This window comes from Urocitellus parryii, chromosome 4 (assembly GCF_045843805.1).
Source record: "Urocitellus parryii isolate mUroPar1 chromosome 4, mUroPar1.hap1, whole genome shotgun sequence".
Taxonomy (NCBI): domain Eukaryota; kingdom Metazoa; phylum Chordata; class Mammalia; order Rodentia; family Sciuridae; genus Urocitellus; species Urocitellus parryii.
This window is the reverse complement of record NC_135534.1, coordinates 130,564,685-130,636,773: the sequence shown is the minus strand read 5'-3', so window position 1 is coordinate 130,636,773 and position 72,089 is coordinate 130,564,685. Positions and strand designations below refer to the sequence as shown.

Genomic DNA, 72,089 nt, shown 5'->3' with positions numbered 1-72,089 from the left:
TGAAAACAGCACTTCCAGATTAACTAAATTAGGTATCAGCAAATTTTTTCTGTAAAGGGCTGGTTAGTAATGCATATTAGTCAACTTTTTGTTTCTGTGATCAAAACACCTTACAAGAATAACTTAGAGGAAGAAAGATTTATTTTGGCTCACAGTTTCAGACGATCTAGTCCATGCTTGGCTAGCTCCAAGGCAGAAACCTCATGTAAGAAAGGCATGACCAAGGAAAGCTGTTGACTCATAGCAGACAGATAGCAGAGAGTAAGGGACTTCCAACTAGATTCCAGCTTTCTAGTAGTCCATTTAGCTACCAATGGATTATTTCATGGATGAAATCAGAGCCCCCATGATTCAATCATTGCCTAAAAGCACCACCTCTGAACCTTGCTGCATTATTCACTGAGCCACATCCCCAGCCATGTTTTGTATTTTATTTAGAGACAGGGTCTCACTGAGTTGCTTAGAGCCTTGCTTTTGCTGAGACTGGCTTTGAACTCGTGATCAGCCTGCTTCAACTTCCCAAGCCACTGGAATTATAGTCATATGCCTCTTCTCCCAGCTGAAAATTAATTTTTAATATGGTAATTTTCTTTAGTGGAAAAATATTTTCTGTGACATCTGCTATCCAAAATCACACTGGTTAAAAGGGTGAAAGGAACAACGAAATTCATGTCCTTAGCAGCCAAATTCTTCTATTCTTGAAGTAAATTTCTAACAAGATATTTGAAAATATAACACATTTCAGTTATAAGGCATTTATTTTTAACTTTTTCAATGCTTGATTTTTGGACTGTCCTGGAAAAGTTTTTGATGCAAAGTGACTTCTAATAAAGGTATCGTTGCTACAAAGCTTGAGCAAGTAGAAAGGATTATCTCTTATGATCCATCTATTCATACTTTCTTTGAAATACAAAGGACTGCCTTTGAGTTTCATGTATGCTAAATGTAAAGATATGCAGACAGAGGGACACAAGTTTTCACTTGTAATGCCATGCTAATGGATTAATATGGCCTAGTGACATATCAGTGGAAATGATTTATGAATACTTCACTTTGCATGTATTTCATTCAGAAGACTATAACTCTTAGATGCAAGTAGAGGTCAATGATTCACAAATTTCAGCAACTATATATTTAGTATTTTCTTACAGATTAAATTTATTTAAAGAATTAAACTTTTAATAAAACTATTTCATGTGATCTAAATAACATTCTTTTAAGAATATGTGGGTAGAGAACTAGAGCTCCTGACTCTTAATTATTTTTTAAATCTATACATATCCACTAAAGGCAAATGTCATTCTAAGCAAATGATACCAGAATCAATACTTACATGAAACTATTTCTAAGAAAAATGTCTAAATTGTGATACATTTGATATAATTTTTAAAATCTAATATAAAACAAAGTCCAATTTGTTGTTGTTGCAGGATGAATATTCTTTGTAATATCAGTTACTCTTAATGATGCATTGATAAATTTGTGGTCAAAAAGGTTACATTGGGATGTTAAGGGATTAAATAAAGCATTGGAGACATTGAACAAATTACTTCTAAATTCTTTTTTAGTTTTATTGGCCTTTGGTCATGTATTTGTATGACTTTTTATTAAATAGTCTCCAGATAACAAGAAATCTACACTATTTTTTATATTAAACAATCACTTTAAACATAGTAGAGAAAGCTCTATTCTGAAAGACTCCTGCAGGATATTCTGTGCTACATATCCTGAAAGGCCCTTCTATTTTAATTCAATCAGATCCTGGATCCAAACAGATGTTATGATGTATTTTTAGGATTCCAGGAACTAAATGAAAATTCCAGAGGCCAATAACTCCAATAATATACAAACAGAAAATACATAATGAGATGAAAACTCAAAGAGATTAACCTAAATGCTGACCTGGTAGTCTGATGTTAAATCAGGATCCTTGGAAAGAGCTAAAGAACACTTTGGACAGTATCCTTGGATCTTGGAAGAAAACAAAAACAAACCCTGCTTGGAAGATGACATCTTCAGGTTAAGCCCTCAGGAGTCTCATTCTTTAAAATCGACAAAATGTCAACTCACAATCAAGATCATCAAACACAAAATAAAGGCCACTATGAGAGGTAGTCGATAGAAACAACATGCCAGATAGAGACGTAGAAGGACTTCACATAGTGAAATGATCAGATCCAAAATAAAATGTAGCTGTGTTTGAGATATTTAACTGAATTAAATGCAATTTTAAAAATGAACAAGTAACAAGACTCTATAAGGATGACCAGAAAAGTTGAAACTGGTAGAATTTCCACAAATAAAATTTTTTAACAAATTAAGTTTAAAAAAAAATCAGTGGAGAGGCTAAACAATTGATTACACAAAGGTAAAGAGAAAAAAATATAAATTGCAAGATTTATCTGTAGAAAAATATACCAAAGCAATGAGTCAAAGAAATGAAAATATGAAAGAGAGTTTAAGACAAATGAAAGATTATATGTGAAGTCCTAATGAATTTGTAATTGAAATCTCAGAATAAAAAAAATAGAGATAATTATGTATGAGGTAACATATGAAGAGTCAAGAGGCAGATTTGGATTTGTGAGATCTGAAGACCATATAAAATATTTCAGAGTATTTTATATTGTCTTCAGATATAAAATATTTCAAATTTTCCTTGAACTGATGACTCTCATCAGTTTGTAATCAATGTTCTGGTTATAGTGTCACATTACAGGTTTTTGTTGGATCATGAACCTTCACATCATAATGACAACTAAGTAGCCTTGCAGGCTATAGGTGATTTGGCTATACTGAGAAGGCTATATGGTTATTAGTAATATCCTTAGAATTGCAAACTATATAAATATATCTTACTGAATCCAAATTAGGCATCAATTTACCATAAGACAGATCCCCCAAATGCCTTCAGTTTCTCCAGTGCCACCTAGCCCTAAGGAGCTGTAAAGGAAGGAAAACTGTAGTGGAGATAAACAAACATTGCAACCAGTTGTGATTAAAAGATCTTATTTTGAAAATTTACTGTATACATGAGCATTTTGGGGTCAGCTTGCAGGAATCTTGAAATCACCCATCCAACTAAAAGAAGTAAAGGACCCTAAAATTTAAGCTTCATTGGCTTCATGTAAAATCAACTGCTATGAAAAAAATTACTAGAATTGATAAAAGTTGACTCCACAATTGAAAGAAGTGCAAAGCATAGTTAAGAGTCCCATCTGCTTTAGAGCAGTCTTGACTGATCTGTTATTCCAGACTTTTATATCATAGCTGTTCTTTGCAAGTTTTACCTAGATATTTAGGATGTAAATCAAATCAAGCATAAGTAGAAGTCATGATTTCTATAATGAAGTATTTCTTCTCTTCCTCTTTCAGTGCTCATTATCTCAGAAAAGGAGATAATTGTTCAACTATTTGTTCAAGATAAAAATATTAAGATTATTTTTTTTAGTCCATGCTTTCATTCATGTTTCTTATCCAATCCTTTAGTGGTACTTCCAAGCGTTTCCATGTTCCAATCCCTTTTTACACTGTCTTAGCCACCTTGTCCAAGCCTCCATGACATAATCTTTAACCTGGCCTGTTTTCCATCTTGCATCTCCATAGTCAAGTAGTGACACATTATCCAGATCAATGATCTTTTGAAAATAGAAATCAGGTTCTGTTTCTTCTATTTACAGCAAGAATAAAAGCAGAACTAGTTAGAGCAGATTTATGTAATCTGTTCCCTGCCCATCTGTCCAACCTATTCTCAAGCCTATTCGCCTTCCTTATTGTCCTGGGGACACATGGTTTTCTTGTCTTCCACAAACATACTAAAGTTATGCCCACTTCCTGTTTCTTCTTCTGGAATATTCTTCCAGGAGAACCTCTCATAGCTTACCCCTCACTTTTTTTCAGCTCAAATGTCTCATCTGCAGATAAACATTTCTGCTTTGTCTACAAAACTACCCTTTTTAAATTTTTTTATTTCTTTAACCCTCTCATATCATTCCTAATTGAACTTATTACTACACAACATACTAACACATTATTATAACCATATTACATTACTATTTATTGATTATATGCCTCTATAATTAGAATGTAAATGCCATGAAGCATTTATCCACCATTGAATACTCAGAATCCTAGAATCTGATTGAAACAAAGGCTCAGCCACGTTAGTCCATTTATTTCAGAATAACTCATTATTGCCATGATTAATAAGGCCAATTGGAGCCAGTGTATCCCAGGAGATAAGAAATTAAGCTGTGCATATTCAAGTTTTTTACTGAGTTTTTGGTCAACCCATCTTCCAACAAACTCACTGGTCATTGTGTGTGCCCATTAGAACTGATCAATTCTTGAAAGTAGGGTTTTAGTTCATATCTTTTCTGGAACTCTTTGGTTTTATCAAAATCCCCAGTACTTATTGCTTACTCTTCTGTTCATACATAAGGATATATAATTGTACATTTTAAATCAAAGTGGTAAACTTAGGAGAAACAAGATCAGCATATATCCACATTCTTTCCTCAAAGTTACTTGCTAACATATAATTGTACATTTAGTGTATGCTTAACAGTATTCTAAGTACTTTACCATAATTAGCCACTTAATCTTCACTAGAACTCCCAAAGACCTGTTATCCTTATTTTACATATGAGGAAATAGATAATAACTAGTAATATAATAATATATTAATATATAATAATGTAATATAATAACTAGTTAGTATTATAAATCTATATTATGACCTTGTGTCTATGAATGTTGTGACATAGGCATCTGCGGCTTATATAGGATACAGGACATATATATGATACAGGACAACCATTGAGCCAATTTACCTAACAAGTAAATGTTTACATTACAAGTACTGTATGCCTTGGGATCTGTCTCAGCTGTTCTCTCCTTGAGACTTTTCCATCTATTCTCCTCTTGTTCCATCACTCTTTGTAGAATTCCCAAGACCCTGTCTCTCCATAATGAATCCGTCTTCCTCAGTTAATCTTTTTCTACTTTTCTCTGAGGAATTGTGCTTAATCCTTTTTATCTCTTTAGCTAGAGCATCAACTAGACCCTCTTCTGTACAATCTCTGCATTGTTCTCAGACCCTCCTTGGAGAGAGCCTTTACCACTTTGAAGTAATGTGATATTGGGCAACTTGCTTAACTTCTCAGAGATGTTTCTTCAATTATGAGAGAAATGGAGAATGGCTTAGATAAACCTGTAAAACACTATAACTTCATAACTTTAGATTTTTTGACAATATATAAAAATTATAGAAAATTTGCAAGAATAATGCAAAGAAGTCTCAGATACTGGTTTACCCCTCACCTCATATTTTTACATGTTTTTATTTTACATTTGCTCTTTGCTTCTTTCTGACCTCCCCACTTTGCTCTGTTCCCTTCTTCTTTTATTCTTGTCTAACTCATTTATCTATAATTTTTAAATGAACCCTTTAAGTTGCTTTTTACTCTTAATAATTTCATTGTGCATTTCCTTTTAAATGAGGAATTCTTTCACCTACTACAGCAGAATTACATAAACAAGAAAAATAACACAGATACAAAACAAATATATATTTTATAGTCACTTTAACAGCTTTATTTTAGATGAAATAATTGAAAGTAGGTTGTGCTTTATATTTTACTTCCAACAAGTATAGATTTTAATTCTTCTGGCACTCAACAATAACTTGGTATTAATTCTGTTTCCTGTGAATTTGTTGTCATAATGAAACTCTCTAAATTCATTCAGGTTGTTGGTTGCAAACCACCCAAACTATCTTTGGGATATTTTAAATTAAAAGCTTGAAATTTTAAATTGTGGTATAAAGGTGTATTAAGAATTGTAATAAGAGAGCTCATGTATAATGGCATAATTTGCCATGAACACACTTTATATACATAGTTATGAGAAATTATGCTATGAATGGATAATTATGAATGTAATGCATTCCACTATTGTCATGTATGAAATAAATAAATAAATAAATGAAAGAACCTCAACAAAAAAAAAAGAAAAAGAAAAATAAATTTTAAGGGAGATATAAGATATATCCTAGAAGCACAGATTTAGTCAAAAGCCAGGGAACCAAATTTTTAAAGTACTAAGGAAACAAGGAGGGTTACCCAACCAGAACGAAAGATAAGTTCATATTCCTTGTGCCTTTAGTGAGATGCTGTCATTGGCACTGCTGTTTTCATTGATGCTGTCACTACCACCACCATCAGCACTACTGATGCTCCAGTGATCTGACCACCTACTCTTTTGTCCTTGCATCACACCCAAGGTTCTAGATCTGATTGTACATGTTTGGGTCAATGTTCATTCTCTAGCTATAACTTTCATGAGAAAGGGGCCATCATGGAAGTTTTGTCTGGTAATACCTCGCCTCCAGACCATATATAAAGTGGTATAGGGTCAACTTCTTAAAAGGTAATTAGGATGTTTCCTGGGAGGGAGAAGTTGAGGAATGGTGTATTGCATATTCATTAATAAGAAAAACATACAGCCTTTATTAAATATTTAGATATTTCCTTCCAGACGTACGAAAGATTAACAGCAAAATCCAGCTATTATGACTACTAAAGTCAACTCCCAAATCATAAATTAAAATGCTCATGGCAATGAAATATTTACTTCAAAAGAAGGGCTAATCTGCTTAGAAAGGAAGTTTACTTAAGAAAAGAGGTTTACTATCCCAAAAAGCTCTAATACATGTGGGCAGCACTGCCTCCCCCACATCTATCCTACTACCAGGTAAAATACTCCTACATAGGATTTATTACAGTTAAATTTAAATGTACAAATGAAACATGTGACCCAGTCTGCAATCATGTTCATTAGTTGTATGTAATGTTTTAGAAGAGTAATATCTGGAATATTAAATAAATAAATTGAAAAGATATCACAAAGCTATGCATTCTAAAGAACCTGACCAACCTCCTGTGACCCCTTGAACCAAAAGACCACATATAAAAAAATTAATGGGACAAAAAAAAAGAACTTGACAAAGAAATTGAAAAAGAAAGGAAATTACTACATGTAGCCACAACTGGGGACAGATCATATCACAGGATTATTAGAATTTGGAGGAAAACATTATTATTTTTTAAATTGAATTGGATTATTTATTACAGTTCTAAAAAGTATTGAACATGAGGAAGATTCCTAGCAAATATTAGATTATACCAAGAAATAATGTATATGAGAGGAGCGTCTCAGAGATAAATCTCTATATAAACATTACAAATATTAAATTTTTCTTCTTGTAGCACCAATCTGATAAGAATTGCCCTTATATTTTATAAATAGCAAGTACTATAATTCTGCTTTCTTACCTTTGCAGATAGAAATTGTAATGTTTTTTTAGAGATGACAGCCATGGCAGCATTTTATGTGCCTGGTCCAGTTGGTGATCACTGTAAGGGATGAACAGGAGAACTCTGAGGGGAATGTGAATTTGTACTCCATTGCTGGGTTTCACTCATTAACTCTTTCCATTCCAGCTTCTACCTTTCAAATTTATATTCAGCCAAAATTTTATCTTCTCTAGGAAGCACCCTTGAATACCCTAAATGGAAATTTTTAATGTACATCCTAGAGTCCCCTTATACTTTTTTTATATAACAGTGTCATGGTGGTTCCATTTTGTTTTGTAGGATAGAGTATGATGGGTATGATCCTTTCCAATGGATTGTATGTGTGTTTGTGCACATATATCCATAGATATTATGTATATTATATAATATATAATATTTGCCTTCTAATATACATGTATGAATGTAAATAATGTTTTGCTTTCATAACAAAGAAATGTGTGTTTATATTCATTTATATATGTGGACAGATACCTATTTATTTCTTATAACACTGTAGAATGCCATGGACAGAGAAAAGGGTTGATAATCGTTATTTAGAAGAATTCCTGAATAAATGGCTTACTGGACAATTCCAGTAATTCTAGTAACTGGAAAACTTCACAGGGCAGACTTATAGGAATAGAGACCTTTATCTTCATCTGGAATTTTTTTTCAGTACTAGAGATTGCACCCAGGGTGCTCTGCCTCTGAGTCACATCCTTGACCCTTTTAACTTTTTTATTTTTAGATGGGATCTCACTAAATTTCTAAGGCTGGACTCAAACTTGTCATTCTCCTGCCTCAGCCTCTGGAGTTTCTGGGATTACAGCTGTGCCCTATTGCACCTACCTAGTTCTTTACATTATAATAGAAATATGTGTATTTTCCCTACTTGCCCCTCCCACCATTGGAAAATTCCAAATTGCCTCACAGGTTGTGGTAACTATAAAATCTTAGACTAAGTCTCTCATATTTTAACCTATACTATGATCCACAAGGATCCAGAGGCGTAACAGATTTTTTTCCTGCCATTCCTTGAATATTAGTTATATAAACTGCATCCCCCACTGCTTGTATATTGAGTATGTGAAAAATATAGTCTAATATTAAACCTTGGGTATGGTTTTACAGCACTGTGCAGAAACAAGTTCAGTTTCTTGAGAGCACCAGACTATGAGAAAGGAGAGACTTTAGTATTAGAGAGTCTTGTAAAATGAGAGGTCTTCTAAATGAGAAATAGGACAAGTTCAATAAAACAAAACTTCAATGAATGAACATATATATCTGCATAGAAAATCCAGGTGGTCACCAAACCTTTTTTCTTGGGCTTCAGTTTGTGTGCCCTCAAAAATTGTATAAGCTTTTATAACACTCTAAACAAAAAAATCCCTTGGTATCACAGTTGTACTTAGAATTCATGGCAAACAAGGATGCAATGAGTATAATCTATTTGCTAACAAGCACAGCTAGCATTGCCCAATTAAGTAAAAACTGGGAGAGAAAGCCATTTTCCTCTTTAATGCTGTTAGATGTTTTTATAAGTGTGAATAATTGGGAAATTTTAACACTGAACGTATCCTCTGAATTTTTGGTAGTAATTATGGTGGAGGGTCTGACCTTTTCAACATTCCTATGTGCTCTGCCTTGAGTCCCTTGAAGGTTAATGCTGTACATCATTGGGCTCATAAAGCATTGCTGAAAGATAGAGGTCAGAATTTGTGCATAATTATTTCTCATTCTTATGGGTTTAAAGGCCCTGAATGAGGTTTTCTTCTGATGCTGGTCTCAACTGACTACATCTACTGGCAGGAGAAAAAAAAATTGTATGTGAGTTTCCAGAGATAGATCCCAGAAAAACTGAGCACAGCTTCTAGTTTGGATCAAACCTTTTCCTCCTTTCAGTATGCTTACTGAGGTATTGGGAACCAAGTCTAGGAGCCACCATTTCAACACTATATTCCTGCTTCCCACCCAATGGGCATATGAGAAACACCTGGTAGTCTGGAAACATTTGGAGAAAATATCTGTGTCTAGGGGAGCTGTCCTATCCCACTCCAATATTAAAGCAAGTCTAAGTTTTCATTTCATGTTTGTAACTTTAATAGTTCTTAAATCCAAAGCTGGAAATACTCCTAGGATGTGGACAGAGCACAAAGCTGGACATGTGCATCTAATTAAGCTAAACTCTGCTCATAATTTATGTCTGGACTTTTTTTTAATTTTAGAATGAGTTTAGGGGAAAGTTTGATACATTTTGAATCCTCAATAAAGCAAATCTTGTATCAGATATTTAGGAACAATTAGTCTTGTGTCATTTTGCACAAAAAATTATAGAAAAACAATATTTATGAGAGGGGTATGGAAAAGATCGAGTTGTACATTTTCTTTTGTATTAAAGTTTTAAATGGCATGAATAGGTTTTATTATAAGGAAAAATAAGGCTAGATTTATTTTTTATTAATTTAACTTATTGAATGGAAGGTACAAATTCAAAGAGGTATTTCACTTTAATTTGGTGCTCAGTCTTATAGTTTGTCAAAGAGTCAATTCACTTTACAAATCATGGAGGAACACTACTTAAATAAGTCCATGCTCACCTAACAGTAAAAGTTTTTGAGTTTCACCTGTAAGTAGTTTCTTCCTTGTGGTTATATTGTATTCAGCTGGGAAGGTGCCTTGTCTAAATGCAATAAGGATTTTATTTCTCTTTTAATGTGCCTTGCAAGATAAAGTGCTTCAACAACCAAATATGTGCCCACTGAAATGCTTTGAGGTTTGTTCTTTGTACACTGTACAGAATTATGGAGAAAGAAGTCTCTCTTGACTCAAACTGGTACAGCCAATATTTTAATTCAAATAAGAGCATTCATCTGGGAAGCTGGCAAATCTGAACTACAGCTCTCACCCCAAACTTGTTTTCTTTCTTTCTCTGGACTGACTACAAATTAACAAATAACTGGCAGCCACTTAAAACTTGATACCTTTTAACCCAAGGCAGTGTGTGACCCTCTTTTGACTTTATATCAAAAGTAGAGGGAGTGTTTATTTCTTAAAGAAAACAGAGGGGATTTGAGAGACTTTATGTCTTTGACACTGAGATCATTAAATATCTAAAGTTGTCATGACATCGCAAATTGCCTTCACATAACAGCAGGTTTATTATAACAAGTGTTTAATTATAAATAACAATAAAATGACCAAACAACCATTATAGTGTTTTGCATTTTATAATGCTTAGGAAAAAGAAAACATAAAAATAACTCTGCTGAAAACATGAGGGATCTATATCAGAAAGAAGAAATCGCAGAACTTGAAACATATGGGCTTGTTAAGTCCTTCTCCTTAACTCACTCATCACTCAAGAAGCAGCCTGAATTGCAATCTAAAATTGACCATTTCAGGAAAAGCAAACCTCAACCTTCTCCAGAGGGTCCAATATGGGTTGTGGTCATTATTTTTTACTACCAGTAATTTTAAATCTTCTTGGAAACATTACCTTTCTAATTTACTGTAAATTTTGATGGTTATGTGAAACCACACTTGAGATGTTGGTAAACAAGATGTGCAGAGTATGGATCAGGAGGAAAATAAGCACTAAATAAAACAACAAAAACCAGCATAGCATGAACTTGGAAGTCATCTAGCTTTAAGATGCTTCATAAATTTCAATTCAGCAGAAAATCCACCCAGTTTCTTTCTTTTCTTTCTTCTTGCATGTTTACCTGTGGACCTACAGCAAGCTATAATATGACTTAATGCCACTGGGAAGTTGTAAGCAGTGACACTTCAGGAGAAAATAGAATCTCCTCATGTTCATCTTCAAAAATGCAGTGGCTCAAGGAAGCCATTCAGAGAAACAAAGTAAGCAAAGTGGTAGCATTTGTCAAAGTATTTTCTTCTCAAATAATATCTGTCTCACAAGCTCCTCTAAGATGAACTGCTACTGAATATCTATAGTTGTTCTGACTTTATAATGAAAATAATACTCTGTAATAGGTGAGTTCTTACTAGCAAAAACAAACTAATTCTCATCACTTCTACTATAAAGGAACAGTTGAGTTTCCCTGTTATTGGTTTTATAAAGAAAGTTAAAGTTTAAGAGGGGTCAACATTTCACAAGGTATTTATTAATTCAGTAAACTTGGAAAATATGCAAATTTTATTAGACAGCAGGGTGGCTATTAACATTAACATAGATTTCCCCCCATATAGAAGAAACAAAATATTCTAACACAATTGAAAGTTTAAAAAAATAAATAAAGACAGATTCTTCTTGACTTTAACAAGGGAAGTTTAATAAAATCCAATTTCATTACAAAGTTATATAGTCAACTAGTTATAGAGACTGCCAATTAAAGGTAGTGGGTTTATTTGTACTTCTTACTAATTCTCTAATAAAAGATCAATAATATTTAAAAACATAAACCTTCAGAGTCAAAGCAGTAAAATAGCAACAAAATTTTAACTAGTAAATGTGGATAGATAAAGTGTTCCAATATAGCAAACATGAAAAATGAAATCTTAAACTGTCAATAGGGATAGGGGAAAAAATCTGATTTACTCCAAAGAATTTCTAACATTCTCAGGCAATGGTGATGCCAGGTAACTGAATGTGGGAGGTGAAGGTAGAATTTTTAAAACAAGAGGATCACTTGGAAAAATATCTAGGATATAGCAGTTTCTTCTGCTATATCCTAGATATTGTTCTCTGTAGAAGAGGTTCTCTGGGCTAGAAAACAGCAGGCAACATCAGGGGTAGGGTTTCATACTAAACCAGAGGATAAAGTAAGTGTTACTGGACTTGGAATTTATTAATTTATTTGTATAGTAGCACTTTATTTTTCCTTACTACATGAAATGTTGCTGGGGCCTAATGTTCTCACATAACAGTACAAAACCAAAAATTGGTTGTCATTTCTGAAATAATTGAGTACAAAAATACCTTACATAATGAATATATTTACAGGTATAAATGGAAACCATTTTCAACTCAAGACAAGTATTAACCAATGGTAGACAGGAGGGAAAATATCACTAAGAATGGCAAGAAGTGACAACTAGTTCAGGAACTTTTGCCAGTCAGAGCAATCCTGGAATACTGTCAGCCAACACAGGAATACCCTACACAGATCACTGCTGTGGTCTCAGATTTTCCAAGCTATGAATTCTCTCCTGTAAGCATGCTCTCACTTTAGGTTCTAGGTGATTGAGCCACATGGACTAAGGACTTAAATAAAAACTATGCACAAGGCATTAAACATACACCAGTGGAACAGTTAACTTGAACCCAAAGTCAAAGTCAGCAACAAGTTCTATGATCCAGTACTGGCAGAAGATAAAGGTTCAAGGACAAATCTCTTTTCAAAGGCTTATGCCAGTTTCATGAGGCTAGCATGAGGAATATACACTTGGCAGGGCAAATTTATACTTGTAGAATCAGCTCATACAGCAGGTGCCTGGCACCTGATTGATTCACCTAGAAGTATCTGTGTTAGACAATAGAGGGGCCCAACTAGTTGTACTCCTGCTTTCTGATCCACATCAGCTGTAAGGTAGACAGTGAGGCCAGGATGGAGCCACCAATCCACACAGACTATTTTTGCTCAGAGGGAAATGATAATCTTAATCTGCATGGTGCTGGGCACCAGGGCTGTGATCTCCTGCATCCTGTCAGCTACACCTGGGTCACACACAAACTACTGCTTAGCAATGGTGGTGAAGCTATAGCTGTGCTGTGTCACATATTCATGAGGTAATCTGTCAGGTCCCAGACAGCCAGGTTTATACATAGGATGGTGTGGTGGAGGGCATAGCCCTCATAGATGGGCACTGTTTGGGTGACCCCATCACCAGAGTTCATGACAATACTAGTGTTATGCTCAGAGGCATACAGCATGGCCTGGATGGGCACATACATAGCCAAGGTATTCAAGGTCTCAAACATGATCTGAGTAATCTTCTCTCTGATGGCCTTGGGCTCAAGGGGGCCCTGGTCAGCAGCACCAAGTGCTCCTCAAGGGCCACATGCAGTTTGTTGTAGAAAGTGTGCTGCCAGATCTTCTCCAAGTCGGTCCAGTTGGTGATGATGCCGTGCTCCATGGGGGTACTTCAGGATCAGAATGCTATGCTTGCTCTGGGCCTCATTGCCCATGTAGGAGTCCTTTTAGGCCATGCCCACCATCATGCCCTGGAGGCAAGGGCTCTGGGCAATGAAGACAGACACAGCCTGGGGTTTGTGGCACCTGTTCGTTGCCAGCAAAGCCAGCTTTGCACATGCTAGAGCCATTGTCAATTGCAAGCGTGGTGATCTCTTCTTCAGTTGCTATTGGCAGAGTGGCAGGAAGACATGGAGCACCAGCCAGTGGCCAGTGAGTGATGTGATGTGGCCTTGGAATTTTTCCTAAAAAGACTTAATCATAGCTCCATATAGTAAAACCAATAGCCAACAAGCCTAGACTATGAAAAGGAACACAGAACTTCCAATCAGCTTTTTTTAAAAAATTGGTTCTTCTTTAGTTATACATGACAGTAGAAACCATTTTGACATAATTATACAAGCATATAATATATCTTACTTGAGTTCAGACCCCAGTACCTCCAATCAGCTGCTTGGTGCCCTAATCATTAATTGGAGCAGACTATAAAGGATCACCAAGCATTTGGGGGAAATATCTGATATAAATGGCAACTGAAACAATGAAGAGGAAACAAAATATACAGTCATCATTGTTTTTATTTTCCACATTTGAGAAAAATATGCAATACTTGTCTCTCTATGCCTGAATTATTTCACTTAGCATGATGACCTCCAGTTTCATCCATTTTCTACAAATGACAGGATTTCATTCTCACTTATGCCTAAATGAACTCTATTGTGTACATTTTTCTTTATTCATCTGTTGACAGGAACTTGGCTAAGTTTTATATCTTCTCTGCTGTGAATAGTTCCACAATAAACATAGTTGTGCAGGTGTCTCTGATTCATTTTTAAGTTAATTTTTGTACAGAGTAAGAGATAGGAGTCTAGTTTCAGTCTTCTATGTGTAAATATCCAATCTTCTTTGCATTTGTTGAAGTGGCTGTTCTTTCTTTGATGTATGTTTTTGACATTTTTGTCAAGATTCAGTTTCCTGAAGATATATGGATTTATTCCTGTGTCCTCTATTCTAGTCTACTGGTCTCCAGGTGTATTTTTATGCCACTGCTATTCTATGTCTGTCACTATGGTTTAGTTTTGTAGTATGTTTTAAAATCAGGAATTTTAATGCTTTCATCATTGTTACTCCCTCACTCCTCAGGATTGCTTTGGTTAGTTGAGATTTTTTGATTTTATATGAATTTTAGGATTCTTTTATAGTTCTGTAAAGAATGTCATTGGTATTTTGTGAGGATTGCATTGACTCTAAAAGTCACTTTTTTGTATTATGGACATTTTAACAATATTGAATCTTCCAATCCATGAACATGGGATATCTTCCCATCTTCTTGTTTCTTCTTCAATTTTTTTTTCCATATTTTGTAATTTTCATTGTAGAGTTCTTTCACATACTTAGTTTTATCTCCAGGTTTCTTCTCCTAATTTCTTCCACAGCCATTTCATTATTGGTGTATAAAAAATTTATGTATGTAGACTTTGTATACTGCTACTTTACTGTTTTGTTCATTCTAAAAATCTTTTGGTGGAATCTTTGGAGTTTTCTATATACAAAATCATATCATGGTGAATAATCTTTGTAGTTCTATTGGATTTGGTTTGCTAGTATTTTCTTGAGAAATGCAAGGACGAGAGGAGGTTGATCAATAAGTACTAAGTTATAGAGAGGATCAAGAAGTTCTTGTGTGTGATTGAGTGCCAGAGTGACTATAGACAAAAAAAAAAAAAAAATAAACTGCATATTTTTAAAAGCTAGAAGAAAGTATTTTAATGTTTTCATGATAAGGTAATTATAAACATTATATGATATGTGTGTGATTGAAACATCACAATACCCCATAAATATGCACAATTATTTTTCTGTATCAATTAAAAATATATTTATTTTAAAAAAGAAATCAGAAATTCTCTAAAACTAAATATATATGAATCAATATTAAAAATTCTTAAAGTAGAAATAAAAACCTCAAATAATTATCTAGGAAGACCAAATAAAAAATCTAGAAAACAGGAGAAAGTTAAAAAACTAAGAAATAGAGAAAGTTAGAAGTCAGTTTTTTAAGTTTTGATATTTAAATAACAGGGATTCCAAAAGAAATCATAGAAACAATAAAGTATAGAAATTATTATTTTAAATTGATTTTATTTTTTAAATACATGACAGTGGAATGCATTACAATTCTTATTACACATATAGACACAATTTTTCATATCTCTGTATATAAAGTTTTTTCACACCAATTCATGTCTTCATACATGTACTTTGTATAATGATATCCATCACATTCCACCTTCATTGCTAAACTCCTGCCCCCTTCCTTCCCCTCCCAACCCTCTGCTCTATCTAGAGTTCATCTCTTCCTTCCATGCTCCCCGTCCCTACCCCACTATGAGTCAAACTCCTTATATCAGAGAATAATGACATAGATCAAATACCTCAGGAGTTAGAAAATGTTGAGAATTTTTTTCAGCTGGAGAAGAGTTTGGATGTAAAGTAGTAATGTGTTTAGAAATCTAAGTAAATAAAAATTTAAAAAGGATTATTAGCTTCAGAGAAAATAAGCCAAAAAAAAGGAAAAAATAAGTGAAAAAATGTAAAACTAATTATAGTACATATTCAATTCTGCTTAATATTTATATAGTCATAATAATATACACTCCAGATACTGATGGAAAATATGACATTACTCTATTGAGATGAAGGGGGTGAAGATTTGGACACATTTGTAAAGTTTGTGAGAGAAAATTAAGTGACCTTAAAAGTAGGTAATCAGTAAATAAAGCCTAACAGAAAAATCTGGAGAGGTATGATAAGTTAATTATTAAAGATTAAAGATTTAAAGATACGAGTACAAAAGAATAAGCCAAAAGACTTAAAGGATTTCTAGAGAGCGGGAATTTAAGGGAAAGGGATTGACTGGAGGGCTTCTTGTTTTTCCTAACATGGAACTAGCTGCTTGCCTTTAACCTACATATGTGTAAAACTTAAAAGCATTCATTAAAAGAACAACAATTTTGCTGATGCCAAATTCAAGGTAAAGATTGTTTTAAAATTTTAGACCTATTTGTATTGGCAGGAAATATTTGTTTTGATTTATACAATGACATATTCAGAATTAAATTATATATCACAATGATTTAAATAATAAATTTTAAATCACTTCTAATGTTACTTGATTAATAATAAAGTTATCCCCCTTTATAAGGGAAATATTTTGTATTAATTATAACTAAAAGTGATAATAGATATTCATGCATTTATATTTGTTATTATTGATACCTAGCAATAATATCATTATTATATAAAAATGACAAATTATCACTCAGCACAAGACCAAAATTATAACCATTGTTTACATTTTAGATATAAGCATAATTGGATGGATTGTATCATTGCAGATATAGAGTTCATAATTTGGATTTTTTTTTTTTGCAAAGGAGACCTACACATATTTTGAATAAACATGAGTGTCTGTGAAAAAAAATTACCATTTATCAGATCTGTGATAAAGCTTTAATAAAGCATTGTTATTTAATATTCATACAAATTTTGAGGTAATATAATTTTCATTCCTGTAAATGAGAAAATAAAGCACAAGGTAGCCTAAGACATCAAATTTAATCTCCTAATTTGTGGATACTGCAAGATACACCCTTTCTTCCGGGATGGAAAATGCATGATATTGCAAGGTCAAGTTTGCTCCTTCCTACCTTCTTCTTCTTGATCTTTAAGTGTCAGTGACTGTGACATTTAATATTGTTTTGAACACTCTCCCTACAGGTAAATGTTCACAATCTTGCCTATTGAAATAAAATCTTTTACTAAAGTAATATAATCTTTCTGTAATACAATCTAATTCATTTACCTATAGCAACATGGAGATTTGGTAGATACTCACCAAAAGATCTTAACAAGATGACAATGATCCATAAAGTTTATATAAAAGAGGTGATACTAAGGATTGAATCTAGGGCCTCACACATGCTAGGCAAATGCTCTCCACTGAACTATATTCCCAACCCTGAAATAGAAATTGTTGAAACGAAGTGGGCCATTAGGGATTCAAAGAATGAAAGCAAAGAAGAGGATGGATGTTTTTCAGCTGAGGATAGAATAAATTACTCTCTGTGGGGAATGACATCACTCAGATAAGATTACCCAAATGATTAAAGGCCTGGAAAATGTCCCATTGAGAAAGGTCTAAACCATCTGAGGTAGCTTAGTGTACAGAATGGAAAGTGAGAGAGTACATATTAATGAATAGTTTTGGAGTTTAGAAAGAAGTATCATTTAGAGGAATTTTCTGCTTTAATGGGGTTTGGACACAAAGAATTAGTTGATGATAAAGCATAGGGAACTTTTGCTAAATATGGTAGAGGTTGTTAAATACTGAATTAACTACCAAGCAGTGTTGCAGGCTGTATTCAAAGGAGAATGTTACAAACATACTATTTTAGCCATGTGGAATGATTCTCTGTGGCACTATGGAACATCATGGGATATGAAATAAATCAGAATTACCCTTAAGTGTTCTTAGTTTTCTAATTTAAGGTTCAATATGAAACTTTTGCTTTGCTTTCTTTTTCAGAACTCTGCAACTGATGACACAAGTCCTGTTGTGTAAGGATTCAGATTTAGATGAGATTGCCAGCAATCCTCTAGGACCCTTGCTACTCACAGTGTGGTCCAGCAGCAGAAGCAGTAGCACCTGAAAATTTAATGTCAGGCCCACTTGCAGACCACCTGAATTAGAACCCATCTTTCAGAAATACCCCAGGTGATGCTTCTATGCTGGAGGTTTGGGAAGCACTGGTAGAGTCCATTACCTGTATCCCTACAATAAACTATCCCTGCTGTCTTTCTAATCAGATTTCTTTTTATATTCTTCCAAAAGATAATATGAAAGAAAAAAATTCTACTTTGACTTCAATGATTACATGGATGTGTGTATCTATGATAGATAGATAGATACAGGTTTTCATTGTATCAGACAAATTATTCTCCAGAAAATAAGAAAAAAAATGATTCAAGGTTTCTCACTCAAAAACATTTTAAAAAGAAAAGAAAAAGAAATACACACACAAACAACAAAAATTCCATTTGGCCACCAGGCTTTCCTCCATGAAAAGGGAGAAGTGAACACTGAATAAATTCAGGTTTTGTATGATGGTTTCTGTTTCACAGAAAACTAAAGGTAGTGTTTGTCTCATTTTTTGTTTCTATTTCAATATCTATCTTTTCTCTCTGCTTCTTGCTACATCTCTCTTTCCCTCTCTCTCTCTGATGTGTGTGTGTGTGTTCATCAATGTGCACATGCATAGCACAGATGTGTGTTTGTATAACCAGAAACCTTGGTAATGTTGTTGTTTCAGCTTCACCATCCTTATTTTACTTAAGTCAAGATGTAGAGCTAGCTCTTTGGTTTTGAAGACCTATAAAAATTAAAACCAAGAAGGAAAATTTTGAAAAATATGGTACAAATCAACTACCAGTATTAAGACAACGTGGAAGTCAAAAGAACAACTGAATAACATTACAGAGTAAAATGAAAGTCAACTATGTTAGGAGAGTAGGGAGTTTCATAATGATTATTAGGGTTGTAAGCTTTTGCAAAGATAATAAAAGATGTCTGTTTATTTTAATTTTTCCAATCAGCCTTCCCAAATTTATTATGAAAATTTATTTTAAGCATTTTACTTTCCCAACTTTACCCTATATAATCTAAATTAAATAAAATTACTTTAAATGCCATTATATCTTGCCTCCCCTCCCCTTTACTTGTCCCAATGCCCTTGTAAGAAAAGACAGATTGAGCTGAAGGAAATGAAATATTTGATGGTAAGCATCATCCTAAAGATAGCAAATAATACAGTTTAAAATATGGAACATTCTCCCTGAACTAATTTAGAAAATGATTACCACTAGAGTGGCCAAGTTAACTCAAACTCATTCAGGCCAATTTGTTTCTCTGAATGAAGCATGAATTCTCTGGAAGACAAAGCCTGTTGTAATTTTAAAGTGTTTAAATTTTTCATTTAAATAAATATAGCTTTACTTTAATTATTTACTTAGAAGTGACCTTTCATATTTTCAGTTTACAGACTAACAGATAAGAAATTCCTCCCATCTGATGCTGTACATTTGTCTCACACTTCTACAGTAATTAGTGAGGTTTCTGGATGAATTATGCCATTTAACATCTGTTATTAACTATAACCACATTTATTGCCTCATAACAATATCATTACAAAGGAAAGCTGTGCAGATGAGAAGCATTTCTTCGTAAATCCTAATAAGTGTACAATGTGTGTGTAAATATTTACTTTTCCATAATTCTCTCCCTGTTTAATTGTGACTCTGCATTCAGCAATTCTAATTAGGTTGAATTTTCAGCCTTTTAGCATTTAGATTTTTAAGTAAAACGCTCTGTTGATGAAATTTTCTTGCTTTTAATCTGTATTACGTGTCCCAGAAAGTTCTGTCTGTGGAACTTCAAAGCTTTAAATAGGAATTTGGTAAAAGGAAGGCTAGCAATGAAATCAGAGAGCTGTCACCATTATAGATTTCAGCAACTGGCCCAAGTGTCTTTCTTTCTTTCTTTCTTTCTTTCTTTCTTTCTTTCTTTCTTTCTTTCTTTCTTTCTTTCTTTCTTTCTTTCTTTCTTTTTTGTCTTTTCTTTTCTTGTTTTTATAAAATTACATTGTCAAAAAATGGGAAATTTGCAAAACTTCACATTAGTACTTTTATGAGGAGCTTAAGTCATGCTCTTTATTTCCTTGTGTTCTTAAGTAGAAAAGAAACAGCTGAACAGAAAGAGCTGGAGCTTCTATCAACTCATTGGGAGGAAAAAAAGAAGCAAACTATGAGATAAAAGGACTCTCACCTCTGAGTGTTGGGGGTCACTCCTGGAGGAAGAAATGTTTAGTAACTCTGTATGACTTTCAGTGCTCAAGGAGGGAAGGGCCTGTGTTTGGGGTTGAGAGAGGACAGGAATGAGTTGAGCATATCAGTCCTAGTCCTTGGATGTTGAACTTTTAATGGGAAATATGAATTATTATCTTAAATTATTATCTAGTGATGATTGAAGGCAATAATAGTGCAGAGAGTTAGAGAGCAGGATGAAGAAATATAGAATTAGAAAAATCTGATTCAGGGCACAACATATGTTTACATTCTTGGTGAGAGCAGTATCTGACACCACTACTGATAACAGTATCAATAAAATCTAACACATACACACAACTTACAATGTATATGTCAGGTTCTTTTTTAAGTACTTGACCCCCATGCCAGCCTAATGAGATGAGTTCTATCGTCATCATCATTCCCAGTTTTCACATGAGAAAAGAAATGCAGAAAGTCAATTAGCTTGTCCAAGAATACACAGCTAATTAGTTTCATAGCCAGGGTTCAAGTCTGAAGTTGGCTCTGGAGTCTGCTCATAGACACTACTCTCTATTGTGTCCACTAATGACCAAGTCAGTAACTCCTATTATTGATGGATCTACTACTATGCACCATGCTCTGTCTTAATGCCTTTTCAGACATTATCTTATTAAATCTTCATAACACTATAAAGTGTAATTGGTTATGCTTACTTTACAAGTAGGAAGACTACAATGGACATGAGAGAAGCCAGCATTTGGACTGTGGCCTGAGCCTCTATCTTGGCTTTGATTACCTCAAGACATGATCTCCATGTGCTCTTTAGAAAATGGCCTCCAGCATATGGGGAGCTTAGTGCAGCACCAGGAACAGGGAAGATAGTACTGAGTTGGAAGTGCCCTGGGCACACAATAAATGTAACATTAGTATTATAGTCCAGGGTGGCCACAGGGAAGGGTCATGTAATGTAGATGTTCTGCCTACAGAGTCTAAAGGAGCAGTGTGGAGAGCTGCCCAGGAGAGGATACTGAAATCTCATGCATACTTTCACAGAACAGAAGGAACATGAGGAAGAACTAGGATTGGTTTGGATTTGGGTTTTTTTTTTTTTTTTTTTGCAGTTGGGAACAAATTATCTTGAATTTTTAACCCTTCCAATGCCGAGAAAACATAATATTTACCATTATCCTATTCCAACTTTTCCTATATGAGGCATGAGGAAATGAGGCATGATACCTGATGATCAAGCAAAGACAAAGAGGAGGAACTAGGAAACTAGAGTGAGGCTAAGCACTGCGAAGTAGGAATAGAGAACAATTCAGCTGATCTGTCCCAGGCCTTTGAAGCAAGACTGACTAGCAGGAATTATAGACAGAACCACTTCTGTGGGCAAAACTGCCACAGCTCTTGGGGGAAAGCTCAATAGAAGGAATGAAAGGATTTATTCTGTTGGTGGAGAGTCTGAGCTCTTCTTTAAGTCAAGAGGCAGGTAGGGAGTTGACATAAACACAAGAGCATTTTCTTGTGAGGTAGGAAAGGAAAAAGAGGGCTGAGAAAGCAGTTGTAAGCAGTGAAAACTGGGATGACAATAAGGTACTCTCAACAGAAATAAAAATTGGGGCATAGTCTCTAAATTTAGCTCACTGGTTTGTTGAAACTTCATATCATCCAACAGAAACTAGGTTTGCAGATGCTGTCTGGTTCACTTTGATGATATTGTTTATTCCTTGGGATCCTTTGGGTACTCTCTCTCTCTTTTGGGCCAAGAACACTGAAAGAATCTACAGCAAAAATATCTAAGTTTAGACAACTGGTTGATGGAACAAGGGAAGGATATACGAAGGTCAGAAGTAATTCCACAATTATGTACCTAGAAGGAGTCAGGAGAGAGAACTTGTGTTGACCATGGGATAATACTTTTGAATTCATATACGACAAATTTACTGCATCTTAAACCTTGTGGTTTCTGACCCAAACAACTTATGTGGACTTTGTCACCCAGTCTAATGTCATCATGCTGATATTCTATTCTAGATATTAAGTAACAGTTATGATTTCTGTTGTCCAGGCCAACTAGATCGCCAGAAAGACAGGAACAGAGCTCAGTCTGATGTGGGGCTTAAGACACTAGACTCTTAACTGAAGTATCTTTAGTCCTTTGTGAATCATTAAAATTCAAGGTCAATATATAAAATAGCTTGTATTACCACATCAAAGTTGTACTTTCATTAAGTTGGAAAGCCTGACAGACGTCTCCTGCCAAAAATCTCAGTGCTTAAGAGGAATTTCAAACCTCCCAATTTCTCATCCCTTCTGCCATTCACCCAGGCCCTTAAAGATCATTAATATTGACTTCACAACCTCATTTCTCTGCTAAAAAGATATTATCTTAACAGGGCTGTCTTTGGCCATCACTAGTACTGACACTTATATTTATATAATGCTATTAAAACATTGGGTTGATGCTTTCACATTGTCCTGGATCCACACAGCATCATCTAACAGAAGCAATCTAAAAGGAGTGGGGAGGAATGTCCCAATTTTAAAAATCAAAAGCCTAAGGTTCAATTGAGACCCAATGGCCCCACAAGACCACTTGTGCGTAGCATAACCAGGGCTGAAATTGGTTTTTTGATCCCTAGACTGATGATTTTTTTTTTCACTTTGCCACTTTTGGATCTAACTCCAAATCTCAAGAACCATTAAGACTGTAAAGATAAAGACAATCTTACATCTCTCTGAGAGAAGATGATGCACAATTCCCAAATTAACTCGGATGTAATGTAGGAAGACTTTCACTTAGAGCTGAGGAAGATTTTACATTTAACCCAGAGAGATTGAAAAACACTAGACTTCACTAACAGCTCTTCATAACATCTACACAAATCATGTGAGCCTATTTCTAAGAATACTTGTATCTGGCTGTCACACTTGATTTTGTCTTCTCATGAGTAGAGTGGCTTTCTTCTGTAATCCTCAAATCACTTTGCTTCCCACTCTTAAAAGTCCTGAGCAAGGTAGCTATTGCCTCATGACATAACTTATGCTGGAGAAACACAGAACAACTCTGAGGAACTTCTCATGGTTTTATGAATACTATTTTTGATCCTGGGAATTTCAGTGACCTGGAAATCTAGTTTAAAAATAGCTGACATTCTTAAACTAACCTCCTTCTTTGCCTGGTTATGGCAATTTCATGTGACAAAAACACATTCCAGAGACTTGCTAGTACAGTGATTTTTATAAAGGCAAGTTATTCTTGACAACTGTTAGGTAAGTTTCTTCCCTCCTTTTCATTCAGTGAGACCTTAGCTAGATATCCTATAAACTAATGCACTGATACCATGAATACTCCTAACAATGCAATTGGAAAAATGAAATAATCTCAGGAGTGTCCTTCTTTATGAGCAGGTAAGAATAGAAAAATAGATATATTTTTTCCAGTGTTTAATTTTCTGTTCCTCTGGAGAACAATGTCAACTTATATTCACTTACCTCAAGAGAACAGGGCTTGGCATTTTCTAGAGGGCAGGAATTAGAGGTCAGAAAGTTACTCAGTTGCATTCAGAAACTTCCAAGAAAATCCTGAAACACTAGACACATTGAAGGCAAAATTAAAAAAAAAAAAAGAAAAGAAAAAAAAAACTACTGAGAATACCTGTTCAGCTGATTGGCTTTCAACTAATTGAGAACTATTAACTTTAACAAAATTATTGCTAAAACATATTCCAAAGCTGCATATTTGGACATATCTTTCTCCTCCTAAAACTCCCTCTATCTTCCTATCACATCACCATAAGATAGAACTTAAAGCCTTGACACATCATTTTCATAATCTGGGCTGCACCATCTCTTTACCTGTATCTCTTGTCATTTCATTCCACCCCCAAGAAGAATGTAAGTTTTTCTGCATCCTAGGCCTCCTTTTTCCTGAAATGACCCTCTCATCACCCTGCTCAAATGGAAAACACCCACTCTTCTTTCTAAATGCAACTCAAATGACTCTGTTCTTTGAAGTCATCTTTTCTGCCTTTCCAAGGTGATGTTGAAAATTCCTCCTCTGTGCTCCAAGTTATCTTATATGTAGCTCTACTCTGGTCCTTCTCCTCCTCATCATCTTTTTCCTCATATTGTGTTGGATTTGTCTTTTATCTTGCTGTTTCATAGCAGGATGTAACCTGCTTGAAAGCAGGTATCATGTAAAAGAATAAATGATTACATCCTGTGCTCAAAATGGGAGAGTGTAGATAACAAATGTAACACATATACTTATTTTCCTCCAGTGAAATATTTTGTGTCTTTAATATGTCTTTACTTTTTGAGATGGACCCAAAGTAGGTCAGAAACTGTTGTGGTTATTCTCTTATACTTTCCCTAGACGGCCTATCATGGTTTGGATATTAGGTATCTCCCAATAAGTTCATGCAATAGACAATGCAGGAATATTAGGAGGTTAACTGATTATATTATCAGTGGATCAATCCATTCAATAGGTAAATAATTGGAAAGAATTACTGGGTGGCAACTAGGCAGCATGGATGTGGTTGGACAGAACAGGTCATTGGGGATGTGCCCTTGATGATCCTATCTTGTCCCCCTGGCTTCCTGTGCTCTCTCTTTCTGCTTCCTGGTTACCATAAACTGAGCAGTTTTCCTCTGCTACCATGATGTTCTGCCTTCATCTTGGGCGCCGAACAATGGAATCTGCTGACCATGGACTGAGATCTCTGAAACCATGAGCCAAAATGGTTGGCTTTAAGGTGTTCTTGTCAGGTATTTTGGTCACAGCCACAGAAAGTTGACCAATGCATGTGCCAATACCTTCCTAGAGTGAGATCAATTGAAAATGCCTTTGTAACTTCAGAGCAATAATCAGCAACACCTAAGACTTCTTAAAACTTTACAATAACAATAACAGCAACATGTTCAAAGACGCATAGGTCCTAAATATACTTTAAAATTTATTTTTCTGATCACCTCTCAGTCTCTCTGTTTCTCTCTCTCACCCTCTCGCGCTCTCACTCTCTTTCTCTCACATTTTTGAAATTAGTCTAAAATCCTTTTTAGAATATCTTGATCTTTAAGTCTTAAGACAAGGCTAAAACTTAACTTGCTTCATCTGTTGCAGTTTCCTTTTTCATGACATTATAAGAATCAACTAAATTTTCAAGAGTCCAAAATGTTGCCGCTGAAGCTCTTTCATATTTAAAAAAATCATAATCAACATTCTTTCTCCATATGCTACCTTTCCAGCAGGGCTATTTTTTACTCTTAGAAATTTATAGTGACAGAATTCCTCAAAAAAAGAGTTGAGAATTAAACACAGAATGATCTTATGACTATAACCCAGAGGAACTGCCTCTTGTCCAGATTCTGCTCTGGTGTCTCTGGATTCTTCAGTTCTGTGCCACCAACCTGGAATAAGCTTAAAGAATCACTGTTCAAAAAGGATACAGATTTTTACTTCCATCCAATTCAACATGTGGTCTGAGATGCATATATGAAGGCAGGTTTCATGGTATTTAAGATTTTCTTCATACCATCTGGAAACAGGTTTCCTTTTAACAATGTCAGTCTACCTCCACATTTCCCAGTTCCTGCTTCCTTTCTGTCTTTCCACTATTTCTTGGTTGTTGTTAGAGAGACAATTTTCCTTTCACATTTCCTTTGTGGAGCTCTTCTCAGACTCCATTAGGTGGGGGTAGAAGCCAGGGTGGCTTTCAATTCCTCAGCTTTGACTCTTCCTCTTATACCTCTGGGTTTCCTCTCCTTTCTATGTTCTTCTTCACAGGCTTGTCAGTGCAGCCAGAGCCCATCCACTTAACCAGGGTGACTTGAACCTTTTATGCTTCCTTGGGAACAAGCAACTCCTACTGTTAACTATGACATTTTGTACACAAGAGAACATCAATAGATGTTTAAGTAAGGGAAAGAGACTTCTATCAATTATGATTTTTATCCCCTCTGGATGCCTCTAACACTTTTTGTTTTCTTAAAGGGAATGCTATGTCTAGATTTATTAAACCCTTTCTCTGTCATTGTTACTTCTTTCTGGTAAGGTAGGTTTGATTGATAGTCAAGACAAAGTATTTAACATGAAAGAGGTTCTGATGAAAAGAACAAATAAATACAGCACAAAGTGTGCAGCCTGAGTGTGGACTGATTCAACATTGTTGTGGTCTATGTTTATAAAAATCACTCATTAGAAGGTTTTTAACTTGAGGCCATACTATCTCTGATTAGCATAACTTAGAATTAATTTGCTCAAGTAAGCAATTCTCAGTCTTCACATGTCCTCTTTCAACAATGGCTTTGTTAAAGTAAGCCAACATAAGCTTGCAAATAATCATCAAACTTTTGATAGGTAGAGCAAGACACTTTGGCATTTCCACTTTACTGACCAAAGAAACTTAAGGAAGATCAGTTCATTGTGGAAGGATGGATATCAGTGGCCATTACAAGCTGTTATCACTACTGTTCTTTGAACGTTATCCCACATCACTTGGCATTGGAAATGGTGAAGTTAATTTTAAGAAATTTGTAGAGTCCCATAGCTTGTGAATAACTTGCTTTTCGCTGAATTCTGGGCACAGATACACATCACCATTCAATCAGGGACCTCATGGTCTTGGGACAAGTTTCATCAGAGACTTCTGCCTCTTCTCTGTCTATGCCATCTTAAACCAAAGCATTCAAGGAATGTACTTTACAGTGGCAGCAGTTCACTGGAGGCGGGGAGTTACCAAGATTTAAAGTAGTGGCAGATACTAAAGCCTAGGATAGTTTTCTTCTTTATTTCCTGTCATTTTTATGGATTGAATAGCTAACCTTAAAGAGAAGGCCAAGGCTTTTCCTTCTCGATACCCATTGCTGGAGAATTGGACACATTTTCTTACAGAAATGAAGTAAATAAGGTGTGTACAATTGGAATAGCGTTGTTTGTTATGGCCCCCCAACACTTGAAATTAGGTCCCTGTGGGTTACAAAGATTATATGCCTGCAAGAGTAGGGTAACTTAAAAACAAATGTGAACCATGACTTATTTATACAAATGTAAATTACAGTCTAGTCAAAACAGAAATGTAAGTCCCAGCTAGCTACCATTGTCTATGGTGCTGGAGTCATCCAACCATGCAGTTCTTCTGCACCAGCTTAGAACTTAGTGTTTAGCACTGGAAACAATAGCTTGAACATTATTCACCAAGATCAGAATAAGTATTACATTCAGTTCAGTGTTTATTACAAGGGCTGTGAATACAAGAGAAAATTACTGAAACTTTAGAAGAAAGCAATTAAAATGGGGCTGCAAGAAGGAGGGAAACATTACCTTAGTGTGGGGGAGTGAGATTTGAAAATCTTCAGATATAATTTCAGTCTCAGTCAGCCTCCTTGACAATTTTTCAGATAGACACAAATTTCTTTCAAACTTATATCTTTTTATTGTTAAAGTTATTAACAAAGAAAAAGTCAGATTTTTAAAAGTTACCCTCTAGACTTTACAGAAAGAGAGACAACAGTTTACTCTTGGCTTTTTTTAAAAAATTATTTTCTATCATGATCTCTATTCACTTTAAGAAACAAATTGAATAGGGGGAGAAAAAAAGTAATTAGCTAGGATTTTCCAAAACCAATATTGTACTAAAACCGTGAACTAGATAACCTCAAGGAAAGTCCATCTACTAGAAGAGAATAAAGCCATTCTTCAATTCTGTATTTGAGTGCCTGTGTGGGCCAGGATGCACTTATGCATGCCTGCCCATGGGCAAGAATACAGTCAGTTGTAGTGTTAAAGAAAAACTTTGTTCATGACACTCTTTATAAACTTTATTTAGGAACACTGAGCTAGGTGTAGGAACCACTACAATGGGGTTTTGTACCAGGGGAGGAATATTAGGCTCAATTCCAAATACAACAAGTAAAACTGTGAATTTATAGCTGAGAAGCAGGAAGGGGTAAGTGGATGGAAATTTATTAGCAGCAAATATCATGGTGAAAGGGGAATTCAATAGACCTACCAGGATTCTAGCTTGAGAGTGGGCCATGGTGATCAGACTTCATCTGGGGGATGAGAAAACTGATCAGATATCTAGAGTAATTAAATACTGAGGGAGGCATTCTGGTTAAATTGAATTAGCAGAATTCTTGTTAAAATGTGATAGTTTGGAGAGGAGCACAGAAATCCAAAAGTTAAAACCTAGTTGGCAAGAGGATTGAGAAGAACATGGCTAGTGAGAATCTTTGTCAGTAGCTCCTGCCCATCCCAGTGGGGGATCGGTTGAGACAGCTGCTGTGAAAGGAAGTTCTACAGGATTATGAATGCATACAGCAGGGGATCTGGCCTGGTCTGGAGATCAAGAAGGTCCTCTAAGGAAACTAGGTTATCAAGGAAGGGTAAGAATTATCAGAGTACAAAGGGTTGGTGGGAGGAACCTCCATAATGAGACCTAGGATTTAAGGTGACAGATCAGAGCCAGAGAGGAGACTGAAGGAGGTGTGGGTGTGCAGAGCTAGGGGGAAAGTACAAGGAAGCTGTGGTAGAAAAAGAGGATAAAACAGACCCCAAAGGGCTACCCTAAGATAAATGGGAAGGCATTTCATTTTGTAGTGGGTATGATCTGATTACATTTGCATTTTATGTTTTTCTCATAGTTTCATTGGTGAATTTTAGTTGTACATAAAGGTTTGGTTTGTTACATAATTGTACATGCACACAATGTAACAATATCATTTGGCCAACATCATTCACATTTACATTTTCAATGATACCGCTCCTATAGGAGAGAGAGAGAAAGAGAGAGAGAGAGAGAGAGAGAGAGAGAGAGAGAGAGAGAGAGAGGGAAAAGTGTGTGTGTATCTATGTGAGTGTGTGAAGGGGCGTGGAGAATAAGAGGGGATAGATAGAATGGTGGCATTAGGAAAATCAAGATAAGGTAGTGTTTGGTCAACTTATTTTGCTGCTGTGACCAAAAGACTTGACAAAATCAATTAGAAGAAGAAAAGTTTATTTTGGGTTTCATGATTTCAGAGGTCTCAGTCCATACATGGCCAACTGTTGCTCTAGGCCCAAAGTGAGGCAAAATATCATGGCAGAAGCAGTTCAGGGCATGGAACCAGAAAGGTGAGAGAGACTAAGCTCTGCCCACAAAATATACACGCCCCAAAGCATACACCCAATGATCTACCTCCTCCAGTCATACCCTACCAGCTTAGAGTTTTCACCCAGTTAATGCAGTGATTAGATTTATGTAGTGAATAGACTAATAACTCTGATACACAATCATATCACCTATAAACTTTCTTGCATCATCTCACACATGAACTTTTGGGGGACATCTAATATCTAAACCATGATAGGTAGGAAGATTCAAGAGATATCAAGTCAATAAGCCCAATAACAGATTTTGATTTAGAGCTGGTTAGATTGTAGTGCCACTAGTATATGGAATATACCAAAATAATGGAAATGCATCAGCTTTATGAATGGGAAACTTTCCATAATTTCTGTTTTGGCATGCGGAATTTTAGTGACTTAAAGATGTGTTAGGAAATATTAACATGTTTAAAACTGTCATATATGGGCATAATTCTACTTTTTGTTGTTGTTATTTGTGTTCATTTATTTATTTTTGTGCAGTGCTGGGCATTGAACCTAGGGCCTGGCACATACTAAGGATAGCAAAGCCTCAGGGACCTTATGAGACCTCCTGAGTTGGTGTATTAGGGATGTAGATAGGAATTTGTATGGGAAATGGGTCATCAGAGGTAGAAAATATAGACTTCCCTTTGGCTTCCTGTTTTACTGCTGAGCCCTTGGATTTATCATTTACTATAATTGGTTCTCTTTCTCATAAAACTCTTCTCACCTGTTAAGAGAGACTCTGGAATACTTTAACCTGACAACTAATGTATTTAATTTTCTCTTTTGATTTAAATAGCATCCTTTATTTTATTCAGTCTCTTTGAGGTAAATTCAGTTTTTCAGATTTCTGCTGCCTCTGTTTGTGCCTTGTAAGAGGGCATCCAGGCATAGAGTTCAAGGAGTTTATTCCACCTGGTAACAATGGGCAAAGGAACCTGGGACTCTCATGCTAATCTCTGGGCTCTCACTGGGTTTTGCCTCAGGTGGTCATTCAAGTCCAGGTCCTGAACTCATGTTCCATGAACTATAATTCTTCCTATTAACTACTGGGGACATGACACAGGTATCCAGTTCAAAAGTAAATTGAACTGTCACACATTTTCTGGCTCTCTCAGGATGAATTACTTTGTTTCTCCCTTTACCATAGCATGTTTCACTTTGTTATACTTTCAAATGTCAGATTAGAGTCTGACTTCTTCTTTATCTTTCTATCACCAATTAAAGAGTTTACATGGAGAGAGACTTTAGTCATTCCTTCTTTGCATTTAAGCCCTGAGCATAACAAATATGTAAAGAATAATTACTGGACGAAGTTGAATTCATAGCTCACTTTCTAAAGCTTGATGGCACCCACCCATTTGAAGTGCTGAAACTATTTCTATGTTCTGTTTCATTTTTTAATGATAAGTCAAGTTTATTTTGTTATGTTGGTTGGTGTGAAAGAGAAATAAGGCATTATGAGTGAAAGAAGTCTCCTTATGGCACTGAAAACATTTTCTTATATCTCCTGTGTTCCATCTGGAAATAATTACCCCTTATTCTACAAGGGCTAAATAACAATGTTTATCAATTGATTGTTCTTTTAAAAGAAGCAGGGTTTCAGGTACCTTAGGAACACTGAGTTGGTGGATGAGGGATGTAGATATTTGGGTGAGAAATGGGTCATCAGTAATGAAAAAAAAAAGACATTTACTGCCTTTGGCTTCCTGCTTCATGATCTTATGCAGACATTCCTGTCAATTGCCAAGGCAAACAAAACAAAATGACACAAAACAAAGACACAAAAAGCAACAACAACAAAGAATCTTACTGAAAACAACAACAACAACAAACAGAAATCTTGTCACCTTAATTTCTGGAACAAGTTCTTACCTTGGGCTTTGGAGATAATAAAACATTGGGTCTTAGCTCAGAAAGTGTCATAGATGATCTAGACTATGGGTTCTCTAGACTAGACTCTAGACCAAAATAGAGCAGGGTCTTTACTTTTTCTGTTCAATAAAGTGCTCTCAGAACATGAGCATGCTTAGTAAATGGAAGCTCAATCCATGTTAGATTTCTTTCGAATGAAATTTCTTTCATTGCAGATGAGAAAGCTGAAGTTAAGAAAGGCTAAGGGACTTACATAGTCCAAGGGACTTATTGTGGTGGAACAGGAGAGGAACCTCTGTCTCTTCAGTTCTCATTTGCTGCTCTTCGTGCAACAGGATAATATTTCTTGTATCTTAAACCACAGAAACACTCACCCTTGAGTGCTGTAATAGGTTTCCAGAATTTATTTAAACCATAAAAAAAGCAGGATGAATGGTTGCTTTTGGCTCACTTAATGGATCAGATATCCAGGAATGCCAAAAGCATATTTATTTACTCACAGGTAGCAAAAACACCATATAATTCTCTTTGTGGTTGTTCAGTCAATGTAATTTTTTTCTGTTCCAGTAAAGTGTACATTGATTGGAAATTATTGTTGGGAAAAGACCACCACTCAAACAGAGGTTCTAAACTAGGCAAGATGTATGAACCCCAAAGTACCTGTTAGAGGGTTGTGAAAAGGTGCATCTTCCTTTTATTTATTTTTTAAAAGATTTGTTCCACACAGAAAAGGAAGCTCTCTCCTGTGGTAAAACTCAGCTGGTAAATAACCTAAGAAAAAAAGAGGAAGCAAATAATCTTAACCACTTGGGTATATAATAATTAAACATCACACTGTGAATGTGATAATAAGAAAGAGGATATATTTTTAAATATTATAAAATAATATTTTCTATGTCATTGCTATATTTTACTTACTCAGTTTGTGCTATAGCATGGATTGTGATTAAAAACCCTGAGTTAAATGGTAGAATTATTAAGCATTAACATTTTTATATCTACATTTATTTACACAGAATATTAGGAGTAGATCTATTGCTAATTTTGTTTAGATCCACGGTATATTTGTAAACTATTTGGGATGCACTTTTTGAAAAGGTGCTCTTCTCTGGAGATCCCTAAAGATAAACTCCTCACAGAATCTAAACCATACACAGAGCTTATAACTGTTGCTATTAATGGATGAAAATATCCTTCAGAAACCAGAAGAATAATGTTACAGACGTTTTGTTAAAACAATCCTTGGTAAATATCTTCAATCACATGGCCTTATAAGGTAATATCACCCGAATTATTATTATGCATATTGTTTGCTTGTAATAAACATTGGAACAAAACTTTAAAAGCAAGCAGATGTACACTTTCCTGAATTTTCTGTGCTGTTAAAAAAAATTATAGGAGGTCACTGTTATGGATTGAGTTCCCACACTACCCACACCTAAACACCAAATCAGGATGAAGTCACTTGTGTTATGTAATCAAGCTGAACTTCACAACTGGCCAGTTTAAACAAACAAATGAACGAAATCAGGATTTTCCAGACATTCATCCTGATGCAGCATAATAAGGAGGTCCCTCTGTTTTAACCCTGTTAAGAAAGTAACTTTAGAATGAAATCCACTTTTTGACCACTGTTTCTTTGCTTTTTTTCAGGTCTTTTCTGTCTATAAAGCCAACCATTTATACTTAGCTCATCAGAACACTCATTCTGTTTTATAGAATGAAGGATTGCCTTATTCTCAAATCACAAATAAGAGCCCATTAGATCTTAAATTTGCTGTACTTTCTTTCTTTTGAAAGTGCTAAATATCATTTTGTAAATAAGCATATTTTCTAATGGATGTGGGACAAAAAGGGAAAGAGGGAGATTTTGGACTATGTTTTTCTTTTTTTCTGAAACAAGTAATCTCATAATAAATCCCTAGATAATATATCAAGAGATGCACAGGCTCAGTGCAGCCATTTATGCTACTTAAAATAGCTCTTTACTTTTACACAAGTTCCAAGTGTTTTCTAGCTCCTGCCATTTCTGATATCACAGGTCATGAGCACCACTGCCTTGTAGGCATGTCACGTGGGGGGAGTGGAGCTGGAATCAGACACAACAAGTTACATGCTCTGTTATTCATGGACTCAATAAAAGCACTTCCTCAGGGAGATATTACATTTCCATGTTCAAGTCTGAGAGTTTGGGCACCCAGAAGGATTGTCGTCAGCAGCCCAGCCAGAGCAAATTTAACCTCGCCCTGAACTCTGGTGGAGGAACTCCAGCGGGACTGTCATGAAAATTCCGACTTTTGGCCAGGAGTCCCCAGCTCCAAAGAAGGATTTGGAAAGCCAAAGAAAACAGATCCTGAGTTAAGAAGTGAGGAGAGAAAGAAGCCAAAAACTTCATCTAAAGGATGCTACAGCTCAGCAAGCATGAGAGACAAGGAGTTAGAAGTAAGACCTCCTGCCCTTGTTACCTCTAAGCGCCTCCAGTTTTTCTTCTGTAAAACGGGCATTATCTAAATCCTTGTTATTCAATTTCTGGTGCTAAGATTGACAGCATTAGCATCACCTGGTAGCTTACTAGAAAAGTGGAATCTCAGGCTCCATCCTAGAGTTGCTGAGTTATATCCTTCATTTTAACAGGAACCTTAAGTGATCCCTATGCATAGTAAAACTTAAGAAGTTTGATGTAAAAGGTTTAGGTCCAAAGGCCAAATGGCAAATCCATAATGGTTGACCCTCTTTTCAACATAAAGCATATGATTGCAAAGTGGTAGCCTATCCTATCCCTCAGATATGCAACAATTTTTGCCCTTTATCAACAAGATCATCAAGCACTCCCTGAACTCCTGCCAGTGAGCGTATGGGAAGCTGATTGTCAACAGAGTCCTCTAAACTCCCAGGGATTTAAAATCTGAATGTAAAGTTGAGTTAAAAAAAAAGATATATTCATACACTCAGGAATATAACCCAGGGGCACTATTAAATCTGAGTTTGCAAAATCTATCTTGGGAAAGAACTGGATAACAGAACCTGCTCTGGGAGTCTTATTTGCATAGGTGTTTCTGAGTCCTTTGGGAGATTTATGCAAAGAGTGATTTGGGACTTTTACCAAATCCCCATCATGAGTTCCTTCACTATCAGAAGGGTATAACATGCCCATCCTCTGGGAGAAGAGGCTTAGAGAATGGAAATCTCCTTTACAATGGAACTCAGGGGACTAAGTCCCAAGTCTAGCCCAATGAGATCAAGATGAAGCTCAATCATATGACAGATACTCTGGGGTCTTCTCCTAGTTCCTTGAAGAGTGATACCACCTTCTTTCTGCTCTTCCAGGGCTTAGCTTTAACTAGAGGACGACTGTGGAGACAAGTGCATGGAGTACTGCATTCAGGGCATATGCTATGGGCGCCTGAGTGGCAGGCCACTCCCCTCGTGTTAGACATGTGAGCGGCAGACCGCTTACCCTGTAGGCACAGCCCTGGGCATGAGGACATGCGTTGCAGTCCCTGCACTTGCTCCACGGCCCACTCCTCAATTGGTTGCTGCAAGGACAGTAAGAAATTGCACTGTTGGCTGCCTATAATCTGCTTAACTAAGGCCCAAGTATATATATACATGGTAACTGCGCAATAAAATCAGACCGGCTTCCAGCTTGGTCTCTGGAGGTCTTGATTACCGACTCCACAGCCACACTCTCCTCTACCCTATTTGAGAAAGTCAATGCAGACTACTGCAAAAATAACTTTGAATTTGATGTCTACCCAGAACTCTCCAGAGAAACTGGACACCCCAGGAAGTTTGAGAAACCATAGTCAGGAGAGATATTGGACACAGCTGGGGCCAGATGATAGTGTAGCTGCCAAAGCCTGTGAGAGCCATTTTGAATAGGATCAGGCCTTGACAGGAGAGATCTGCTGCAGAAAATGAGATGGAAAACTAGTAAACAGAATCTCTGATGATTAAGTTGCTGTCACCATGGAGCTGAGATGATTACACTGCTGACTCTGCTAGGCCCCTTTTCAGATAAGCTCTAGGGGAAGTAATATTGCCTACATTAGTCCTATGAGGAAGATGAGTTTCAAAGATCTTAGTGATTTGTGCCCAGTGGAATGGGAGGAGTCAGATTTGAACTCAAGGCTACCTGGCTCTAAAGTCAAAGTTCCTTTATTTGGGCTGCAGGTACCACCTACCTACCTCCATCAACAAGGTGGTAGATGGGACTTGTCAACAAGAATAAAGGCGGAGCTTTATAGTGAATCCTTAGTAGCCCAGAGCCTCACACTAGGAGAAGCAGGTAAGAATACCAGGCTGCTGGAATTTTCCTGCCTAGAGCTCTATAGCCCATAATGGTAGACCCTAAAAGAACAGTAGGATTCACAAAATCATACATTCCTCCATCCATTAACAAATACATTATACCTTTCAGAAGGGGAGGAAAACCTAAACCTAGCCATGGAAGTCTGATGGGTTGCAACAGGACCAATTTCATGGCTATGGGACCTGTGGACCTGTGTGATCACATAGATCCCTTCACTTATAATGTTCCCATGCTTGGGTTTAAATAGTCTACCATTGTTTTCTTGAAATTCTTAATAATTTTATCTTTGCATTTTTGTTATGAAAGGGAAGTCTGGTAGGACAATGGAGCATACACCCAGGTCTTGGAGCCTTGCCTCATGTATGGTCCCACCTTCCATATCCTTCCTGACTCCCTGGGACAGACTGTAAGTTGCTACTCCCCATCCCCTGGTTACCCAGGTCCAACTCAGCATCGCCTCCTCTGCTGCTCTCCATCCAAGAATACAAGTACCGAAAGATCTGGGTGCTCTCAGGTGTTGCTTGTCTGCCATGAGTTGGAGCCACAGACCTGAGGAAGGAGATATTGATTGTCCCACTTGACTGAGGCCCTACATTTTCATTTTTCACTGGCCCTGAAAATTATGTAGCTGACTTTCAGCTGCAGTTTCCTAGGGTTGGAACTGTCAAAGTAATTAGAAGTTCAGCACATAAAGGAAGGACACCTCTTCCCTCATTCTCAGAGGCCATGACAGAAGCACTCTCAACCATCCTTCTCTCTTTTTCCTTAGGCACTATTTGTTCCTCCAGGACTAGGACTGCTGCCTATTTATATTCTAGGCTAGCTTGGCATGAAGTATTAGAAGCAAACTCTTTCACTCTTTTATTCCTCCCTCTATATATAGAGAGTTTTTTTTTTAGGCTCTGGCAGGTGAATTTTTGATTAGCTCTTCAACATAGTGGTAAGATTGATACTATTTGATACTATTCATTAGGGGTGAAATAGATGAAGCACTCCTTAGGAGGAGTGCTTCATCACAAGGTTACTGAGACCTATTTAACTTCAGTAAAAGCAACGTTATACATGATCCAACTCACTTGTGTCTGGGGTCAAAGCTCCCCAAATGATGAATTGTTACTTTGCTTAAGCTTCTTTGTGCTTATATTTCTCTTAGAGAACTTGTCAATGGAGAAAAGCCTTGAGCAAAGCCATATTCATATACAACTGATCTCTGCCCAAGCACTCTCTTAAGAGTATTCTATTAATACCCAATGTCAGCCTCCCAAGCCCAGTAAAGAGAGGAGGGTTGCAGATAGAAATTTGTGATCTTTCAATAAATTCTCATTATGGATGAAGCAGTACATTTTCTTATTTCTTATCAAGGAATCTTTGAGCACTTTTTGTCTAGGGACTTGAGGCAAGCTTAGCAACCTTAGGATATAATCCAACTACAAAATCCCAACATGGTAAAATGAATATTGAGGAAAGAATTAGTAGGTAATGTAAACAACAATCGAGTGAAGTTACAATATCACTCATGACTAATTGTTATATTTTGATACAGGTGACAATTAAATATAAACACAGAATTCCTTAGACCCTGAAGCAACATGAAGGTTATACATTTCAAAGACCTTTATTTTCAAATTAAGAAAACAGTGATCTAAGAGGTAAACAAAACAAAACAAAAAAAACACTTAGGGCTGGTGTGGTAGCTCAGTAGTAGAGTGCTCGCCTAGCAATGTGGGAGACCCTGGGATTGATCCTCAGCACCACATAAAAATAAGTAAATAAAATAAAAGGTATTGTGTCCATTTACAACTAAAAAATATTATATAATGTCACACAGGATATTATTGAACTAATTGGTGGGTGGGACCCATATCTCCAGTGGCTGAGGCCCTATATTTTTTCCTTAAAGTGCAATCATAAAGGTTTATTTCCTGTGGTAGATGATTATATCTAACAAAGGTAGTAATAACATGCCTAATGTTAGATGAATGTTTCTAAAAGAACTTTGTAAATTTGGACTAACCTCTGAACAAAGTATAAAAGGAGAAGCGTGTATGTCTCAGAGAGAGAGAGAGGGATGGGGGAGATGCTCACACACAGGTGTCCTGCTTTATTAAGTTAGCATGCATGCATTATTGGTAGGGAAAATCAGGTGATAGCCTCCCTGGAAAGATTTAAGGATTCTGGAAGGGATCTTTTTTTTATTTTTATTTTTTAAGAGAGAGAGAGAGGAAGAATTTTTTAATATTTATTTTTCAGTTGTTGGTGGACACAACATTTTATTTTATTTTTATGTGGTGCTGAGGATGGAACCCAGCACCCTGCGCATGCCAGATGAGCACGTTACCACCTGAGCCACATCCCCAGCCCTCTGGAAGGGCTCTTATTGCCTCCTCAAAACTTATCACCACAATTTAGAAAAATGCCCCAAATTCCAAAATTAGAAATTCAGTTCTCTGAATTAAGTAAAAGAGGACTTTATGCCTGGCAGATTCTCATCAATTCACACATGAAACCTACAGGCTAGAGAATGCAAAAGGATATTACCAGTCTCCGGGTCTAATCTTTGCTTGACATTTGACTCCAATATATCAGTGGCTAGAGAGTAGTGCCCTATTCTGTGAGAAAATGTCCATCACCCAACCCTCCATCCTTCCATTTAATTATTCATTCATTAGTTTAGCCAATATGTTTTGTATCCATCTGCTCTGCGAGAGAGTCAGATATGGTCTCTTGTTTCTTAGTAGCAAACCCACCCTCTTTAGTCAGTTTAGATTCTCCCACTGAGAAGCATTTCTAAGAGCCTTGGAATACAGGACAGCAGAGAAAGCATTTTTCTGTGGCAGTAGCTCCAGAAAGTACATGGGCACTAGCAGATGGCAGAGGGATACCATTCTCCTAAGAATCTTCTACTTTTGTGCCACAAGCAGCTGAAATTTAATGGCAGCTTCACTGCTTTTCTGGTGCTTCCAGACTTCCTCAAAACAGACAGAGGCCTCCCTGAACTTAACTTACCATCCCTCCGTATGGCTATGTTTCTAATTCCCTGTATTAAGTCCATGGTTTTCAAAATACTTAAAATGGTTTCCCTTTCCTGATAAATCTGAACACAAACAGCCATGCATTGGGCCATGGCCAAAAGACAGAGCTGAGTCAACCTCTTCCCTTCTCAGAAGCTGTTCTTTACATGGAGGAGCAACCCGTTTCTCTCCTGTGTGCAATGGTCCTTTTCATACCCTTAGTAGCTGCACATATTGAATCATGTTTATTCATTTGTATCTCAGCTCAGGTTAGTCTTGTGAGAAAAGGTGTCCCCAGGGAGGAGAGAAGAAGGTTAATAGATGACATGTGATTTGTGGGAAAGGAAACACTTCTGAGTGTGCAGAGATATAATTAATGAGAGTTTTTCCAACTTTTAGAATTAGAGATTGAGTTATGTCCTTGGAGAAGTTTGGATGAATCCTGTTTTCTTCAGTGAGAATCATATACATTTTATAGGTCACAGAAGTAGGATAGGAGGTCTTGGGAAGCCTGTTATGTCAAAGGAGGGGCCTTCACTTTTGCCTCTGGTAGCCACTCAGGAGATGGTCACATGTTACTCTCATGCCCTAGCATCTCTGTTCTTTACTAGTTGGCTAAGAAGGAAAAATTGTGTCAACTAAAAGGGACCTTTGCATTCCAAAAGAACTATCACACAAGGTGGGCCATGAACCAGACTTGACTTCTCTGTCTTCAAGTTGCTGGAAAACTTTGTAGCTATCAACTGACCTGACTATCTTTCATAATGACCAACTCTTAGCTGTATATTTAGTGGAAGGAGAAATATTTTATGGGAATTAGAAAACTCTTTAAGCATGAAGTTATGCTCAGTGTAAGTTCTTTTTTTTTTTTTAAAGAGAGAGTGAGAGAGGAGAGAGAGGAGAGAGAGAGAGAATTTTTAATATTTATTTTTTAGTTCTCGGTGGACACAACATCTTTGTTGGTATGTGGTGCTGGGGATCGAACCCGGGCCGCACGCATGCCAGGCGAGCGCGCTACCGCTTGAGCCACATCCCCAGCCCCCCAGTGTAAGTTCTGAATCACATATCTCACACACACACGAACACACACACACACACACACACACACACACACATATATATATATATATATATATATATATATATATATATATATATTTCTCTTAGGGAAAAATAATATGTCCTTAAGAGTTCCCTAATTTTTTTTCTCAGGGTTTGTAGCCCTTTCAGTATTTTCTGGCTACACAAATGGAGTTTTCTGAAGAAGTTCTTATCGAAGCAATCACTCCAATGTGTGTATGCACATGTGGTAGTCACATCAAATGTCCTACTTACATTTAATACTTAGTGGAATTGAAGAATAATGAAGCTAATTGTACAGTAAGCAGAGCAATGATTTAAAGGGTCTCCCCCAAAGCAGATAATGAATGTTATAAGAGTGTCTCCTCTGCACCTCAAGTTTCTAAAGTAAATGAAGAAAATTTAGAGAGCCAGTCAGGGGAAATAATTTGCAGGAAAGTACTGAGTGCTGGTAAGCAACAAGAGAGTTGTGTGTGTGGCAGTGTCTGGAAATATTGAATCTATTTCAACAATGTTGATCAACCTTGGCTTTCATGCATGTTTGTGAAGAGGCTGCCTCATATTTTCCTTAAAACATGATTTTACGTTTTTGTTTATCTAGGCTAGTTAATTTTTCTTTCCCTCAATATTTATTCAGTGCTTACTCTGGGCCCAACATTACCCAGTGCGATGTGAGGAAACCCTTAGTGGATATATAATTGAGTTGGAAAATCAAGACATGACACCTGAAAGATAAAGTAATGATAGGACTAGGACTGTGTGTGAGTGTGTGTGTGTGTCTGTGTGTGTCTGTGTGTGTGAGTGTTAGAGAGAGGGAGAATGAGAAGTGGGAACTTAACCCAGGGGTCCTTTACCACTAAGCTATATACCCAGGCCTTTTTATTTTGAGATAGGTTCTTGCTAAGATGATTAGGGACTTGCTAAATTGCTGAGACTGGCCTGTAATATGCAATCCTCCTGCCTCAGTCTCCCATGTTACTGAGATTACATGTATGCACTCCCACACCCAGCTCTGATAGGAAGATATTTGTCATTAAATGCACTGATTAATTTCTCTTAAATTCCATGATCCTGTACAGTGTACAAAACACAGCACTAAGCTCTTCTTTAGGTATTTTCATTATCCACTCTTCTATCACTTGGTCTCACTCAGCTCAGGCTGGTAAATCCATACAGATTACATCCACCAGGGATTCCTTGCCTTGTGGATTCTGCAAGTTTAGTTAATTAGAGTAGTAATTCTCCTGCCTCCCTTCTTTTTGGATGGTCTGAGATGAGCTGCTTTACTCATAGAACCACCCTCTTTAGTAAACAGAGTAATGATTACCAGTATTTTCCTGAAAGTCATTTCCCCTGACTGGATCTCTAAATTCTCTTTATTTACTTTAGAAACTTGAGGTGCATAGGATACATCACTTATTCATCGTCTGATTTGGAAGAGCCCCTTTTAAATCATCACTTTGCTTTCTAGCACTTATACTGTACTACATAAGAGCTTGGTAGGTACTCACTGCTCTAGCCTATCAGGCTCAGTAAGGGCTCCCCACAATTGCTGATCTGACAGTACAGCACATTCTTGTTCTGGTTACAGAAAACATGGTCTTGCAAATTGTCTATAAAATTAAGCATATATCTCCAAATTTTAATGTGCCATCCATTTCTTGACTGGATCTAAACTCATACAGAGAACCTGAACTCATAAATCAGACGAATATCTAGTCCTCAATAAGATAAAAACATGTCATAATATAAGTATGACAAGATAGAATTTGTTAAGTAAGAGACAGTATAATGTACCAGTGGAATAGTAAACTTGAAATTAGGTCATATACATTTTCATACCTGTTCTGCTTATAATTAATTGTGAGTACTTGAGCAAGACATGATGCTTCTTGGATGTCAGTTTCCTTAGGTGTGTAATGAGAGGGATAAACTAGATGTGCTTAAAGATTCCCCCTAATGTTGAGATTCTATGACTGTTCTCTCTCTGTCCCCCGCCTCCCTCTCTCTCTCTCTCTCTCTCTCTCTCTCTCTCTCTCTCTCTCTCTCATAAAGGAGTAGTAGATGTATTCTAGAAGGGAGGGGCAGCTACAGGACCATGGGATCCTGAAGAATCATTAATAAACAAGCACCTAAATCACTAACAACTATGAAATTTCTGAGGAGGAAGAAATTAGTGTGATAAGGGAAATCTTTATGGGATAGATGGTACCTGGGAACTCTTTATTTCATATGTTGTATTAGAAAAGTATTACGTTAAGTGTTGGTAAATTCTCCTCAAGAAAAGCAGAGTCTATGGAATTTTTTTTCATTTGTCACAGAGCAATCCAGCTGCAGAACCTGATTTACCTATGGTGGATAACATGCACATGGTGCCAAATGCTGCCTGAATTGTTTCTGAAGAGATACTTGTGTCCAATTAAGGATACCTAGAGTCACCACTGTACCTGCCAGAGCACGTTCCTCTGCTCTCTCTACATGCCCCTTGAGATTCCCTCTGTGCCTACCATCTGGTATAACATTGGATTTCCCAAAGCTAGCTAGAGAGTTCCAAGGCTTGTTTGCTGATATTGACTCAGACTCCTGCAGAAGTGAAATTGAAGCTCTCAGAGCCTCACTGATTGTGCTAGGCAGGAGGAGAGGGAGATGATGTGCTGTAGGAGAACTCCTGGGATACTTTTGTGACTGCCAGTGAAGTTGCAATTTAAGGAAATGTATTAAAAATTGCTTGTTCTTGGACACAATTGTGACCAAACCCTCAAGAAACTTAAGTCTAATATAAGAAAGAAAAGGCTAATACAGTATTTTAGTCCAACATTATAAGCACTACAATATGGTACCATGCATGTCTAGGAACCCAGAGATCCCATGTAACCCATCTGGATGATGGGTAGTTATCAAGGAATCTGAGATTCCTGTGAGAGACAAGGCATTATCTCAATCAGACATTAGGTACAACAGTTACTCACATGAATAGAGATAGAAGGATGTTCACATCAATAATAGGATGACCAAAACTGGGGAAGTATAAAATAACAAAAAATGTCTTTGAATTATGTGTGAATTGAATTGTTATATCCTGTACACATAGAGTAGCTTGGCATATTAGGAGTAGAAAACAAAAGAAGAGGAGTATCTTGGTCAGGATTAGTTGAGCCTTTTTGGACTAGCTGAGGAATCTAACTATTCCAGATAGCTTTATTGGACTGGGAAGTACATTTTTGTATCCACCAAGTCAATTTATGAGGAGATTGTGAGTGTAGCAGGTGGGTAAATGGGAGCTCTCTGTGCAGTATTATTTCCCACACATCTTTTGGCAGGGGACCTGAAAAATAGCAACAATAAAAGCTTTAAATCTTTGCTGGGTGTGATGGTTCATGCCTATAATCCCAGTGACTCTGGAGGCTGAGGCAGGAAGTTTTCAAGTTCCCAGGCCAGTCTCAGCAACTTAGTGAGGCCCTGTCTTGGAATGAATGAATAAATAAATAAATAAATAAATAACAATTAAAAAGGAGGTGTGGCTCAGTGGTAAAGTGACCTTGGGTTTATTCTTTAGCACCAAAAACAAATCAATGAATCAATCAATAAATAAAATTATAAAACCAGACAAACAAACAAACAAAAACCCCTTCACATTTTTCAATCAATATATAATTGAAAAATATCATTCTATTCATGAAAAATCAGAAGTCATACTATCTTGCCAAAAAAGAGATTGAAGCCCCCAGTCAAAGAAAGATCTGAAAGGCAAAGAGGATTGGTAATGTGCTCTTGCTATTTCCTCTGGGTTAGGGAATTGTTGCTGTTTTTCTCTCCTCTTGGTTTTAATGGGTGTCTGAAAAATACTGTAACTCCCAGAGCTTTGTAAAGGAGAGAAAAAAAAATAGATTTAATGCTATTCTGTCTTTAGACACATTTACACATCCTCCATCTGCTTGGGAGGGAAAAAAAAATTCAGATTTCAATAACAAAAATTGTACAGGTCTTCCTTGAGGCAACAGAAAATGCATGTGATAAGGGAATAGCCATGAAGTGCAAAGGCGCATTTAGGTCTTAGCGCTTATTGACTGGAGCTGCAAAGAAGATGTGAAGGATGTGTGAAAAATCCCAAATAAAAGAGCTTGAGTAACATACAATATGGATAAGAAAATGTGCTTTAAAGGAAATGCAACTGTCACAAAAGAACATGGGGGAAAGCTGGGAAGGGGGGCTAAGGGAGAAGTATATGACAAGAATGAAGATAAGCAATTTTCTCTTCTTGGAAGCTTGGCTCAGATAAACAATATTCTATTCTGCAATTATTGGTGTGCATTACATTCATTCAAAATACAATTTAAAATGCAAGCATTCTGAATTAGATCTGCTGTACCCCTTCCACCTTGCCATGAGTAAAGCAGATTTTGCTCTTATAACAAGTAAAACCTGTAATCAATGTTCACATTGGATGAAGGATGGAGACAGTTGCAACATGCAGGCCTGAGAGGAGCTGGAACGCATGCACCCCTACAGTTCCCTGTCATGCTGGCACAGGGTGTGTTGAGTCAACAATCACACTCAGGGCAGACATTTGATGGGAAGTATATTAAATGTGTGTTACTGCTCATGACGACCTTCTGGGATGAAGCACTAGAAGTGTTTTGGGTTGGTTTACAGCCAATCTGGTGGACTTGTGCAGCACATTGTGAAATGTCACTTTTCTATTTAAGCTCGGAAAGAGCAATGGATTCACATGCTTACCAGTTGTCATTTTCATTCTATGCTGCAGCAGGAGCCCATCTGATTTGTAGTGCATACTTTATGTATCAGCTATATATAATACCTCTTTAGCACCTGCCCAATTATTTAGGCCCTTAAAGAAAATTTTAATGTCCCTCTCTGTCCCTCCCCATCCTGAATATTTAGACCACAGGCATGGAGAAGATAAAGCATGACAATTTATGTGCTCCATTATTATTTGGGAGTGGAATTATGAGATCAGTATCAACTGGGATTCATGTCAAGCCAGAGGTATTCTCATTAGTCTACCCCCTCAGCTTGGTGAAATAGAGCAGGGTCTGTACAAAAGGAATATCTTGGCCAACAACCAGCCTCCTTACACAGAGGCCAGTTTCACCTCTTCATGTGAGCTCTAGAGAGCTTGATCGTGACTCTCACCTGAGTTCTGCCAATCATCTGCTAGTATTATGACCCAGCCATTTTGACTGTTTTTGTCTCTAATGCAACTTGGTGATCCCACAGGCAGCTTGGGGGCACAGGGAACATTTTTGCCTGGGGTCTAAGAACTCCTACAATGGGACACTGTCTTCACTGACAGCTTCTTACTACATTGCTCTCTGCTGTGTGGACAGACTAAAGGAATTTCCCTGACAAAGTATGTATATTCTCAGGATAGACATTAGGAGTGTTTTGTTTGTTTGTTTTTAATACTAGTACCTAACTAAAAAAATACTTACTATATTCTTAACAGGTACCAGGCACTGATAGTTATAAATGATATCTGCTTTATGGCAACTCTTTCTATACTAGATACAAATAACTATAATTCAAAAGATCGTCATTGCTCAATACCATAAGGGTCAAACTCCAAGTGGAAGGAACATAGAAAAGAAAGCCATAACATCTGAATGGTGGTATTAGAGAAGGCTTTAAATAAAGTAGGTTTTAAGATGGCCCTTAAAGGAAGAATGGGATATCTGGAGGAGAAACGAATATAAATGTACACTCAGGTAGAAGAAATAGAGTGAGCACAAAATGTATTTATGTAACAACAGTTTGCGTTATTGTGATGGATCAAGGGATGTACACAGAGGAGATGATATAGGAAAGATGAATTAGGAGAATAGCCTGAATCAGGTTGAGTCAGGTTTTGCACTATCATGGCTAAGATTATGGATGCTTAACTATAGTGGTGTTTCGGATGTATCAGTGGCTCTCTGCTGGTGGTAATTCTGCTCCTCAGGGACATTTGCAAGGTCTGGAGGCACTTTGAAATGCCATAACTGTGCAGGGTGGGTAGAATCCAGTGAGTAGAGTCCAGGATGCTGCTACAAAGAATCATCTAGCCTGGGCTGCCGGTAGAGCTGAAATCGAGGAACTCTGAGGTGAAATAAATGAGGAATTGAAAGAGAAAACAAGGGAAGACAGTATTGAAAAGGTCATGCTGAGATGAAAGATTTCATCAGAATTCTGGAAGTAAAAATAGAAAAGAGGATACAATTTTACTGAATATTTAGTGGTAGGATTGGCCAAAGTATTGCAAAAAAAAAAAAAATGCCCAGGGTGAGAAGGAAGGAAAGAATAAAATAAGAATCCAGTACTCTGAACTGTATTTTTTTTTCTTTTGGAAATTAGGAATTCACAGAACTGGAGTCAGCAAAAATAATCTGGTAAGAAAAGCTACACATCCCCTCATCTAACAACATTGAATCAGGGTCATATAAACCTGTATCCAAATCCTAGCTTCCCATTTACTATTTGTATGGTTTTGATAAATTTCTTTAGTTTCATGGGATTATTATCTTCATTAATAAATAAAATAAAGATAATAAATTAAATAATAAAATTATTTAATTAAATAATAAAATAAAGATAAAACCATCTTTCTCACATGTCATTATAAGAATAAAATTAAATCATGTTTATTGAATGAACTGTCAGCCACCTAGTTGTACTTCATAAATGTAGCTATTGTTCTACCTCTGCTGTTATGTTTCTGCTTGTTGTTCAGCCTGCTAGATGTCAAATGCTATTCCAGAAAAATGTTAAATAATTAACTCCTTTGACCAACAGTGATACCAAGTAGAAGTCAAAGCTACCAGTGGCAGTGATTTAGAGAAATATTGGCAAATAACTTGGCTTGCATAAAAATACTTCTCTGATCTTGGACTGAAACGACAGCATAGAAGATGTTAATCCTTGGCAATAGCTCTGACTGAAGAGATGAAGACCAGGGCACTGGAAAGACTTGAGACCCCACCTAATAATAGAAGGCTGATTGAATTAATGTGTGTTGAGTACTTATACTGTGCACACACATTGGGAAAAGCAAAACACCCAGTGCATTATTAGCAGCACCATGTATCACAATAGCAAATTAATCAGAAACATCTTAGGAACAATGAAAAGCAAAGCTAGCACTTGAAATTACTTGAAATGTAATTGGATTTGACTTCACTTTTTGAAATCTAGTATGACTTAAAAGTTTTTTCTTTAAAAATATTGCCATATTAAAATTATTTATTTGAAAGGTGTAATATAATCCACTTTTCATCTTGCTAGTTGACTATTTCTGTTTTTCAACCAAAATGATCTCTCATTTTCTATGGTTATACATATGAGCATTTCCATATATTTAAGAAGAGTGCACATCACAAAAAGAAACTATTAGAATTCACCTCAGAGAATTTTGCCAGTCACAATGGTTTGCAGCTAGTGGAAGTGCTTTCAGTAGATATGATGATCATCATGACATAGATTTCTGAGCATTTGGTTTAGGTGAATTTTTTTTTCAAATTCTGAATGTATTGCCTTCATAGTAAGATCTTCTTTTTGTCACCATTCCCCAAGACTTAATGCATGTGTTGTTTGCATTATAGGATGAGTTTATATGGAGATTATTATATGTGCTACATAGAAAGTAGATAATTACTTTAGTTAAACATAAGAATTTTCAAACAAGAGAAAGACCAGAAGGAAAGAGATAGGTGGGAGGGGGGGGGGTGGCAATGGGAAATGAAGTACTAAGTGCTAGAAAGGGAAGAATAAATAAAAGGAAAGCAAATAGATAAATGATTGAACACAAGTGACTGTCTTCTTCAAGACAGACTAGGTAAGTTCTGAAGGTACTGTTATGGTTTGGATATGAGGTGTCCTTCAAAATCTCCTATAGTAATGCAGGAATATTCAGAGGTGGAATGCTTGATTTAAGAACTGTTACCTAATCAGCACATCCTTACTTTAAATGGACAAACTGGTAGTAAATGTAGTCAGGTGGGACATGGTTGGAGGAGGCAGGTCTTGTCCTGAAAAGTTCATTCCTATGGCCCTTTTCCCATTCCCTTTGTCTCAGCTTCCTTGCTGCCATGAAGGAAGCAGCTTCCCTTCACCATGCCCTCCCCCTTGATGTTCTTCTGCCTCACCCTGGGCTCAGAGCAATGGAATCTGTCATCAATATACTGAGACCTCTGATACCCTGAGCCAAAATGCATTTTTCCTCTTTTTTTTCCTTCCTGGGTATTTTGGTCACAGTAATTCAAAAGCTAATCAAAACATATGCTGAGGACTACTCTGAGATCCTGTCAGTTTGAAAGCAGTGTTCCTTTATTTTTCTTAATATTCATTGTAGGGTGTGTGTGTGTGTGTGTGTGTGTGTGTGTGTGTGTGTGTGTGGTGTATTTAATTATTCTTGTTCTTTTCTTTTCTTTTGTTTTTGGTAGCAGGGATTGAATTCAGGGGCACCCGACCACTGAGCCACATCCCCAGCCCTATTATGTATTTTATTTAGAGAGAGAGACAGGATCTCACTGAGTTACTTAGCACCTAACCATTGCTGAAGCTGGCTTTGATCTCAAGATCCTCCTGCCTCAGCCTCCAGAGCCACTGGGATTACAGGTGTTTGCTACCACCCAGTCACTATTTAATTCTTTAAAGTTTCATTACACATAAAATGTGCTTTGAAAGGTCTGTCTTGAAATAATAATTAAATTAATAGGAGTCTTTTTATCCTTTTTTCAGTTATATAAAAATTTGTAAACAAAAAGAGCTACTTCTTTTCCATGAAAAAGCCTTAACCGGGAGAGTAACATTTGCCAAAGCAGAGTTATACTGAGGATTTGGAAAATATTGTTCAGTTATTTCTTCCTAAAATATTCTATATATGGTGAGACATTATTCTTGTTATAAAATTTCATTTCCTTTGCAATTTCTGTGATGCTATTCAATACTGCATTCAATGAAACACATCATAGATATTCAACAAATATTTTTAAATAAATAAATTAATTAACCCTAAATTATGTTAATAGAGTTGTTAAGGCAGGCATTTCCAAATTCTTTAAACCTCCAGTGAAAACAATTTTTGGTTGTATCCTCTCATAGCTCAGAACTACATATGCATAGATATGCACATTTATGCATATGTATTCCTATAATTATATGCATACACACATATTCTGGACTTCTTTTGAAAGGTTTATGTGTGATGATACACTGTATATAAAGTGTATCTTATGTTGCTATCCATTCAAGGCATGTATACCAACTGTACATATGTTTCACCATATGGCAGAACTTCAATGCCCATCTCTCAGTCTCATTCTTAGAGTCACTGAGTAGATGCCTCCTGAGATTTAAAAAATCTTAAAATAGGTCAGAGATCTCAGAAATAATATTTTTTTCAATGATAAATCATGAGAAAACAGAGAAAACTGGAAAATACCCTTGCTAAACAAGCTACTATCCATGTTCAGCTTACAAGACTCCTTTTCCAGCATACAGCTTTTGCAAATACCTCACCTTTAATTTCTGACTTTGGTTGCTATGACCCAATAATTGGTCAGTTTTAATCTCTTATAATCTTAGAAGATGTGAACTTGGAAAGTCCCTAGAGTCCTAGTTTTAGTAGGAACATAATGTTGGGCAAGTAGATTGAATGGAAAAGGTATACTTTGCTTCTTATATTAGCATATTTATAGCAAAGTATATTTCTGAGTATTTTAATCATTACTCTAGTTCATGCTCCAAGAAAACCAAACTTATAAACCTCATGCTAAGTGTCTACTCACTAATTAATTTCTTAAACTAATCATCTATTATGGTAATATACTCAGCATGGATAATGTGCTGTGAGTTCTGAATTTCATTCCATTTTTACAACCACCTTACTATGTAGGATTATTCTTTCAGTTTTATAGATGAGTAAATTAAAGTTGAGAAACATTTTGTAATTTGCCTAAGCTACCTCAGCTATTAAGAAATAAAGATGGTGTTCAATAATTATTTTAATGAATAAATTGATGAAAGAATAAAGTTGCTTGAGAACATCTTCCAGTTTATCTGACTCTTATGCCTAATGTCTATCCAATACATGTATTGACTCCCAATAAATAACTTCCCTTTTATATGCTGAAAAGCAGGAGGAAAAGACATTGCCAATTTTAAGGGCACATTACATATTTTAATAGCCTGACTTTTGATAGGCCCCTAGAGTATATGCTCTCATTAAATATTCAAAACTGCCACACACAGGAGAATGAGTGTCCCCAATATGTAGATGAGAAATGTACAGCTCACTGAAGTTTAGATTTTTGTCTAGGTCTACACAACTAGGAAATGAATTGTACAGATAATAATCAAACTAATGCCTGTCTTATTCCAAACATCCTTTTAGTGTATCATTCAAAGTGTGAACAACAACCAAGCATTTGAGGAAAAGATCTACAATGGAAGAAAGACTAAAAAAATAAATACAACAAAGGAGTCCAGAAAAAACATAAAGTGAAGAAAAACATTCTAATTTACAAAAAAAATTTCCCCAATACATCAGTGATGTTTTTGGTTGGAATCCTTGTTTGCATCATAAGAATCAATGAGGCTGGACTCCTTGTGGTAAGATCCTGGGAAGGATTCTTTGTCCACAGAGGTATTTTGTACCTGCCTCCTGAGAATTGGCATTATAACTTTCCAGAAAAGTTCCAAACACTAGAGACATAGAGAAAAATCCTAAAGGCTACCAGTAAGAATAAACAAGTCACATAGAAAAAATCAAAATCAGAAAATAAATTATATTTCTCAATTAGAATTAGAAACTCAAAGAAATTATAAAGTGAGAAGAAAATAATACCTAACTTAGAATTCCATACCCAACAAAAGTATTAAAGATATGTGTATGATTAGAATAATGTCCTTTGTTGTACCTATATAGTCTCAAACATTTGCTTTCAGTGCATGTACTCTTGGTAAGTTATTGAAAAGATGATATAAAACAAGAAAGATATGGGAGGGAAAAAGGGAAATAATCAACCTAGGACAGAGTATGAGGAGTATTGAGATGTGACAGGATGTGGCTGCCCATAGGTTTAGATAGAATAAAATCAAGATTGAAGCAAGAGGATCAAAATGTAAAGAAGGAATACTTTTAGGAAAACAATGCCATCTAGATCACCTGATGTAAGACTAGAGATCAACAAACTGGCTCAAGCCAAATCCAGCTCCCTCTGTATTTTTACAAATCAAGTTTTGTTGGACCATAGCCATGCTCACTCACATTACTACAATGGCAGAGTTGAGTAATTGCAAGAGAGACCATTTGGCCTTCAAGCCTAAATTAGAGTTGGCCTTCACTATGTGACTGTCTGTCCACACATGCAGCCTCAACCAGCTGTGAATCAAAAATATTGGAAGAAAAAAATCCACCTATTCTGAGCAAGTATGGAGATTTCCTCTTTGTAATTATTCCCAATAATATTATATAACAAAAATTATTAGCATTTGCATTGCACTAAGATTTCAGTATATGATAGGATTGTGTAGGTGATAAGCAAGTATTATACCCTTTTATATAAAGAACTTGAGCATCTGCAGATTTTGGAATCCTTAGGGGTCCTAGCACCAATCTCACTCGGATACTGAGACATGAGTGTATTTACTCCTTGGTTCTCTATAGAACAAACTTCACTATCCCTCTATTAGGCTGTTTAAAGACATTTTACACTCTGTGGAGCTATTGATGAGAGATGGATGGAAAACCAAATGTAAGAACAAGATAATTTTTGAGCCACTGAGATAGGTATGTGCCACCATGCTTGGTCCAAGATAATTACTGACTAGAAAAAAAAAAAGATAAAACAAGAAAGATACTAACTATGGATATTAGTTTAACTAAAATTTGTGATGTACACAATGAAAAGGTGGTGTGTGGATGTTTCTTGAACCAAGATACATAACAAGAACAACCTGGAGGAGAAAAAGTTTGTTTGGGCTCATGGTTTCAGAGGTTTCAGTCCTTAGTTGGTCATCTCAATTGCTCTGGGCCTGAGGTGAAGGAGAGAGAGAGAGAGAGAGAGAGAGAGAGAGAGAGAGAGAGAGAGAGAGAGAGAATATGAATGAGGAACCAGGGACAAAATATATAATCCTCAAGTCACAACCTTGGTAACCCACTTCCTCCAGCCATACCCTATCTGTCTAAAGTTAGTATGTAGTAGCCCATTCAAATTATTAATCCAAATGGATTAATCCACCAATGATATTATAGCTATTGTGATAATTATTTAACCATGTACATTAACACAGGAGTTTTTTGGGGAAACTTCATATCCAAACCAGAATGGGTGGCTTTATAAGGAAGGTAAAATCCTTATCTCTCACTGCAGGTAATGGAAGTTAATGTATACAATTGAAAAAAAAAGAAACAGAAAAAAAGCAGTAAAGTTATCTAGAGATATGAAAGTAAATTTCAGGAGAAAATAGTGAAATGTTTGCCTTTGGAAACCAAGAATTGGGGTTAGAATGGATACATCAAGAAAAACTATTTTTAAATACCATGTAGTATTAATTGATTATGTAAATCATGTATATATATTGTTTAGCTTTATAAAAATTTTAAGTGTGGAAAACAGTACTAGGGAATCATTGAGAAGTGCACTGAATCTCACTTATGGTGAATTATTTGAATCTTGGTATGTAATTTGTTTTAGAAAACATCTACATTTGAAGGGCTCCTCTCATAAAACACAAAGGACAGAAAGCTTTGCTGAGGGCTTAAGGTGTAAATGAAATGACACATTTAAACTGAAGAAACGCACCCACGTTGAAAGCATTCAATCCAAGGCAGGCTCTGCTGTACACATGTTCTGACATATGGTAAATTTTCAACCCCTTATCTCTGGATATTAGTTTTCATTGTCAGAGTCGCCAAGGGGCCATTTTGCAGAAGAAGGATCTACTAAAATGGGTCAGGGACTTGGTAGCTAAGAGTCAATCAATTTTTTAACTACAGTAATAGCATATGATTCAGCACACTGTAAATACACAAAACAAATACAGTTCCCATACTCTTTGAATATAAGACAATTATTTAAATAGCTTGTCATTTTTTATATTTTGAGAATATTGCATTTGTATTTTTTCTGTGTCTTTCTATTTTTTGTTTATGCAGCCAATATTCTTGATCAGAGAAGAGGATCATTCAATTTAGTTTATTTGGTTTTAAAAAATAAAAATGACTATATTAAAATATAAATAGATTAGTCTCATCACAGGTGAAAAGTAGTCAACATCACCTGCCAGGTTTATTGTTTATTTATAATGAGCCAAGCTGAATGGAGATCAGACATAGATAGCTAGGAATCTTTCTGTATGAAAAAAAATATATAAAAATATGTGTCTATAAGGCTCCACACATGCATATATACCCAAAGTGCATGTATATTCATATACTCACAGAAATACACACACGCGCACACACACACACAAACACAAACACAAAGTGTATATGCATATGGTTTTAAGAAAAAAATTGATAAATATTTTCTTTTCTGGTAAAGTGATTCCTTTGTTAATTTAATTTAATCTTTCCATAAGGAAAATGTCATTAAGCAAAACATCAATGGACAGAATTTTTTTTTTTAAATTTGCAATTCTTTTTCTAAACCCCACAGAAAATTGGTCTAGTGCTGTGAGTTTACTAAGTAGAAAACAAGTCTCCATCATTGGAATCACTGGAGGACTTTCACGCTGGCTTTTCATGAGTGTGTGCCTGGATTTTGTTACTCTGATAGACTGTCTTTACAGGACAATGCACTGCCAGAAGTTCAACCTGGAATCTTCAGAGCAGATCACAGAGTTGTTCACCAGAGTGAGCGTTGCTCTTGCTTCTTATCTTGCTCCACACTTCCAGAGGGCTCATCTAGGTATTGATTTCCAGGGATAATTTGTGATTTGTTCCAGATTAGGTTTTTTTTTTTCCCAAAAGTGTGCTCCATAAGAGAGCCCCTCATATAATATCCCATGCCTATCTTACCAGCATGGAGAGAGAGGGTTAGCTTTTCATAAACTGGAACAATCTTCACACAGTGTTTGGACTCCTTTGAGAGATGGTGTCTGTCTCCTGTGTACCATGTATACAGCTAGCTAGAAGTGCTGTCTGTCTTTTTACTCAAGTCAGTTGTGGAGAACAAGAATTACAACAGCTTTCTTTTTCTTTTTTTTCCAAAATTCTTCAAGTCCTCTTTGTGCTTTGCTTTCAGGTGCTAAAGGGAAGTACATGTGTCACATAACGACTGCTTGTATAGAGAATCTGAACTCAGAGGAATCTGAACTCAGAGGCTGGCGATGAATAGTCAGACAGAATTGTGATTTTTGCCTTGTCACTAGAAAATTATTTCAAAAGTGGGAGGGATGTGTTTGCCAATGTAGTCTACACTTTCAAATGTCCATTGCTTACTTAAACTTTATGGGCGTATGTTTAGTGGAGGGTATAAAAAAGACATTTATGGAGCTCGTTGAAAACTGGATTTAGGCAACCCTGGCCATAGCAAAAGAGCATATTAATCATATTGGTGATCACTGTGTGTTCTACACAGAGACAATGGATGAGTTTGCCTGAACTCCAGGGCAAATAGCAGAAAATAATGTGCTTGCTGGAGATTTAGCTGCTCCAATGTAGAAGGAGTCTTGAAGTCTTGCTGGAAGATTTGAATGAAACATAATTCAATTTGATCAGCAACAGACCTAACATTCTAATTAATCCTTTATTTATTGGTCATCCATACCATGGAAAGATGGATGATTCTATAGAGGAACAAATCTCTGTTCTAATTTTGGGGTCCTTTGTATCTTGTAGCAATCAGGACATTAAAACAGTTAAAATAGTATTATGAGCACCCACTGCAGGTGTTTTACCTTGAAACTACATGTACTTTTTAAATTTAGAAATTTAGAAAAGCAGTAGAATGCCACATGGAGAATGAAGCTCATGTTTATGAAATGATCTAGGTCAACTTTACCAACAGGGAGCTCAGATGCAAATATTTTCCTTAAAGTTCAGATTACATGCAACATGGTTCCTGTGGATCTCTTCCATGTTAGGAAGCTGGAGAAGTTCTGAGAGCAAACAGTGAGAGAATGTGTGATCCTGGTGAAGTTTGAAATTCTGGTCTAAACTTGTATCTTGTGCCATCCTAGTTCTTCATGGCTCCGTTTATTTTTTTAAAGTTATTTGTCCTTTTTAGTTATATATGACAGTAGAATCTATTTTCATATATTTACACAAGCATGGAATATGTCTTGTTCTAATTAGGATCCCAGTCTTCTGGATGTACATAATGATGAGATTCACTATAATGTATACATACATGACATAGAAAAGTTATGTCAGATTCATTCAGTTGCCTTTCCTAATCCAATCCCCCAGTCCCTTCCCTACATTCTGCTTTGTCTAGTCCACTGAACTATTCATTCCCTCTCCACCTTGTGGTGGGTTAACATCCACATGTCATAGAGAACATTAGACTTTGTTTTTGAGGGACTGGCCTATTTTACTTAGCATGGTAGTCTCCAGATCCATCCATGTACTGATAAATGTCGTAAAGTCATTCTTCTTGGTGTCTGAGTAATATTCCATTATGTATATATATATATATATATATATATATATATATATCACAATTTCTTTATCCATTCATATGTTGATGGGCATCTAGGTTGGTTCCATAGCTTAGGTATTGTGAATTGTGCTGCTATAAACATTGATGTGGCTGTGTCACTGTAATATGCTGATTTTAAGTCCTTTGGGTATATACTAAGGAGTAGTATGACTGGGTCAAATGGTGGTTGCATTCCTATTTTTTTGAGAAATCTTCATACTGCTTTCCAGAGTGGTTGCTCAAATTTGCAGTCCTACTAAGAATGTATGAGTGCCCCCTTTATCCCACATCCTCACCTATATTTATTGTTTCTTGTATTCTTGATAATTGTGCATGGTTCTGCTTTTAACCACTTTACCTGCTTCTGTGATACACCCTGGACATCATTGGAAATTGTCCTTGGCACAATAAGAAAGTAGCCACTTTCTGTGAGCAACAGCTTAGAGAAAAGTACTTTCTGCCTCACTTACACCAAATTCTGAAACTGTATTTCCATTGCAATTGCTAGTTTTATTCTAAAACACCTGCATAAAATAGAAAGAGCATAGGGAAAGTGGCTTATAAATAACCTAAAGTGCCAGGAATCCTTATTGCTCTTGGGATGAGAATAGTATGTATTTGTGTGTGTGTGTGTGTGTGTGTGTGTGTGTGTGTGTGTGAGAGAGAGAGAGAGAGAGAGAGAGAGAGAGAGAGATGTTATGTGACTCTACCAATTATACATGTTCACTAAGTATTTGGTGGAAGAGTGAATGAATGTTTCTTGGAAGATAACTCACTTCCCTTTTTGCTGTTTTCTCTTTCACTAAGACATCTCTTATGGTGTCTATTGAGACCAAAGGCCTCATCCTGAGGTGGCATGCTTCCTTTGGGTCTCCACAATTTACCCATTGGATGCTCACTTCCCTTAGTTAATTGTAAGCATTATGTTGAGCTTTAATGAAAAAGTCTAAGTCATGATCCTTGTCAGTCTTTAAGGTATGTAAAATGTGTCAGGAAAGCAAACCTCACATGACAGAGCAGTTAGAAAGGAGACATTAGAGAAGGCAAGGACTAAGGTCCTAGGATTCAAGGTAAAATCAGTGAGGCCTGATTAATTCAGGGGAGGCTGCATGGCACTGAGTGTGGAATGAGGTATGGATAGGGTTTAATAGTAGTCAAGAAAAGAAAAAGCTATTCAAGTTGGGAAATATCATAAAAACAAGGATGACTCAAACCAGTTTCAGTCAATCACCTCTGTAAAGACTTCTCTGATCTCCCAGCCTCCAAGTTACATGAGATTTCTCAGTACTTCTATAGTGTTTGGTATATACTTCTAAGAGAGCATTTACCTACAATATCTTCTTTGGTGACCTGAGTCCTTCACTTTGCATGCCCAGTTCTGGATCAGTGTTTGGCACATGTAGGTGGTCAATAAAATTTATGACTAAAGACTAAATGTGTGGAAAATAAAAATAAAAGCCTTGTGATGAGATTAAAAACATAGAATTCAAAGCCTATTTCCCACCTTGTACAGAGTAAAACGGAAAGGCCTTATTTATTTATTTATTTTGAATTTCTCTCTTTTTTTTATTTGTTGCACATTACAATACAATTATCTTGACAGATCATGCATTTGGGTAGAGAGAAGTGATGGGAGGGGAGGGGAGAGATAGTGGGGATAGGAAGGGCAGCAGAATAAAATAGAAAGGCCTTATTATTGACTGCAGGTATCTACATGATATGATTCAGCTCCCTCTCTAATCACTTCCTCACTCTACCTGTGCTTACACCATCCCATCCAGGATGGATCTTAGATATTTACATATTTGATTTGCATAACAGCAGAGATTTATTGACTTACAGAGTATTTGGCACATAGTAGGCATTCAATAAATATTTCTTGAATGAAAAAATTAAAAGAAAAAGGGAGGGCTATATTTTATAGAAAAAAAATTTGAGGATCTCAATGAGAAATCGTCATTTATAAAGGTTCATCTTGCAGTGGTATGAAGAGTAGATTAAACAGAGAGCTCCAAGAAGCAGGAAATCTAATTAAAAGGCCTAAGTGGAGCAGGTAGTCTGAGAGAGGAGCTCTTGAGCAAATAAAAAGGAGTTCTTTCTCCAATCCAGCAAGTGACCACTAGTAGGTAACATTTTGGACAAATTCCCTGTCAACCCTTTCTCTGCTAAAGAAGTTGGCAACCTTTCAACAGTCTGTGGTTATAAGAAGGTAGTTCCCTCTCCTTGTGTTTTTATGCATCGAAGCGCTACAGAATTGTTCCATTAAATGCCTATCTCTAATCATGAAATTTGCATGCAGAAAGCACTTAGCTCATCTGGAAGGAACTCCAAGGGCTATAGTGAGTACTTAGCAGGTTAGGCAATCATGAGCTTAAAGAATTATGTTCAGTTGCACTAGGCAGTTTTGAGTGCACTTCTGGAAAATAATTTAAATCTTCTTCCTCAGACTAAGATATACCCTTCTTAAACCTTGTGCCTAGCAAGCATCCTCAGATCCGAGGTTCCCTGGATGATAATAAGCTAATGCACCTCACAGGTCGTGAGAGGATGTGGAAGGAGGTGCTGAAAATGCTCTTTCTTGAACATTTCAGATATCTGGAACCAGCTTAATGTAGCCAGCCCTTCTGGAATTTCCCCTTTTAGGTTGAACACTGGGCTTAAAAAGGGATTGTGAGTCTACTGTAATGCCAGTTTGGTCTTATAAACTGCTTTGTTTTAAGCCTGCTAAAAAGCAGTGCAGTGCAAGTAGATTATTCACTTGCTAACTGTACCTTGCTGAATTTCCTTTTAAAAGAGTCCTGGTTTGGCTTTATGTGGAGTGTTTCTTTTTTTCATAAATAAAAGACCCAAGGAAAGAAATGTGACTACCTGACAATGTGAAAAGCACCCCAAGTGGATTCTGCAGATGAGCTAGAAATGACAGGTGAACATTGTGTCTTAAAGTCACCCCAGGGGATTTTCCCTCTGATGTGAAGGAAACAGCAGGGTCCATCCTTTCTGATTTAGTCTTTGACAGGCTGCTTTTCTGACAGTGGCTGCATTGTACTAAGTGCTGGATTGGGAAAAGGACGACGTCTGAAGGGCGCCATTTGCCAATGACAGGGGGAAGAGAGGATCCTGAGGAGCTGCCGGGATAAAATGTGAATGGTTGAAACTAGGAAAGTCACTCAAAAACCAGTGTTAGACTTAACTTCATAAATGTTTGAAAATTTTCCTTAGTAATAATGTATTTGTAATAAAGAGAGTCGATTATAATGTGTCTCTTTATAGATATATTTTTAGTTAAGAACTAACACACTCTCATGGATATGAACTTCAGGGATTTAATAATGAAGCTAACACGTTTGGCAAATGGATAGTCACTTACCATCCAGGTTTAAAACAAAACAAAACAAAACAAACAAACAATAACAAAAAACAACAGCATGTCTAATTCTGTCTTTGGAGAAATAGGAAAATAAGATAAATTTGATTTTTCCAGTTGCTCAGGGTAAATCATGCCTTGTACCAAGAAGTATAAGAATGGAGTTTGACCCAGTTGACAGAAAAAAAAATACACACACACACAAACACACACACTATTTGCCTCAATGACAAAAATTCTCAGAGGGACAGAAATTTAAACTTAATAGTGGAAATGGTAAGGTAGCTCTACCTGTTTCTAAGTTCTCCTCAAGGGCAATCTAGAGATATCAAACAAACAGATCTGGCCTCCTGATTGTCTTATGTCAAGTTTTTGAAACAAAACTCTCATTCCTTTTCTAAGATATAAAAACATTTTTCTTCCCAACTCAGAGCTGTATTGATACCTTGAATGAATTTATTTCCCTCAGGGTGCAGGGTTTATTCTTAGAAGAGAGTGTACCTGGGATCTTTCAACATAGCTATTAGCTAACTAACTATTTTACAAGACATGTTTTTTTCTTACCCCATAGTTTTCCTTCAAATGGGAATCAGTGAACTAGATGATATATTTAAGCATACAGCCAGCAGATGGTCAGGCTGAGATGAGAACATATGGTTGAATATATTGTTTGGTTCAATCTTTCGTTGGCACAGGAGGCATATTCGTCTTAATATTCCCCTTTAGCACCTGGGTAAAGAGGGTAAAAAATTTCCCTCAATTTTACCATAATTGGAACAACTTTCCTATTTCATATCTAAATAAAGCTTTGAGTTGGATATTTTAGAAAACCAATCACAAAGAAAGTTTAACGCAAAGACCTTTTCCTCCTTTTAATATTTAACTTTATTAAGGTATCTTTACATACAATAAATCAACTAATTTTAAATATTTCAATTTCAGTGGATTTTAACAAATGCGTATATGGTCATGTTACCATTATTAATATGGACTAGGTGTATTATCCCGGGGAATTCTTATTCTCCTTTTTAGTTAATCCTATTCCATCAATTTAGCCTCCAATAACTTAGAAAGTTCAGTCATTGCAGTTTTTCCCTTTTCTGCAATTTGACCTAAATATATTTACACTACATAATCTTTAGATTTAGATTATTTCATAAGACAATATGATTTTGAGATCCATCCACTCTGTGTGTATTAGTACTTTGTCACTTTTCATTGTGGAGAAATTTCCCATTGTATTTTTATACAAGAGTTTGTTGATGGGCATTTGAGTTGTTTTCAGTTTTGTAGTATAATCAAAAGAGCTTCATATATAAGTATTTGTGACTATATATAGGGTAAGTGTGTGTGTGTGTGTGTGTGTGTGTGTGTGTGTGTGTGTACATATATTTAACCAATTCTGTTTGGTAAATACCTAGGAATACACACTTGGGTTACATCAAATGTCTTTGTTTCTCTTTGGTTTTGAGGATTTGAAAAAACTGACAGGAAATTACATGACAAATTTAATCATTTTAAAGTGAATAATTATTTAATGAGTGGCATTTAGTACATTCCTAATGCCATCACAAGCTTCATCCAGTTTCAAAATATTTTCATCAGTTCAAGAAAGAATTCCGTACTACTAATCTGTGATGATGTATAACCCCTACTGCTTTATCTGCTTCATATCTCTATTAAATTGCTTAATCTGGTTATTTCCTTTTAATGGCATTATTTAATACTTACCCTTTTGTGTCTGTCTCTTTTACTTAGTATAGTGCTTTTTTTTTTTTTAGGTTCAGCCACATTGTGGATGCTATCAGTATTTCATTCTTTTTACAACTGAATAATATTTCATTATATGTGTACTATAATTTATTTATTAACTAATTCATTGATGAATATTTGGGTTACTTTTATGTTTTAGATGTGAATAAATATTCACATACAAATATTTTAGTTCTTGTTTTCAGTTCTTTGCACACTTAAAAATAGAAATGCTGGATTGTTTGGCAATTCTGTTTAACATCTTGAAGAATCCTCAATTGTTTTCTATCAGCAATGTAATAAGAGTTCATTTTTTCCATATTCTTATCAATACTTGTTATTTTCCTTAAATAAAAAAACTATAACTCTTCTAGTAGGTATGAATCTGAATCTCATATGCATTAGTAGGCATGAATCCAAATCTCATAGGCATTGAATTTGAATTTTGACAACATTTCCTTTGTATATTTTACTATTCTACAGTTTGGTGTGTACTTTGATAACTTTTCTATCTGTTTCATGTATTGATACTTTTATTAATAAATGTTGACTTTCTAAATCTTCTATGATACATTTTAAATTAAAATCTATTATTATCCTAGTGGCTCAGGAGGCTGTGGCAAGATGATCATGAGTTCAAAGCCAGCCTCAACAACAGCGAGGTACTGAGCAACACAGTGAGACCCTGTCTCTAAATAAAAATATAAAAATAGGACTAGGGACGTGGCTCAATGGTTAAGTGCCTCTGAGTTCAATCCCCAGTACACCCCCCAAAAATCTGTTATTAATATAGACATCTCAGCTGTATTTTGGTTGTTGTTTTTTTTTTTTTTTTGCATTGAGTATTTTTTTCTTCACTGTTTCACCTTAAAACTTTTTTAACATGAATATTGGTATCTTCTAAACAACATACAGGTGGAACATTTGTCTTAAGTCATTCTACTAGCATCTGTCTTTTAACTGGTCAGTTTAATCCATTTTCATTTAAAGTGATTGCTGATGAGGAAGGACTTCTGCCTTTTCACTCTGTCTTTTTATGTGTTACATTTTTTTGTTGGTCTTCAATTCTTTCAATACTGCCTTCTTTTGTGATGGGTGAAATTTTTTCTAAAGTAGCATATTGATTCCTCATTTTCTTTTCTATATAGTTATTATTTTTTAATGATTACCATCAGGATTAAAATTAGAAACAGAGATTTTAGATGCGATTGAAGTAAAGTTGGTATCAGCAGAAAATTGATCATTACAAATTTAGGATGCTAATTTTAATTAGCTGCATTTCCCCACCATTTATGTTGTTATTATCACAAATTATACCTTTATACCTGTATGCCCTTTAACAGAGCTTTATAATTGCTGTGTTATGCTTTTTAAATTTTTTAGTTGTAGATGGACACAATATATTTATTTATTTATATTTATGTGGTGATGAGGTTCGAACCCAATGCCTCACGCATGCAAGGCAAGTGCTCTACCACTGAGCTACAACCCCAGCCCTATTTTATGCCTTTATCTTTTAAGTTATATAGACAACAGAAAGAAAAGTGACAAACCACAAATACCATACTATTGGTTTTTTGTTTTGTTTTGTTGGTGTGGTTGTTGTTGTATTCACTTAGGAACTTTTCTTTCCTGGAGTTTTCATTTCTTCATGGAGCTTCAAGTTACCATCCAATGCCCTTACATTTCAACCTGAAGGACTCTTTTTGGCATTTCTTGTAGGGCAGCTGTACCAGTAATAAACGCTCTTAGTTTTGTATATTCAGCAAGAAATATACAAAGTGTTTGTTATCATAAGCTCCTAAATTCCAGGAATGTTTATAAAGTAGCATTATTGCAGCAAAATCTTTTTAAAAAATTGGCAGCAATAATTGGTTGCAGCCAAAATATATGGTGTTGGCTTGTAAATGAGACAGTGGGTGGTAGGAAAACAGTTTTAAGTAGCCTACACATGGCAACCCAGGTCATTTGAAGCAAAACACTTGATAAATCTGTATTCTTATGGACTTGTAACATTGGATATGGATTTTTTTTTGAGGAAAATTGTTGATGGGCTAATTGTTAGTTGCCGCAGTCTGGCTGGGCACAAAATAACCGAGCCACCACAAAAGCCTTATAGATTCCAACAGCAACTCTTTATTCCCGAACTCTCACCGGCACTCTACACGCACGTTCTGGGAAAATACACTCCCTCCACCGGGCTCTGCGTACCAATCCTCTCAGAACCCCGCAAGAACTCCACGGGAACTCAAGGAGCTGGCGCCTGAGGCAGCAGGATACAGCTCTATTCCCAGCAGGATCCACCCTAAACCTGGAGCCACCCTAATCCAGCAGGATCCACCCTAAACCTGGAGCCACCCTAATCCAGCAGGATCCACCCTAAACCTGGAGCCACCCTAATCCCTGAGCAGGGTCACCTTTCAAAGCAAAATGCCATGCGTCATTCCTACTTGGCTATGGCTCTCAGCATCTCCCCCCTTCTGATTAATTAAACAACAAGCAAAGTGGCTTAGGGACCATGCCTGTTAGGTTGTCCAATTCAACATATGGTCCTTACCCGTCATCGGGTGACCTGACCTCTAGGCATCAGCCTCCTGTCTTAGATTGGTACCACTGCAATTGGATCATACCCATCACTGACTACCGGTCCAGCATACAGCCATACTTGTGGATAAGTCTATGCACCAATGGGGGGGGGGTGAGGTTCTTTGCCTCACCTCTGTTGGCCCCAAATTTTGGCCTTGGTGCCAGTGGGGGGGTGAGGTTCTTTTCCTCACCTCTGTTGACCCCCAAATTTTAAACCATCACTAGCAGAGGGAGGAGGATTCAGAAATGCCAGGACACCAAGCCAATTGACGGCTCTTTTGGAAAAATTGTATCACCGGTGACACATCAGCAAAGATATGCCAGCACTACCATAATTCGCTGCATTAACAGATAGTTCACAATGCATACAAGTGATACATAGTCCAGGAAAGTTCTGCAAGCAGTTCAAAGCGGAGGAGTCTATCAATATGTCCATTTCCTACATATTGAAATGCATTTGATTAATTTACTATAAACTTAGGAATAAAGTTCCAGTGCTTTTAATGTGATCTTTATGTACATAAATTTATTCAAGTGTAGCTGGATGCTTAGTCAAAAAAGGCAAACTATTGGAGGTCCTAAGAAGTTTTAACTCATTAATCAATAAAAATTGTGAGGTACTGAAGTAATACTTAAAATTTTTTGGCATTTATATCTTAGAGTAATTAAACTTATGAAAGTCTTGTGGAATGATTTTTTTAAGAAAACAAATGGAACATGACAGCACTATATATCAAACAAACTTAGAGTAGAGAAGACAAATTTTATTTTTAATTTCTGCTTAAGGCATAAGACATAAATGCCATGATGAACCTACTCCACTGGAATACGTTTAGTGGAGAAAATTTTTCTTTAACTTTTATATTTTTCAAAAGTTGTTCCCCCCATGTGATTTCTTTTTTTCCCTGAGATATTGTAGGTTTTTGTTAAACCTTAGAGTTGTTTTCAGGGTAATTGCTAGTCTCCAAAGCAGACTGCATACAGGAGAACTTGCATTTAAAAAAAAAAAGTTTACTGCCAGAATTTCATTAGAAGAGACAGGAACAATGGAACCAAACTTAGTCTTTCCAAGTAGTATCTCAAAATAAAAGTTTGTTCAATATAGCTTGGAATTTGTTAGAGATTTGGGGTGGCATAGAATTGCTTTAAGCTGTTATAATCAAAAATAAAAACAGCCTATTTAAAAAGAGTCTTTAACTGCATGTTTGTGGCATGTCATATAGTATTGTCATGCTGAAGGAGAATGGAACAAACATTAACTGAACATCTGACCCAAATATTGTATGACTTTGGAGTGAGGCTTCTTAATATTTCCCTTTTTATTGCATAATATTGTGTATGGCTTGAAAATACACTGAAATATTGGATGAGTGACAGTAAAAAGAGTCTCTCCATTCTAGAAACACATTATACATTATTTATTCCATAAATAGATGTACTGAAAGGTGAATGGATATGGTTCACACTTAACTGCACTTGTATAGTTCCAATTCTTGAATATATGAAAAGACACAAGAGGATCAATTCATGAGCAATGTTTCCTGCTCTTTCAATTCTCTGGAAACCTCTACTCCATTAATAAGGTCTGATCTTCTGTTTGAATAGCCCACCAATGACTTTCTTAATCTTTATTCTGCTCTTTACAATGGTTCTCTTAATCACATACAAGATTCTTTAGCATGGGCAAGCCCACTGTACTTCCTTTGGGAATCAATTCCAGTCCCCCAAGACAGGAGCTACTCACTGTCAGTAGAGTCAGACCCTCATTTGGCCACTTGGATTCCTTGCAAGTATCGCTAAGTAACATCTGCTGTGGAGTGGCTCCCTAATAGCCACTTTCCTGAAACTCAGGAATTCATTACACTGTTCTCAAGAAGTCTGTGAGAACCAAAATTCAAACTGAAATCTGGCAGGCTTATTTTCTTCAGAAATCCAGAGTTCTTTGCAGACCAACAGAGCACACCATTGTTCTTGTTTACTTGCCACTGTTAGTCGGCTGTCCTTGCTTCATTCAATCATTCTCCCCATCACAGTCTTGGAGCCATGTCCTTAGCATCCCCTCTAGGCTTTACACACAGTGCCAACTATTGGCCCTGTGTGCCTTGACTGGAGGGAGTTTATTTGCTCTTGTTTCTAGAGATAACTGGTATCCCAAAGACCCAAAAGGTAAAGCCAGAGGGCTTCTTCTCCCTTCTGAATCTCAGGGACCCTGCTATACATACCTTCTTGTGTGCAAAAGGTAGTTCTGGGATTTTTATTTTGTATCTACCCCACTGAGGTTTTTTCTATCGTTGTGAGATACAGCTGAGACATTAGATGTGAGGTCAAATCCAGCTGGTTTTACTGATTTTCAGCAAGCAAAAGGTGACTTTTTACCTTAATTTTTTTAATTTTATAGTTTAAAATTGGCATGCAGTCTCCATGGCTGGAGGCTACTTTATTCCTCTGACATAGATGACTGAAAAGCCTTGGAACATAAATATATGCAATAAGCCAATAATTCTGCCTGCCTTGCTGCTACTCCTACAGGGTATCTCAGAGCTGGCAAACAGAAGGGTAATGGGAATTAGAAGGAGGGGAAAAACAGCAATAAAAATATAAATCAAAGAAAGAAGGAAATCCATTTTCTCCTTGGCAGCAGAGACAGTGCTCCGCTAATCCATGCTGAGTGCAATCCAATACTCCTTTATATAATCCTGTGCCGGTGGAAGAAAATTAAAGTTTAATGCAATAACGGCTGACACAAATCACTTTTGTTGCCCAGAAGCAGATTAAAGAATAGTTAAAATCATACAAATCTAATTTCTTTTTTGTTGTTGTTGTCGCTTTATTCTGTAACATCTTGATGCTTTAATCCCTAGCATCAGTTTTTGATTATTAAACATATATTACCAACATAAGAGAGATTGTGGGAAAAACAGTGACAGCCAGGAAATGATTTGTGCTTAAATGGTACATGTTAAAGCTCTTTCAAAATCCATAAATTTTTCATAGGTTCATAGAGGTCCATGCCTTTAATCAATCTGTGTCAAGGGGATTTTAAAATAAGCATAAAGGTAATGGAATGCTATCAATCATAATTGGGCTGGAAAGAACTATCACGGTCCATCAGCTGTCACTCCTGCATTATGTGTATGTGTATGTGTGTGTGAGCACATGCCTTGGCATGATGTATTTCCATTCTCTATCTTTGATTACTTCTATCAATGAGATAATTTGAAGACCTTGTATAAAGACAGACATGAAATAAAAATAAAATTAACTGTGGCTGTAATTTCTCCCTTTCTCTCCTCCCTCCACAGGAATTACTTACTGTCCCTGTAAAGACAGTGTTTTGTCTCCTCTGTGCAGTACACTTGCTTCATCAGAACAGAAGGGTTTTCAAATGTAAAGCTTTCCTACTTTTTAATGTATATAAAATATCCTATCCTGGTTACAAATGCTACAAAGGGTTGACAATTTCTCTGCCCTACCTGAAGACCCTGGATCTACACAGTTAAATGGAAATTTGTGCAAATTTATTCATAGCAGAATTATTATGAGATAAAGAAGTTTTTACAAAAGCTCCTGCTGCAATTAAGTTCAACTTTGGTTCTTATGCCATGGGATTCCTGCAGCATTCTAGGTGTTTTCCATGGAAGGTTGTGAAGTCATCTCAATTTCATGGGAATTTTGTGGCTAATAGAAATTACTCTTTAGCACATAGTGTCAGCAAGAGATTTCTAAGTAAAGACAATTCTAAATTCATGCTTTACTTATCCATAGGATTCCTTTCTACTCATAAGCAGTATCTGTGTGTGTGTGTGTGTGTGTGTGTGTGTGTGTGCATGCACACATGTGTTTTAAATTTAATGATGGAAATTTCAAACATCAAAACAAAGTATAATATTGCTCAACTTGAGAAATTATCTACTAATGTCCAGTTTTAATTTCCTTTCACTAATATTTTATCCTTTCTTCTCCAAATATTTATGGATTAAACAATATGATATCAAAGATTTCACAGAAACAAATCTCTGATATCATATGGAATCCATAAGTATTTCAGCAGAGATCTCCAAAGATAATTATTTTTCATAATATAACATTATGTCAACTTAGAAATTAATGATATGTTTTAAATATCATTAAATGTCCAATCACAGCTCAGGTTTCCATGACTGTCCCATAAATGCTTATTTTTAAAACTTAATTTATTCAAGTCAAGATTAAAATTTTTCCAATTGCAGTTCATAAATATGTCTCTCAAATACTTTTAATCAAAAGACTTCTTTGTTACATCTCCATCTCTTTCTTTCTGTCTCTCCTTTTTTTAATTGGTGTAGAAATCTTCACACAGTTTCTTATTTGAATTTTACTGACCAGATTCCCTTTGTATCATTTAACATGTTCCTCTCCTTGGTATTTCTTGCAGCTTAGTAGTTCAATATACAGGCTTGATCTGTTCCAAAGCAGGTCCACCTGGCTCAGTATTATTATTGCTTCAAATACTGACAAGGTTTGATGGAAGGTATCTGAAGGCCACTCCAAGGGTGAGTTCAAACATAATAATTCAGTAGTTATGCAAAAAAAATTTACAAATGTCAGAGGCTTTGTGTGGAAGGGGTTGTTGCAGAGGAAACTGGGCCTTCCTGGGATTCATTAATTTTTGATTGACCCAAGTTATTTTTTTTCTTGTTCCATCAACTGTAGGTATATTTTTCAGAGAATTTATAGACCCTCAGAATTTTGAATCTGGATATGATTATAGAAATTCTAATCTCAACTACTAAATATTTATTTTAAAAAGGACACTGAGGCCAAGATAGAATGTCTAACTTCTTCAAGGTTGCATGACTTTTTAATCAGCTGACTCTAGAATTCCTCTATTTACTAAATCAAGAGGTAGGCTTCAGTTCTACAGAGTCAGCTACTTCTCTAATGTATCATGTATACTTCCATAAGGCAAAACTTGTATTCAGGGTGCTCTGTGCTTTGATAATCATTCTCTTTTTTGGAATCTTGTTGGTGCCATGGGATTCAACATTATTTTATAACAAGTTAACTTATATGTATTTCATTCACTACCAAAGTTGAAAATCAAACCTCTATAAGTAGAAATATATGGCCAAAAGATTAATTTGTTGAAGACTCCTTCGGTATTAGGAAAGTTTTAAAAATCAGTGGTACCATTGCTTAAAGTAGATATTAATTTAACCATGTGACTTAACTACATTTAGAACCAAAAGACACATTTATGTTTTTATCACCTGTTTCTAAATGATTGCAGTTCATTACTTTAAGAGGAAGCCCTTTCTGGTGGTATTGCTGATGATTAGTACTCAGTCAGTTCATAGAAACAAATGAAATATAATTTCAAGAAGGATTAAAAATAACTTCAATTGATTAAACACCTTTCCGCACTTAGTGTAAATTAATACATATAATGACTCTAAGGAGCAGAAAGTTAATTATTACTTTATGTATAAGGAATTGAGCATCACATAGTTTAAGCAAAGTTGCCCAAGTTCACTCAGCTAAAATATGGAAATTCTGGGATTGAACCAGTATTGTCTGAATCCAAATAACATGGTCTTTCTGCCATGACACATTTTCTCTATAATGATGGGATTGGGAGTCAGAGGATCACAGCCCAGCTTCTAATTATCTGTGTTCAAACACAGCAAATCACTTGACCTTGACCTTCTAGTTTCTCACTTTTCAAAGTAGATAATAAAAGAATTTAAATTTGTGGGGCTGGAGATGTGGCTCAGCGGTAGCGCGCTCGCCTGGCTTGCGTGCGGCCCGGGTTCGATCCCCAGCACCACATACCAACAAAGATGTTGTGTCCGCCGAGAACTAAAAAATAAATATTAAAAAAAAAATTCTCTCTCTCTCTCTCTCTCTCTCTCTCTCTCTCTCTCTCTCTCTCCTCTCTCACTCTCTCTAAAAAAAATAAATAAATAAATAAATTTGTCATTAGAGTCAAAGTGCTAATGTATGTAAATGACACTTTATAAATGGTACTATATTATACAAAGCCCTGCCATTTTTATTTACCTTTTTACTCTAGCACATCCATGACAATCATTTGACCTATGTGACTCACTAGAGAATTGGAGTCAAATGAAAGTCTCCATCCCATAACCCAGATGGACTTCCAAGGTCAGTACCAATTGGTCAGTAACCAATGGGAATACTTGTGAATACTGTGTAGAAGAGATATGGTTTTGCATGGCATGCTGTAGTGGACATGGAGATGCACTATTCAGATTGTTATTTAAGGAACAACCTATTGCCCAGCTTCTGGGAATGCTATCAGCATCCTTTGAACCCTGTCTAAATTGTTTCAACTGCAGAAAGCTGCAACCATCACATAAGAATAAACTCTTAGGGGGACTGTTTAAATCTAATGACTGACTGCACCAAGGATATAAAGTCCCAGTCAGTAAGTTGCCCTAGAACACTTATTCCTACACACTTCAGAGTTTCCCATGAGTTTGCCCAAGGCTTTGGAGGCCTGAACCTCAGTTTGACTTATCTTTGTCCAATCTTGATTTCTTTTTCTCACTTCCACACATATGGATTCCTAATCAATATCTGGCATACCATACTCCATTTACGCATCTGTTTCTAAACAGCCTAATCTCTAACAGGTATGATTCCAGAGATATTTTCTTTTTATGTTTCATTCTAGGGAAACAAACTATAATGTACTATTATAACTATCATAAACCTATATTATAACTAATATAAACCTATATTATAACTATTATAAACATATCAGTTTCAAATATGTTTCCTTCAGACTTAAAGTACAATGTGTTTAGAAATTTGTAACTCAGGTAGGATATTTGGGGGATGATGGTCTTTAAATAACTTGAATTAGGAATTTTTAAAAATTGCCTTTCCATGCTGCAATACCTGAATATATCAACTTGATGTCTTTAGTAACTATGCTTATGACAAAGAGAGTATATCATCATTCAACTCTTCCTTTATTGAGAAAAAAAGTTTTTGTAGATTTGATATTTTTTTGGATTAATGACTAGATATGCTCTGAGGATCGAGTAGTAGAAAGATGATTGGGAAAATGGAATATAGGAAAACCATAGAATTAGATCCAGGCTATAGCCTTGCTGGTACTCCTAAACATACATAAAATTAGGAGGATGTGAATAAAGACAAAGAACTCATTGTACAAAATAATAAATAGACCTTTTGTTAAGAAAGTATGGTTGCAAAGTACATAGTATCTTTTTCCAGTGCTACAGGCTAGTTTGAATTTTTATAAAATTATTTGTTTTTTAAATATTGAAATATAAGAAGAAAATGGCCTTTTATTTTACCACTCAGATAGCACATATAAAAATCAGTTATATATAAGAGAAATAGAAAGTCATTATGTAGTAATATAAGGTTCAATAAATAAAAAGATATAATGTTTATAACTAATTATACACTTAATAACTGACTTCTGAAATATATGAAGCAAACACAACATAATTAAAGGGAATAATATACAGTTATACTATGAAAGTGGGAAACTTCTCTTTCTACTCTCAAAAAAGGAAGGGACAATAAGAAGATAATTAAAAAATAGAGAATTTAAACAAAAAAAAAAAAAACAGATTTAACAGATATGTATATAACAGTGTAGCTACCAACAGCATTCACACTCTGGCCAAGTGTACAAGAGATATTTTCCAGGAGAGACCACATGTTAAGCCATGTTAAGTTTCAATGGATTTTTAAAAGATATATAAAGCACCTCTGTGGCCACAATGGGATGAAGTTAGAAATCAGGAACAGATGTAAAATTGTAAAATTTTATAAATTTGTAGAAATTAAACAACATAATCCACTATCAGTGGATCAAAAAAGAAATAAAAATATGAATTAGGAAATACTTAATGAAAAATGAAAATAAAACATAACATGTCAAAACATATGATACACAGCAAAATCAGTTTATAGCTATAAACACATCAAAATGCAGTAATGATCCCAAGTCAACAACTAACTTAAGGTACTAGAAAAGAAGAATAAACTAACCTAAAGCTAATAAAATGAATAAAATATTGAAGATTAGAATAGAGATCAATTAAATAGAGAAAGAGAAAATGAAACCAAAAGTTGTTTCTTTGAAGAGAACAATAAAATAGACAAATCTTAATCTAGACAAGAAAAATAAAAAGAGTAAGAGGAAGAAGAGGACAAGGAGGAGGATTACTCATCAAGTCACTCAAATCAGTTATTACTATGGATTCTACCAAATATAAGATTTACAGAAAGTTTTATGCCCAATTGTGTTCCAGCAAATGGATAAACTACTGAAATGTAGAAATTCCTAAAAACATAAAAAAATCTTATCAAGATTAAATCATGAAGAAATAGAAAATATAAGTAGACCATAGAATTTCTGGGAAGTGACATTGGCCCAATTATATCATTAAATTGTGTGCATAGACAAATATGTAACAACAAATCATTATGTACAACTGTATTGCACCAATAAAAAAGGTGGAAAGGAAGAAAAGAAAAGAAACCCCAAGTAGATTTGTAACTACTAAGGAGATTTAATTAGCAATCAAACAACTTCCAACAAAGAAAAGTCTTGGACCTGATGGTTTAATTGGAGAGTTCTACCAAATACTTGAAGAACTAACACCAATTATACCAACTTTTCCAAAAAATTGAAGAGACAGGAAAACTTCCTGACTTATTCTATAAGGTCAACATTATCCTGATACCAATGCTGGACTAAGATATTACCAGAAAATTACAGACCAATTTCCCCCATAACATTCATGCAAAACTCCTTGACAAAATGGAGACAAACCAAATTCAGTGCATATTAACAAGAGTATACTTCATATCTATCTGATAAGTGATATTTACTCTTGGAATACAAGAGCAGTTCAACTTACAAAAATTAATCAATTTAATACACATACT

General features: G+C 36.0%; 1 pseudogene; it reads right to left on the bottom strand.

Moving 5' to 3' along the window:
• Positions 1-12,846: 12,846 nt before the first annotated feature.
• Positions 12,847-63,130, bottom strand: LOC113200326 (actin, cytoplasmic 2-like; annotated as a pseudogene).
• Between the last annotated feature and the right edge of the window lie 8,959 nt (positions 63,131-72,089).